This window comes from Centroberyx affinis, unplaced genomic scaffold (assembly GCF_046629955.1).
Source record: "Centroberyx affinis isolate AG114_WGS23_722 - 3 ecotype Tasmania unplaced genomic scaffold, CSIRO-AGI_Caff_v1 ptg000416l_1, whole genome shotgun sequence".
NCBI lineage: Eukaryota > Metazoa > Chordata > Actinopteri > Beryciformes > Berycidae > Centroberyx > Centroberyx affinis.
This window is the reverse complement of record NW_027279082.1, coordinates 69347-141435: the sequence shown is the minus strand read 5'-3', so window position 1 is coordinate 141435 and position 72089 is coordinate 69347. Positions and strand designations below refer to the sequence as shown.

At 41.5% G+C, this 72089-nt stretch overlaps 3 protein-coding genes across 4 annotated transcripts; all 3 read right to left on the bottom strand.

Moving 5' to 3' along the window:
* Positions 1-50927: 50927 nt before the first annotated feature.
* On the bottom strand, positions 50928-56868 carry LOC139641949 (cytochrome c oxidase subunit 5B, mitochondrial-like). Its single transcript, XM_071516623.1, has 4 exons — positions 56735-56868; positions 53927-53997; positions 53520-53619; positions 50928-51476 (listed from the first exon to the last, which is right to left on the bottom strand). The coding sequence occupies exons 1-4, from the start codon at positions 56829-56831 to the stop codon at positions 51364-51366; spliced, it is 381 nt and encodes a 126-aa protein (XP_071372724.1). The 5' UTR covers positions 56832-56868; the 3' UTR covers positions 50928-51363.
* A 1625-nt stretch (positions 56869-58493) lies between these two features.
* LOC139641948 (cytochrome c oxidase subunit 5B, mitochondrial-like) lies at positions 58494-63232 on the bottom strand. Of its 2 annotated transcripts, XM_071516622.1 has the most exons (5): positions 63101-63232; positions 59457-59527; positions 59151-59250; positions 58924-59039; positions 58494-58892 (listed from the first exon to the last, which is right to left on the bottom strand). In XM_071516622.1, the coding sequence occupies exons 1-4, from the start codon at positions 63195-63197 to the stop codon at positions 58927-58929; spliced, it is 381 nt and encodes a 126-aa protein (XP_071372723.1). In that variant the 5' UTR covers positions 63198-63232; the 3' UTR covers positions 58494-58892; positions 58924-58926. The 2 variants fall into 2 exon arrangements, with proteins under 2 accessions (XP_071372723.1, XP_071372722.1); XM_071516621.1 differs by having other exon boundaries at positions 58494-59039.
* Positions 63233-63658: 426 nt separating this feature from the next.
* Positions 63659-70375, bottom strand: LOC139641946 (drebrin-like protein B). The gene is made up of 15 exons (XM_071516620.1): positions 70011-70375; positions 69763-69818; positions 69520-69632; positions 69308-69382; positions 67300-67443; positions 67088-67165; positions 66827-66978; positions 66638-66692; positions 66465-66539; positions 65725-65836; positions 65394-65636; positions 65185-65256; positions 64632-64726; positions 64068-64137; positions 63659-63968 (listed from the first exon to the last, which is right to left on the bottom strand). The coding sequence occupies exons 1-15, from the start codon at positions 70091-70093 to the stop codon at positions 63832-63834; spliced, it is 1560 nt and encodes a 519-aa protein (XP_071372721.1). The 5' UTR covers positions 70094-70375; the 3' UTR covers positions 63659-63831.
* Positions 70376-72089: the final 1714 nt, after the last annotated feature.

The following is a 72089-nucleotide window of genomic DNA, read 5'->3' as shown; positions in this document are numbered from 1 at the left end:
AGAACATAGCATGATTAGAAATTATTAGAGCACATTATCAGTAGGCTACTGATAAGACCAAAACACACACACACACACACACACACACGCAAAGTCACTCCAAACTGTAAACAGGTTTTATATTTCAAATAAAACTCTTATTTACTCAGGCTACAAAATACTAACAAACCGACAAAATCGATTTGTTTCTGTTTCCAGATCCAATTCAGGTAGAATTATGTATTTATAGATGAGGTTCCTCATCTGTAAGGAACATCTATTCCTCATCTATTCCTTCAGTTCAGTTCAGTTCAGTGGACCACTGATCTGTGACCTCATCTGTGAACATTAGCTGTAAGAACTGTGGAGATAATTGTTTGATTGAAATCACTGAAACAGAAATGGCAACAGAGCTTTTGACTGAAACACATACTGACTGACCAGATAACTGTCTGTGCCTCATTACCTTTCCTCGCCTATAGACTCATCTCAACTTGACTCAACATGAGTCAAGACCAATTAACCAATCAAATCCACTGTTACATTTAGCATCAGGTCCATCACTCCTCACAACCTCGCACACTGAGGCTGAACTTTTACTGAAATAATGCAAGTTGAGATGAAATGTGATCACCTGCTAGTGACAATCAGCATTAGGGTTTTATTAACTCTTTAGTGGAGGTTTTGTACAGGCTGGGGAAACACATTCAGTCAATCAACCAATCAATCAATTAACCAATCAACCAACCAACCAACCAACAACCATCTATCTATCTATCTATCTATCTATCTATCTATCTATCTAACTATCTATCTATCTATCTAACTTAGCCTGTAGTTTTCAGATGCATGGCTCATATGACAGGTCGGACTATTCCTCATGTGTTTTAATCGTCCGGGTGGCTGTTGAAGTTCCCCGTCCTGCGCTAATTAGCTTCGGTCCAAAAAACCAACCCGCTTTCCCCGATCAGCATCTCTAGTGATTATCAGCCCAACTCCGCATCTCCCCTCCCTGGGAATCCATCCATTGAATTTCTGCCTCGGTAAACTGGATTCGCTGTAACATCTGGGCGCCTATAATAGTCGTCGCGTCTGAAACAGCTGTACAATCTGACGGACTTGAAACCATCACAGAGGGGAAAACACACACACACACACACACACACACACACACACACACACACACACACACACACACACACACACACACACACACACACACACACACACACACACACGGGGCTGAGGGAAATAATCAGGTCCGCTCACCTGTTTGAGATGTCGGTGTTGTGTCTGCGGGGAGAGGACGGCTGTCTGACTGTCTGCGGTGGGTTTTGCTGTACGGACCGGAGAGGCGTGTGTGTGTGTGTGTGTGTGTGTGTGTGTGTGCGCAGGAGAGCGGCGCTATATAACGACGAGCGGAGCGGCAGAGGGCGGCGCGGGTCTTTGGAGGGGATTTTGTGGATGGGAGGGGAGCAATTGCGCAGTGTAGCCTCATCTGTTCCGGAGAAGAAGAGCGTTTATTTCCAAAGCTTTATTATTTCACAGAGTGAGTCCTCTGCCGACTGAAACACCTCCAGCAGATTGAGGTACGGGCAGGGCAATTAACACGTTTCTTAATTGACGTTCTAAAAAAAAACAAAGGTAAAGAGGGAGAAAGAGGAGAGACAGTGGCACAGTCCCAAAAACTTCATCCAAGAATCTGCGATTTCCATTCAAAGCCACCAGTTCCTTCGCTTCCAGGTGTTTTTGCAGGTAGGGATTAGAGAGAGAAAGCTTTCTCACCAATGTCTGTCTAGACCAGTGGTTCTCAACTGTGGGGTCCGGGGACCACCATGGGGTCCCTGAGGGGGGTTCCAGGGGGTCCCCAGCAAATTGATGTTATTGTTAAACTTCAGCGTTATTTCATTTACAAGACGTGAACACAATTAGAGAATGTAGAAGAATGACTGTTTTGATCATAGTTTCACTGCAATACAGATAGTCATGGGATTCTGGACAAAATCATATCTGACAATACAAATATTCTCAGATTTGGGTCCCGAGAGACACAGTCTCATCAAATGGGGGTCCTACTGTGGCTCTAATGTGGGCTAAATTAGGGGTCCTTGATATGAAAAGGGGAAGGCTACTTGCCTGGTGTCCAGCAACCATGAATCACTTTTTTCATTTTTTTTTTTTCATTTTAAGTGCTAAAGACTGTGATTCATGGGGGCTGGAGACCAGGCTAAGTGGGATATAGTAGTCTATTAGGGGAAATCATGCTAAAATAGGCCCATGTGATCGCCTAGTTCTCTCTACTTGATATATCACACTAGCTCACAGGTTGTTGACAAGTGAGAAGAAGAATCAAGATCACTTGTCGATTTGGCGGCCAACAGAAGCTTAATTGGTGTGAAGCTGGGTTCTTGCTGGCTGGCACTGAGAGGTGAGCTGTCTACTTAACTTTTGCCCTTCTCAAAAAAAAGAAGGACAGGACATGCCCTCCCAGACAGTCAATGAGCTCTTGCGGGCTCCGGTCTTTTGGTAGCTTGGCAACAGTAGTTTTTTTTTCTCCTCTCGTGGATACACCTGTGTGTAGGTGCGCTGCAGGGTGTGAATGTGTTTAACTGTGTGTGTGTGTGTGTGTGTGTGTGTGTGTGTGTGTGTGTGTCGCGAGGCAGTGCTCAGAGTCTGCACTCTGTTAAAGCAGAAGATAAAGACTCCTGCAAGACCCGGGCTGTGGCCTGTCATCTGCTATTTATTGCATGTTGTGGTAGCTTGGGATCGTCCTCTCCTCTCCTCTCCTCCTCTCCTCTTCTCTCCTCTCTTCTCCTCTCCTCTCCTCCTCTCGTCTCCTCTCCTCTCCTTTCCTCTCCTCACCTCTCCTCATTTTGTCTCCACTCCTCTCCTTTCCTCTCTTCTTTCCTTTTGTCTCCTCTCCTCTCTACCTTCGTCTCCACTCCTTTCGTCTCGTCTCCACTCCTTTCATCTCGTCTCCTCTCCTCTCCTTTCCTCTCCTCACCTCTCCTCATTTTGTCTCCACTCCTCTCCTTTCCTCTCTTCTTTCCTTTTGTCTCCTCTCCTCTCTACCTTCGTCTCCACTCCTTTCGTCTCGTCTCCACTCCTTTCGTCTCGTCTCCTCTCCTTTCATCTCGTCTCCTCTCGTCTCTCCTCCTCTCATCTCCTCTCCTCTCTCCTCCTCTCATCTCCTCTCCTCTCGTCTCCTCTCCTTTCCTCTCCTCATTTTGTCTCCACTCCTCTCCTTTCCTCTCTTCTTTCCGTTTGTCTCCTCTCCTCTCTACCTTCTCCTCCACTCCTTTCGTCTCGTCTCCTCTCCTTTCGTCTCATCTCCTCTCGTCTCTCCTCCTCTCCTCTCCTCTCTCCTCCTCCTCTCCTCTGCTCCTCCTCTCCTCACCTCTCCTCATTTTGTCTCTCCTTTGCTCTCTTTCCTTTTGTCTCCTTTTGTCTCCTCTCCTCTCTACCTTTGTCTCCACTCCTTTCCTCTCTTCTCTCCTTTCGCCTCGTCTCCTTTTGTCTCGTCTCCTCTCGTCTCTCCTCCTCTCCTCTTCTCTCCTCACCTCTCCTCCTTTTGTCTCCTCTCCTCTTTCCTTTTGTCTCCTCTCCTCTCTTCTCTACCTTCGTCTCCACTCTTCTCATTTCCTCTCTTCTCTCCTTTCGTCTCCTCTCATCTCCTCTCGTCTCCTTTCTTCTCCTCACCTCTCCTCCCTTCCTTTTGTCTCCACTCCTCTCCTCTCCTCTCCTTTCCTCTCTTCTTTCCTTTTGTCTCCTCTCCTCTCTACCTTCGTCTCCACTCTTTTTATTTCCTCTGTTCTCTCCCCTCCTTTTGTCTCCACTCCTCTCCTTTCCTCTCTTCTTTCCTTTTGTCTCATTTTGTCTCCTCTCCTCTCATCTCGTCTCCTCTCGTCTCTCCTCTCCTCCTTTCGTCTCCACTCCTATCCTTTCATCTCTTCTCTCCTTTCGTCTCGTCTCATCTCATCTCCTTTCCTCTCCTCTCCTCTCCTACCTTCATCTTCACTCCTCCTCTCCTCTCCTCTCCTCCTCTCCACTCCTCACCTCTCCTCCTTTTGTCTCCACTCCTATCCTTTCATCTCTTCTCTCCTCTCTACCTTCGTCTCATCTCCTCTCGTCTCCTCTCTTCTCCTCTCCTCACCTCTCCTCCCCTCCTTTTGTCTCCTTTTGTCTCCTCTCCTCTCTTCTCTCCTTTCATCTCCTCTCCTCTCCTCTCCTCCTTTCGTCTCCACTCCTCTCCTTTCATGTCTCCTCTCCTTTCGTCTCGTCTCCTCTCTTCTCCTCTCCTACTTTCGTCTCCACTCCTCCTTTCCTCTCTCCTCTCCTCTCTTTACCTTCGTCTCCACTCCTCCTCTCCTCTCCTCTCCTCTCCTCTATTTACCCAGGATGAATCCCCTCAGTAAGGTATGTATTTGAGCAGTTTTTTCCGCGCTGCTCTGCTACACAATTATCCACAACACACTCGGTCACTTCCCATAACAATCACAATACTCCACTGTTGCTCACTAATCAATTCCGCTAGAGAACCCAGGGATGGCATGAACCTGCCTCGCTCAGAATCATTAATGGCAGCTATTAAATGAAGGGAAAGTGCTTCTTATTTTCCCCCCCTACCAGATTTTCCCACCTGAATCAAACCCTCAGGCTATTGTCCCTGATAATAATTTAGGTCTGCTTCACTGCATCTGATGCTAGGAGAGGGCCTTACTTCAAGAAATGTATAAAACATAATCCCATGCATAGTCCAATATATTCAGTCCGTGTATCTTTATGAAATGACCCTGTCTTTTTTTTGGGGGGGGGGGGGGGAACGCCACCGTTCATCCTCCCCCCCCCCCCCCCGTTTCAAAATCGGACGAAATAAACCGCGTCCCGAGAAAGTTGTCAGGATCGCGCTCGAGGAGAAAGCGAAAACGAGAGAGGATCACGACGCCTGCTTTTTTTTTTTTTTTTTTTTTTTTTTTGCTCGTGACCGATTCGGAGCAATTTGCCGCGGTAATGAGTTTCGTACATCTCGGCAGACGGATGGCGCGGAGAGAGGGGAGTAGTGAGGAGGAGGGGAAAGAGACGGAGAAACAATCGAAGAGGCGGGCTGGATTACAGTGCGTATGTGCCGCATGAGTTTTCTTTTTTCTGTTTTTCTGCTGTACGTTAATGACATGTTGTTTTGGAACCTAACAGGGGATTTGTGCAGGGTGCCTGAGCCCTGATCCGCACATGAGGACAGATGAGAGGGCGATAGCGAGGCCCAGTCCAATTTATAGCGAGTAATTGCTTTTTACTCTACACAATAAATCCCCTATACCCAGATATTTTACTTATTCATGTGAGTGAGTTGTATTTCTGCATGTGGTTGCGTGCATCTTCGCTGACCCGCTCTCTCCGATTGGCTCTTTACCCCTCGGCAAGTTGAGTGATCCGTGGATTTCACCTCTCAATACACATCCGAACACGTTTTCCCTCCGGTCTAAAATGTGATGGAGATGGAGATCGCACTGGGAGCAAAGAAAGAAGCAGAGATCGATGTGTTATAAAAGCTCATGTGTCGGAGCTGATGCTGTTCATTATTGCAGCTTGTTGAAAAGGACTGTCAGAGGAGAGGGGAAATTAAGAGAAGAGGGGGTCTAGTATTCTCTCTCGTCCATTTCTGTTTTTCCCTCCTCTGCCCTTTAAAGCCGATACTCCGCAGTGACCTCAAAAGACGAAAGGGTGAAATGAACGCTCCATTCATGTCTCCTCTGCCCTGCCCACCTCTTTATTCCTTCTCCCTCCCGGTCCCCGTTCTGTACCTCTCTGAGATCTCTTAATGTATGATGCGCTTCAAGCACAGTAAGCAGCTCCTTTTGTCATTTCAACAGTGGCATTATTCAGTGTAATCTCTTAAAAGCAACACTCACAGAGGCTCTGCTTGCAGACAAGTAGGTTTTTTGTTTTTTTTTCCACTCGCAGACAAGTAGGGTTGTTTTATGTTTTCAAATGAGAACACCGAGTTTTTAGGAGTCCAGTGGGGTTTCGTGTAATGAAAATAAAATTAAATTCAGTTAGTCATCAAAGAGCCATTGCAATTATGATAGGCATTACAAGAGGTAATAAAAGAGAGGGTAATAGAATAAAATGTGTTGTATTGCCGTGTGAGGTATTTGGATCCTTGGAAATAAAAGAATTGTGAGTTTATGATCCTCACTGGGAATTTTGAGATCAATTCATTTCTCTGGGTTAAAAGGCTCCTATCTGCCTCTGACTTTGGGTAGAGTGCTGAGGCAGCTAAGCAAGCCCAACGAATCCACAAGTAGCCCGAAGCTCCATACCTGCTCCTGTCTGGATGTATGGTTGCACCTGCAGCCAGCGTATTAACATTAAACCTGCAGTAAGCCACGTCAGACCTTATAACCAATCCTGAAACTAACGTGTGCTATGTGGAGATTTCACTGAGACATAATGATATAAACCAATATCCACTCAGCAGCAGCTGTGTTGCTGTTTCCACCTCTTTTCTAAAGCTTGTTGTCAAATTCCGCTCCTGAACGAAGCTCCTCCAGGTCTATTCAGTAGCTTTTCTTTTTTTTTTAAAATAGCATGAATCCTCCCTCGCTGTTTAGAAGCGGCGTTCACCCCCTCCCATTCCTGAAAAAATTCTCGTAATTGATGAAGCGAGTGAGTACATTTGTTCAACTAGTAAACTTGCTACCTGCCTCTTGTCATTGTGGGACAGGTAACCTTCAGCAGGAGGAAGTTCTGGAAAAGTGAGACTGGTAACCGATGACACTTCTCTGTAGGTACGGTTAGCTTAGCTGTTAGCCTTTATAGTCCTTCGCTAGGTTTGTCCTAGTGGTGCAGTGGCTTTGCTGTGCTTTATTTACAAATGTGTTGCGTTTTTGTCACCCTCTAGTGGTCACAAAATCGCTTATTGCAGCTTGAACCTACTAATTTCAAAACAAAGAAAAGCAGCAGGCCAGACATACACCTGGATTTGATGAGTCCAGGCAGACGATGCGATCCCATGATGACTTGTTTATGTCACAGCCCCACAGCTTTTGTTTCTGAAATTTGCTAATGCTGCTAGCGCGCACACCCAATAAACACACCACCACCACCACACATTACACTGACTGGTTTGCTACGTGGTGCCAGGGTCACCCATTGGTTCATTCTAGCTTGGTGCAAGAGTTACCAGACGTCTGGTTTTCAGACAGTCCAATTTTCAAAAGTCAACCAGATGAGTAGATGTCAGAACATGCAATTTTTGTCTCACTGTCTGCCCATTTCATTCAAATAATATAAAGATTGGAATGGCATGATGAATTTAATATGGGACTCCTCTCCTCTGAAACAGGATGTTGATTGGAGCAGGCCTCCTTCTGACCAACACAGGATTACAAGCACGGTGTTTTAAAGCAAAGAAAAAAAAGCAAGTGCAATCATAAGTTACAGAGCCAGAGTTGGATTGCTTTTTGCTATGAAAAAAGTTTTATGGTGTCGTGAGTGGACTCTATCTGTCCGAAAATAAATTCAGTGTACTAGGCCACCTAGAGAGGGGTTGGCTATGAGGAAAAGTTACTTGAGTGTACGGGTCTGTATGCCTTAGCTAGATTTAATTAGCTAAGCTAGCAATTAAGGGCTGTCTTTTGTAAGTAGCCTACCTGTCCAGTCTGAATGGATATCCCAGAATTTGTTTGTGATTCTGTTAGGGTTAGGGATCTGGTTTTTCATTGAAATAGAGGCAAAATCAAAGAAAATTGTCTTCTGTTCTTAGCTCAACTTCAGCCCTTTTTATTTTTTACAAATATCCGCAGATTTCCTCCAAAGACCTTACACTATAGTCCAATCACAGTGGTTGATAATGTACATAATGGGCATAATAATAATGACAAAATGTGTTATAAACAATTGCTGAAAAATCACAGGAAGGCAGAGCTGTCTGAGAATCTGTAAGTATTTAGTCAAATTTAATTTTGGCAGAGCGAGGTAGATACATGATATGCAGTCTTGTTAAGTGGACACACCACAGAGCCACTGACCACCCACTGCTATTTTTTTTAATTTTTTTTTACATAAGAAATTGAGGGAGAAGCTGAGCCACTTGAAGCTGCCGGTGGGAAGCCTGCTCTACAAATGCGGCATTACTCAGCCCGAAGCAGATCAATCCCAGCCAAACTCCCCGCCACACGGCAAGCAAGCGCTCCCCGAAGTGTTTATCATTCTGCAAATATTTTACACATCTGCTGCTTAATTCTCTCTCTGGCTCTGTCCTTCCCTCTAAATAGAGACCTGCATTATGATAGTGAGTTTTACTTCGCTCTGGTGAAAACGTCGAAGCCTTCACCTCAGTGTTAAATGGGTAGCTGCAATTGATTCGAACTGCATTATGATTATTATAATTCCGACTATATGATTTGTAGGATTTTACCTCCTAGTTGTTAAAAATTTGTGCTGTCTTGTATGTGTCTGCAAATAACAAATAAACCAAACAAATATAAGTCAGTCTGAGAGAATGTCATGGTTTTGGGATATTTGTCCATTCATAATTTTTCACCCAAAATTGTAACTTTAAGGTTATTGTATATTCGTAACCCATCAATAAAGTTAAAAATGTTGTATGTGGTGCTATCATGGATGCTCCAACACAGTCTTGTAAAAGCTTGCAAAATCAGCACCAACTCTGAAATGCAGATTGCATGTTGCAGATATTATTATAATTATGTGAAGATTGCATTGCTCCACCATAAATTGGATTATGTGACAATACCACGAATTGGACATGCAATTTTCACCTGTGTATCATGGGAAAAGGTTTGATAACGGTTCTAGTCTATAGGCAAGTAAACAACTTTGGGTAAGGTTAGGGTTAAGGCTTTCGTCAAGGTTAAATAAGAAAATGTACAAATTAAAACTCACAATACTCACAATATAAATCTTCTTGGTATGAGTTGGGACACACACACACACATACACTTTTCACACACATATCACAATAAACACACACTTGGAGTCACAGCAACAGGGATTTGGGGTTGAGGATAGAAAACTCATTCATATTCATATACTATATTGATGACTGATGATATGGAACTCATTCATATACACAAACAGGGAGATAGGGAGGGTAGGGAGGTGTTGATTAACTTTAGAGGAATGTTTTAATGATTGCACTTTTGCCCTCTTTTTATGTTTTTATGTCTTTTTAATCTTGTGACGTTGTGAGTTTGTCGTTTCATGTTCTTAGCTGTGTTCTATTTTCACCCTTTCATTGTTGAAAGATGAAATAGATAAGTCTCCTATTGTCGAAAATTAATTATATCTTGCCTGTGTCCCTATCATACTGTAAATGATAAAAGCTGTATTTTCTGTGTGATGATTTATATATCCTTAGATTTGGTCTATCTTCAAAGCATTGATTAGTGATACAACAACATCAATACTTTTGGAAGAAGAAAGAAGCGCCTACTGTCAGATTATAGCTCAGTGAGTTGACCAACACCCTCCACCTTGAACAGATAAGATTCTCTTTAATGATGGTTTGAAAATAATTGGTAGTCCCTCCTCCGTCACCTAGAGAGTTAAAACATAATCCATAACAGACTCTTCCCTTGAGGTCGATTATCCGCTCCCTGTGTTTCACTACATCGTCTTCTTATCATGCACTATTTATAGAGCAGGTGTTTGAGGATCGTATTTAATCATATCGAGTTTGAACCTTATTCTGTTTGTTGAGTTCTGCTTTGTTTTGTTTCCTTTACTTACATAAGAAATAGAAATTGTGTTTCCACTTTATTAGAGAAATCCTTTCTCTAATAAAGCATACTTGAAACAACATCAGTACATATGTCTGTTTAATGTTTTGAATGTTAATCTTTACAATGTCATGAATCAAGGCAAAGATGATAATGAAGAACAGATGTGAGCTACTTAATATTCACAAACATTGTGAATCAGTAACATGATTTGACTTGAAGAACCATGGAGTAACAGTTCTTAGACTTCACATTCTGAGAAATAGAACCAATGTTTGTTGCAAGGCTAACTGGCAGTACTTCAGTCTGCATATAACACACTCCATGTGAACTCTTGCATTGGCTGGTGGTGTCTAGACTGGCATTGTGAGTTCGACCTTCTCCTCGTACGGCAGATGCGCGATTGTGAACTCTTTGTCAGCCGGGTTGTCATTACCTTTGTGCAGTTATTCAAGGAATGGAGAGTCAGATGTAAGAAATTCGTCATCAGTCATTGAACGCTACCAGCCACAAGGCATTTGGGTGAAGACCTGACTGTGCCTGGGCCTCTGCAGGGGTGTTTCTGTAGTCTACGTAAACTCCCCTTGCCACCCCATACTCACGCAAAATCATTTCTTAATGGATCACAGACTTACTGACAGGCAGGAGACGGTATGTGATAACGGCCGCCTGCTGTCTGGGTGTCTCCACAGGGCGTACACACCTCCTGTCTACTCCCTGCACACCAATGACTGCACCCCACGATCAAGCCGCAAACGACACCACCTTAGACGGCCTAATCAAAGACAATGATGAACTCATCTAATGCAGCGAGGCGGCCAGACCCGGCGTCTTGGCGCGCTGGCAGCAATCTCCAGCTTAACACTCTCATCCATCACACAGTCGGGTATACGGTTTCGCCTCCTTCCCCTCCGAAGCGAAACTGTGGCGCGTTCTTTGAGTGGCGGAGAGTATATGTTGGCCTCTATCAAAGCCAGGGAAAGCAAAAAGGGCAAAATAAGATTGCTGCTGACCCTGCCCACCCAGACAACTACCTGTTTGACATGTTGCCCTCTGGAAAACGGTCCCCGTATATCAGTGCTGCACCGCCCACCACCGCAAAGGTTTCTTCACTCTCCTTATCCAGCCGTCCTCAACCATACCACCACACATCCCCAGGCATGCTTTCAAATGCACACACACGCACACACACATACACGTACATACACACAGCAGCCTGGACTGACAGACTAAAGAAACTACTAATCAGCCCATGAACACTGACATAAGCTAGTCAGTCATTTATCCATCTTTTTCCATTTATTTACCTAGTTGTACTTTGCACATTAACTGTACCAACTATGCCAATGCTGCAACACTGGAATCATTTTGTGAAGTATTACGCAATTTCAATCAGGAAGACTACCTAAATCATTCATTCATTCATTTCTCTTTGCCCAATCAGAGTTGGCGAAAATCTTCCCTATTATTCCAGAGAACTAATCAGAGTTAGCCGGCACTTCCCTCTCAGAGAGCCAATCGTCTGACGGGAGTATAAACACGTCACCTTCAATGCTGTTGTGCTACTCACAGATCTATGCTGTATGCTGCTGTCATTCCAGTCTTTGTGCTTTCCTTCATCCCTCCTCCATCCCATCACCACCATGTCCAGGCTCCAGAGGAACTCCCCTAATTCCTATGTCCATCCCAGATGTACCCCTAACTTCATGAATGGGAAGGAGTTTCTACATGGAGCTTACGCCAAAGTTTCCATCATGTTTCATGTCATGAATAAAGTTTTTCATTTGAGCATTCATCCTAGTCTCTCCTGATTGAACTAATATACTTTATGTTTAGTTTGCATTCATACAATACGGCACGTCTTGCACTACATGTGAGGTCCTGTTACTTTCAGTTGTCAGTTCTGTCTTGTAATGTGTCCAATTCCTTGTGAACCTGTTATACTTAAATATAATGGGTACTTATTGTAGCAAGCGTAGTCCTTCTGGAAAGCGAAGAAATGCCTTCCCTCATTTGTTCTTCCATGAGGTCAATCCAGTTGTTCGACACCAGCGATAATCTGGGAGACATTAAATCTTTCAGTGAAGAGCTGAAGAGCCTCAGGTTCATCATAGCCATCCTGAGCTGGTCTTGTGGGTCAAGATGAGAACTACTTTTGTACGGGGGCAAGAGTTGTTCAGCCACTGGAAAAGGCAGAAACATGCAGGCCAGTATGGGGTGAACAGAGAGAGTTTTTTCTGCACTTTGTTTTCCTTGTCGGGCCCTTCCCCACACACACGTACACGACCGCCGTCTTCATCGAGAACAGCAGGCATATCTCTCACAGAGCAGACAATTGCAAAAATGTCACTACCGCTGCTCCACCTGGCACACCACAAACAGACAGCGGCCCTCTGATCTCTGTATCAAACAAACAAGTTATATTGGTTGGCAGTGACAACAAACATGTAATTATTGTTTGCGACCACGAGTGTTATAGCTATTGTCGCTGTACCTGTATCTACAAAATGTAAACTTTTCAGTAACTAAGAAAAATAGCCTTGTTTTAGCTTGGTCACAATGCATTTTTGACTTTATCCCGTGGATTTTCTTTTGGTTTCATAAGGCCAAGAGGTCGCAGAATTTTCTCAAGCCTCTGAGGAGCATGTGATCCGTCGACTGAGGTGAAAATAAGAAAATCAGCAAAATTGGAGTTACATGGCTTTCACAGGACAACAGCAATATGAAGAATAAAGGATACAGAGCCTGTAGATCTGTAGTGTGGGTGATTTATAGTGTATTATACCTGTCTCAGTGGCTGTTCTGACCAGTTGGAGGCCCATCTGCAGGATTAAAGGGCCCACCACAGACTCCTTGAAAGGCCAATGGGCCTTTTGGAGCTCTGGGTCCTGGTGCAACAACTGCACTGCTGTCTTCAGCCGTGGACTGGAGCTATCGTTATGATCATAATGATCTAGATGGCACATTAATTCAGTTTCATCAGTGGCTTAATGCTCTGTGCTGGTTGTTACAGCGTTGTGACCTTTGAACATATTAAAATAGCATTACCGATATGCATCCACAAAACATTTTTCCAAAACAGACCTTGAGCAAATAGGACAGCAAGAATTCTGCCATCAATTTAAATTATAGCAATGACAATTATCACATCCATTTGGTAAATTAAGTATTGATTTGTACTTGTTCACAAGGCTAGAGATGCTCTTTTATTGCTTTTCTATACACTGAGTGGAAAACACATACACAGGAAAGGAAAGGCAAAAGCAGGATTTCTTACAAGCAACAATATGTCAAATCAAAGACACGTGGTCTTTTTCTCTTTGGGATGTGATCAGCCGACAGCTTTTTTTTTGCCAAGAAAATTCACAACAATAACCATTAGACCCCATAAGCCCGAAGAAATTATTGAGAAAAGTATCTAGGGGGATGGAAAATGGTGTCAGATGATAATGTATCCCAATGGCCCTGCTGTGAAATTGACGAAAAGTGGCTTAACAAGCCCAGACAAGGCGAGGTAAATCAGCGAGGGAAACAGGTCTAGTGTTAGAGCTGATACCATCTTCTCAACAGCAAAAGTTAAAAACTATTTGGTCAGCAGCAGAAGAAGCAAAGTGATCAATGGTACAATAAAAACCTTAGAGTTATGCTGGAGAGCAGTCATATAATATTATACTTTCATCTTTTCATCTTTTGATTCTAGGAGATTAACAAGACTTCATATAATAAACATGACGTCTGTATATTCCCTTTTAAAGCTGAGGACGTCAGAGAAATGCTCTAACTAGATTTTAACCTAGATGCAGTAATGGTGAATAGTGGATCAGCATAGTTGATTAAAACAGTTTAAACATTGTTTATCTGTGAAAACTGAGCAATGTTTACTCAGATTAATAAGTAGGAGGAGAATTCTGAAACAAATTGGTCATTAAAGATGCAAGATGCATTTATTATGTTTAATAGTGTGTTTGAAAATAGCTTGAAAAATAATAAATTGATGGTGGCACGATAGAGAACAGGAAGAGGGAAAAACATTTTGTGTGTGTGTGTGTGTGTGTGTGTGTGGGCAGAAGGTCTAACAGTCAGTCAGTATGGTCTGAACTTGGGGGAATATACAGCTCTGCTTGGGGTCAAAACAGATGGCTGACAATTGTCCAGACCATTGAATCCTCCAAAATTAGCCACTTGCTGAATATTTTTGGATAGCAACTGGGCACCACTAAATTTCCCATGAATGCTATGTTTAGCCATGGCTTCCTCCAACAAAAACAATATTCAGATGCTCAGGAGAGCAGAAAGATCACCAGGAGGTACAATTTAGTAGCCTGTTATACTCAGTGTTTTAGTTATATCATCCATTAACTGAACTAACTGAACTGAGCCATTCACGTCCTGATAGACTTTTTTTCTATATATAGATAGATGGATAGATAGATAGATAGATAGATAGATAGATAGATAGATAGATAGATATCAGTATACATTAAACTTTTGCCTGTTACTATTTTATAAATTCTTTTAGAATTTAATCGATACACATAATTGCACTTGGTTTGATGATGCATCCTATAACATTTTTCTAAGGCATGAAACAGACTGTGCAATGATAACAGATTCAACATCTCTTTCGCTTGTACTTGATGAGTCACGAAGTGGACATGTCAGCGGATCAATGAAGTGTGTGATTCAGATACATCCCCCATCTATTCATCAGCTGAAAACATGACTATAGCCATAAATGGAGAAAAAAGTCACTTTAAACCTAACCAAGTTTCCAGAAGGACCATAATAGGAAAACCAAGTGGAAGTGATATTAAGCAACTCCTCAAAAGTTTAAAAGACATTTAAAGCCACAGTCTACCATTGATGCTTCTTTTGTAAACATTGTGTTACTTATCTGAACAGGTTTGCATTGCAAGTCACTTCTTTTAATCTGGAATTATGTAACTAAATTACCACATTGCCATCTGTGTGTGAATGCATCAGAGTCTATTGTGGGTAGCTGTTTATATTGGGCTATAGGGATAAAGTTCTCCCACTAAACACATTTTCAAAATGTTTAGCCACAGGATGTCTGGCAAGGACATAGCGTAGTGTTTGGCTGGGGCGATAAACTAACCTGAGGGTGAAAGAGTGTTAATTGGCTCAGTATGAGCATGAGTGGGGTGAATGATTGTAGACCCGGCTGAACATGTTTTTGTACATGGAAAGAAGGAAAATTAGCTATGCAGTATGTAGTATGTAGCTCAAACTGGCTACGTTTGTTTCAAGGTTCTCCAAAGCATTCTCCCTCCTCCAAAAACCCCAAGAACTAGGACCTTTCTCATCTGGAACACAAGCTGGCACACGCCAAACTCTCTCAGTGAATACAATGAAGCCATGAAATGTGAGTCTAGTCTAGTCTTCTAAATAACCTGGCCGAACCCATATTTTACTGGACTGCCCTGCTGGAAGCTCAGGAGAATGAGGAAGCAAACCTGGTGGTAATTGAGGGACCGGACAGAGGCTCAGCAGCAGGACCCCCGAGGCTGTGGCAGCTCTGGAGCTTGGTGTGCCGTACAAACTAGCAGCACACCGGGCCCGCAGAGCCGCTGATGGTCTTCCGTATGATGGGTGCTGGAGGCGGTAAGGCTAGTGCAAAAGGGGAAGGCACCCTCCGGAGTCGAATAGCGCACCAGCGGGACCTGTCACTAAGCATATTGTGGCAGGCCCCAATTGACAAGCTGTCTGGAGAAGCTGAGATCAGAATGATACCATTTTATTGCACCCCTGCGGCCTAAGGGCACGAACCCACTGTGACACCCGTGAAATGGTCTTCTTGACAGTATGCTTCCCGTCAAAGTGGCGCTTCATCTGCACTGCTGCTCTCGTCAGACTAATGTCTGCTGGGGCTGCTGCTGAACTTCGTCCCTGAGTCCTGAGGTCTGTGTACTTCTAGGACGACTGGCCCTGTAGCGCATTGGGATTGGTTTAAGTGCTGTTTGACCGCTATCTGAGAAGTGCGTCCATGGGTGAAATGTACAGTACATTGGTGCTACCCTTTAAGGTCTGGTTCTTCACCTTCTCCACCCTGTTTTTGGCCTGGGGTTGGTGGTAGGCTGTGTGAATACGCTTCATTTCCATTCCTGAGAAGGGAGGAACACTGAGCTGAGGTTATCTGTGGCTCACTGTCTTGGTGGTAAAGGCGAGCAGCATGCCCCAATGGGTCAAGAGGCTGTCCAAGATGTGCAAGATGGCCTGTGTCGTGGCATTTCCAACTGGGAGGTCACACACCACCAGGAAGTGTTATAGTTGTGGGGAAGAGCATGCTAATGAGTATCCCTACATATGTCCGTTGGAGGTGTTCCTACAAATCACGCCATCTATGCTTCCAGTTGGCACTCGCCATTGACAGTGCACATGCTCACAGGGCAGGACCACATTGCAGGATACATATTTCCCCTACAGGAGAATTGCTGTACAACCTGGTGAATGAGGCATCAGGCACCTTTGACACTCCTGAGTTAGTAGTTCCAGGGAGATGGAGATGGGGGGAGCTGTGAGAGGCAAAGCATCAGTGGAGTAGGAGAGGAGGTCAGAAACCATGTTGTCCTTCCATGGGTGATGCCTTCCTCATACTGTCTCTCATTCATGCTAACTAACAAGACAAACAAGCACAGTTGTACCTCTACATATCTGATTCCACATGCCCATGCCCCAAGAACTCTGAATTATCCCTCCTTTGTGTTCTTACCGACACCCCAAGGCAAGCTTTGCTTTCTAATTTGAGCCTGTCAAGAATAGTGAGGAGAATACAGTCCATCCCCAACAGACAAATCTTCTGTTGGAGATCTTCTGTTGTTTCCACTTGTAAAAAAAAAAAAAAAAAAAAAAAGCACAAAGAAGCCAGAAAAATAGATTGTGCAGGTAGGATAAAACAAACAGCTCATAAAAACACCCTGAACGAAACAAATAAAGATCAAGAGGATGAACAAAAAGAAATGCAAAGTGAGCAGAATAAGTCAATATAGACCAAGTGAAAAGCATAGGGAAGTGGAAACCATGGGTGGCATGGTGGCTCAGTGGTTAGCACTGTTGCCTCACAGCAAAAAGGTACTGGGTTTGATTCCTGGCCCTGGTTTGTCGATGAAGTCTGCATGTTCTCTGTTCACTCCTACAGTTTTCTAAATTGCCAATAGATATGAATGTGATTGTCCATCTATGTATGTTAGTACTAAGATGGACTGCCACCTGTCCAAGGTTTCCCTGCCTTCTACCCAACACATGCTGGAATAGGCTCCAGCTCCCCGTGACCCTAAACAGGAAAAAGCGGGTAAAGGCAATGAATGACAGTGGTGGAGATCAAAGTGTGTGCATTCAAAGAAGAATGAGTATTGTGCACACGATGCCTGTCATCTATCTACTGTGCTATTAAGGATGAGTGTCAACAGAAGGTGGGAAGTAGGTGTGTCAATGGGGCTATTAAACTGTATACCTCCCATCACAGATATTTGGTTGAAATAGGCCCACAATACTTCCAGAAGGATCTGGCATCCCAGAACCATGCTCCTCCAAACCCAGTCTGAACACTGATAACACCCAGTTGATAAAACCAATGAAAACCCATTCTCACCCACCCTGCCTTTCCTCTAACATCCATCCCAGGTTTCAACACAGGTAAAACATATAAATCAGACAGTGGAGGAGAAGCTCAAAAACTACCTATAGGAAAAAATTGGTCAAAGCATCTTTTGATGCCATTTTAGTTTGACCTATGCTGATGAGTTCTAATTGCATAAGCACTTGCTGTACGATTTCACGGATTTTGCCTGTTTCATCCACACCAAGGCCTTGTCCACACTAATCTGGGTAAATTTGAAAGCACATCTTTATTTCTCTGTTTTGGCCTTCCATCCACACTAAGACGCCGTTTTCGACCACTGAAAACGGAGCTTTCTGAAAACACTCTCCAAAGTGGATGAATTTGAAAACGCTGGTTTCGTATTGTTGTGTGGACGGCGAAAACCTCACTCACTGATCTCACTCAGGCAGTAGTCAAATAGTCTATATTCTACATGACTTTGGCGGTCTTGTGGTAGTTTGTTACTTTCAAAAGCAGCTCAACTTCATCGTCCGTCCAGACAAAGAAGTCTGGCTCGCTTTTGTCTGTCTTTTGTCGTGATTTGGACATCTTGTTGGTGCTTAAGGCTCTGCTACTGCAGCCATGACAACACTTCCGTAAACAGTGGTAACCATGGTGGTAATAATGCCCAATAGGGTAGATTTCACCGTTTTCCTACCTTTTTTGCATATCAGTGTGGACGGGAATTTTTTGGAAAACGGCATGGAAAGGCTAGTGTGGATGGAAACACAAACGACACGAAAACGCTGTTTTCAAATTTACCCGGATTAGTGTGGACATGGCCCAAGGCTTCATGTACTGAGCGGGTGTACTTTAGTGAAGAATGTAAGTTGTTTTGTTGTAGTTAGATAACACTGTACTTGATTGACTACATTGTAAACATCTGCTATGCTTTTTGCATCCATTTTTGTTGTGGTCATTTTCAAGGTCAGTGACTACTGTAGCAATCTGGAAGGGCCCGCTAGCAACATTGCCAAACAGGACATCCCTGCTGGCACAGTGTTAGTGTCATTGCTTGAGCAGCAGGAGGTCCTGGGTTTGTCCCTGGTCCCTGCCAGATGCTACACTACCTGTGTGTGCTAAGTCAAACTTTTCTATAAAGCACATTTAAAACAACCCATTGTTGACCATAAAGAACAACAACAACAAAAAAAATGCAGGCAAAGAACACAAAGCAGAAAGCCAGCGAATGCAGCATTATTAGATTGATGCTAATACCTAGGTGTGTTGTGGTTTCTGCTTTCCTCTTCCATTGAGGATGAAGTGACCCCTGCATTAGAATAGCAGAACACAACCAAGTAAATTTCCAGTAAGCCATCCTGTGCCAATGAACCAGTTACGACCAATAAAACAACTCTGTTCTGTAAGTTATGCTCCACTGCACCCTACACCAAATAGTTTCCTCTGAATTTGAAGATTGCCTACTACTGTGCTGAATCATGATGAAAAACATTTTGCAGTTCCACCCATGATTTAATCATCAGAAGCACAATCTAGCATGTTTAATAGTCAGTCAGATTAAATATAGTGTAGGTCTTACCTCTTACCTCTTTGTGCGCTAACACAAGAACAGCGGAGTCAAGCACGGTCAGGCTGACTTCTTGAAGGCAAATTGTCAAATTTCCAGTCAGCCAGCCAGCAAGCTCTTTCACATAAGCCTAATAAATGTATTTAATTCTTTTTTTGGGGGGCATTTTTGCCTTTGTTCAAGATGAGAGAGAGAGAGGAAAGACTGGGAGACAACAAAGGTCCTGGGCTGGATTTGAACCCCGGATGTTGCATTTACATGATAGACACCTTAGACCACTGAGCCACCAGGACTCCCTTAAAATTAATTTAAGTTGTTTTATGTTATTCATTTCACTGGTTATTTGTTTTTTCTTATTTCTTTTTACTATAGTACTTAGGTTACTTAGGTTGGTATCTGTACCAAAGTCAACATTTTGGCACCATAATCACACTGCAAGTCACATACCTTTCACTGATAAAAATGAAATGAAATTAAAAAATGTAATTAAATGCTACTTAGCTTTACAACAACATTGTTTGTGCCAACCGTACATTTGGTGATACAGGATAAACTCGCCTTTTCCCCACAAAAATGATGCCGCTGGGCTTCCTGTGTTTATGACAGATAATATTTTTAGGCATTCAACAGTATAATACCGCACATCATGATAATTGATGTGAACAGATGGATGGAGTCATTTCTGAAAGTGTGCCAGTGTCCCTTCTCTTGAACACAAGGACATACAAGGGAACACTATTTCACCAATTATATTTCACCTTTATACAAAACATTATAAAAGTGAATCTTCTGATCATTTCACAGTTAAATTGCTAGCAGTTCTGCTATTATATATGTTCAAACATCAGACCAATTACAATAATGGAAGAGACCACTTTGACGGTTGGTGTAGAGACAGTTTTTTATTTATTTATTTATTTATTTTTACAATTTGTGGCAATCTGGCTTACAAAAGCCCCACTTGAAACTGAAAGTAGAGCAGCAATGACACTTTTGAAATTGACAAAAAAAGGAGTGTATTACAATGAGGAGGGTACATAATGTTTCTGATGGTCTTGATGGATAGTGGTATTCTCCAAAATAGGCATTGTCAGTTGTAAGTCTGGGCCCATAGTGACCCTGCTTAACTGTCCTGTTGCAGAGTCACCAACTCTGAAGTTGAGGAGGGGACTCTCAGGTCTATATGCAGGTAAGAGGGTAAAATGAGAGGCAGATGTGTCTCATCTCCAAACCTGAAGCATCTGTGAGTGACGATACTAAAGACCACACTAGGTTTCAATCTGTGAGAAAAATCTGTGGCGCTATCCAAGGTGCTGAAATCTCTCCACAAGCCATTTGGAGGAAGGGTCTTGGCAGCCTGGCATGTCTACTCCTTAGTTAAGATAATAATAATAATAATAATAATAATAATAATAATAATCCAATAAGATAATCAATATTTGTTTTGGGGCTGCTGGTATATCTAGCAACTGTAACAGACTTTATGTTGTCATTCAACTCAAACAGTAATGGCATTTATAAGAAAAGCCTTCAGCAAATGCACTTCATTCACAAACCGAGAGTGAGAAAGAGAGAGAGAGCATCTTATCTTGTGTGGCACTCCTCCTCCCTGTCAATTAACAAGACAAACATGTTACACAGAATAGTAATGCAGCCTATATTTAGCCATTATGAGCTAATACTGACTAACAGCAAATCATGCATGTGGGTTAGCTGTGAAAATGTGTTGTGGAACTGTTTTTCCAGATCATTTTATAGTACTTGGCATATATGCAGCGCTCTTTTTCTCTGTTCCACCTACCTTTCCATATGTTTTTCATCCTCTTCTCTGAACTTACAGTTCAAGTAAATTGCCTGCTGGTAGCTAATTAGTTACAGGTTGGTAAGCTGTAATTACCATATGAATGCGAAGAAAGCCAACACGGAGGTGACGACTCGGGGTTAACACACAGCTGGTGTATTGATACAAGAATGATACATAAAAATGTCTTTTATTTTGTTTTCTGTGGAAATGCCCTTTTCTTTACATTCAGGTCAAGATTTTTTTTTTCTTTAAGCTGTCTGTGGTTTCAAACCGTAATCCTTCTGAAAGGTAATCAGAGGTAAGTTTTTTTTTTAAAAAGAACTGCCCTTTTACAGATTTTCACCCCTGCCCCCGAGAGTCCATGTGATCCCTCTGTCCCGTCTCCCAAGTCAACAGGCCAGACTCTGAGGACCGCTACATGAGGAGTCATTTATAGCCAGGTTGGAATAATGAAACACAGCATGAAGGACAAAAGTGAATAAAATCTGTGGACAAAATCTCCCACAGTCTTCCATTGTGCTGCTTAGTTTTACAGTTTCTCACACAATTGCTGGACCTATAACTGCCTCTATGTTTAGATTTATCTCATCTGAGTTGTTTTACCTTATTATTGATATAAGAAAAAACACATCATCATTTAAAACAAACATTTCTTTCCCTAGAAAACTATAAACAATCTTCTATAATTCGAGACCTACAGCAATAAATGAACCCACTAGCTTCCATTTTATGTGCTGACCATACAGTACATTACACCCTAGTGCACTAAAATGCAGTGTAACAAAAACAAAATTTAATAGCTGTAATAAGGCAATAACATAAGGCAAAATGGTGAAATACTTCCATGGATGAATACAGAGGGGTTAGCTAAAAACCCATGTTGAAAACAAAGATTCACACATTTAATAAAAAAAAAAACATGCATGGCCTATTTTACACCAAAGCTGCTACACATGGCGCTGAAATAATTTCCCATCAAAGAAAACTTAGACACAGAACAGTGACACATGAGTAAGTGTGTTTTATAACTTCAGAACCCATTCCTGCAGGACCTTTGCAGCACCCTCGTTTTTCCCAGACTTACTTAACACTGTGCGCTCGTCACTTAACAGCTGCCAATGGGATCCTTTGAACTTCTCCGTGGCTGGTGTCAACATTACACAGCGCGTGTGCACAATTTCGATTTGGGCTTTAATTTAACATGGCGGCTATTTGGCAGTGACGGCCTGGCGCTAAAACGGACAGACTGACAACATTTGCATGAAATCCTGCCTCCAATTGGTGCCAGTTATCTTGGTGACAACCTGCTGCGGAGATTCGGTTCCAGCACTTTTCGTCAGTAGCAGTAGCTGTCGTCGCGGCCGACAGTCACAGAACGGAGAGACTACCCCCCCCGTTTTCTACTTATTCTGCTTTTAATGTTAACCGCTCGCTGGATATCCGTTTGCTCACTGCTCCCTTTCCGTGCAGGATCACTTTGACCTTGCATTTTGCAGAGGTCAGCGAATTATGTATTTGAAAGGCCATTATCGATGTTCAGGATAGAAAAAGAAGCTGAGTATTTTTTTTTTTTTTCTCTCTTTGCTTTTAATAAATCCTAGGGCTTTGACATTGAATGAAATATAAAAATAGATTCATTTGGAATTTATTACAATGGGATCCAGCTGCAAACGTTGCTGTCAGCCACTCCCATTGTGGACAATTCATTAACAAATTGAACGAATTAAATGGTTTAACAATGTTGCTATCTTTACAATATCATGACTTGAGTGATTAGAAATTTGGCAAATAGTGATTGAACTTATTTGAATTGACAATTTTTCCATATGTTTTCCAAAATGTTCTCCAGCCCTTGTGTTTCCGTCCTGGTGAATAGATGCTCCTGCAGCACTGCTGTCTCTTCCCAGTCACTTTGGTTGTCATGACAGTTAAGAAGGCTGCTTAAACTCAAGTACAAGAGAGGCAAAACGTGCTAAAATTAGAGATCAATTAAGGCTGAGGCTTTCACACAGGAGGTCTGGGACTTTATGCATAAAGTCCCAGACCTCCTGTGTGGACCTGAGCCGCTGCATGTTAACACAAGCCTCGCTGTGTCATCACTCACAGTTGCTTTGTATTTAATGACATTTACTTTGCCCTTTCAGGGGCTCGGTGGACTTAAACCAGGAAAAGCCAGGAAAATGCATATTAGAACAGAGCTGCCAGACCACGCTTCAACCTGGGAAACCAACGCTCAGATCGGAAGACACATGTACGTGTTCACCTGTTTAGATAAAGGAGAAGGAGTCATCTCTCTGTGACTTTTTTCCACTGCTGAGTAAACAACCTGTCTTCTTTGTAGCACTTCACTCACAAAAGTGCATTGTAGGTTTAATGAGGGGTTCACACACTACAACCTGAAGCGAAGTGCTGGATCATAGCGCCTGCTTCCACCCTGTATTGACATTTGCAGTCGACTGATTCACAGTTGCTGGTTTCTCCTTCATGTTGAACTGTCAGCCTGCCTGAATGTCTGAATGTCTGCTGTTGGCTCCCAGTTTCCTCTAGCTGATGCTGTGTTTCACTCAGACTTCCTCATGAAACATCAGCAACACTTAACCCTCCCCAGTAACAGGCAACTAGGTCTGCCTAGGACTTCCATGCACGACCCTAAGCATTATGGGATGATAACTGCTTAGTTATCATAGAGACCAGACCTATGTGGAAGATCCAGTTTGCAATATACTCCAGTGTTTCCCTTATTTTGTCCCATAGGTAGCTGTCTTTCAGTATCCTTCAGTAATCCTTAATAGATTCCACAACTATTACGCCAAAACTGCTCTCCCAGCTCAATCTAGTTGTCACTAAAATATGCAAAAATATTTCTTGAGCTGCATGCATGGGAAAACCTTATGGTTTAATTGAATTGCTGAAAAATCTCTGCCACACAGAAACATTGTTCCAGAAGGCAGACTGAACATTGTGTCCTTGTAACAGTAAACATTAATATTCCACTCCAGAAATAAAATCTCTCCAAGGGGGAATTTGTAAGTCTTTGGTGATTCTTTTATCTCTGTCTATTGGAGAAATGTGTAGCTGATACCTTAAAAGTATTGTATCCCAAATAAATCCACAGAAGTGCATTTATAAATAATGCATGATACTGTATATCTATGCAATTCCATGATGTGGTGACAATGATGATGACTGCACATTCTTTGGAGTTAATGATGACCTGTGAGTTGCCCTATGACTTCTAAGAGAAACTTAAAGGTCCCATTTTCTCTTTCCAGTGTTTTATTTTATGTCTTGAGGTCCATTCAAAGCTGTGTGTGTGGTGTCATGTACCAAAAACACTCTCAATCCATTTTTACATGTTCATTTTCCAGCATCTCTCTGAGCCTTACCAAGAACAGGCTGTTTCTGTTGTTGTGTCTTTAAGGCTCATTAATATTAACGACCCTGTGTTCTGATTGGCTAACCGTTTCAAAGCAAAGCAGGCAGTGACAGGTAGGGAAAACTCTCTGGTAATAAACAATGACAACCGCTCAACCGCTTTGAAAAAAACACTTTGTTAGTCTGTAATTTCTTACAAATATGATAATGAGCGAACCTTTGTGACGCCACAAAGTTACAGAAGTCCAAACAGCTTGTTTAGAGGCTCGCTTTTCTAATATGGATTGTGTGGATTTAGTTGGCGACTGGAGTTGATACTCCACTAGGTGGTGATACTAGATAGTGATACTAGTTCACCATGTTTAGATAGCACAGCCAACTCCTTTATAATCAAAGAGACTTATTTCCCACCAACATTTATTTTCTACACTTGTTTGCCAGTAAATTTTAGTTATCATGCTGGACTGGCACCTATAGCTACATGTCTGAGCTTTTAATCCACAGCCTTATTTAACTCGCAGCCTGAGATCCTCAGGCGAGGCGCTGTGAGTCGTTCCAGAATCTGAAAGAAGAACAGTGATCGAACCGCTGCCTGAGGAGGTCAAGCTGGCATCTTCAGTCTCTAAACTCCAAAAAACATGCTTTTAAAAACTTGCTTCTTTTTAGATTGATGCAGTGATGAAGTGGTATTTTACTATCTGTTCATTTTCTGTTTTTGTGCGCTCTATAAATAAACATTATTATTATTAGTAGTATTTTTATATATTTTTTTATTTGATTTTTTTTTATACCTGTACGAAGGCAGGCTGTCAGTTTTAATTTGTCTAGCCAGTGATCTGTTATAGCATAGGTATGGTTCTTTTCAGTCAAGTCACTATTAATTGCATGGTGATGGATGAAGATGTTGTAACATAACCACTTATCGAGCTGTCTAAAATTATGCGAGGTATGTATGTATGTCATGAATGCTTTTCCCTTTATATCCGAGGTATTTTCTGATATCAAATATCTCTTATTTTTCATCTTATAAATACTGTATATCTTTCTATTCCTTCTATAGTGTTTGATTCCACCCCACATCATCACCTCCTCTGTTCTCCATATTTAATGAGGCAGACAGTCACAGTAAATAGAAGTTCACTCTACTTTTTCTCTTTTTGTGTGTTTGCTTGCTGGACATACTGACCGCTCTCCCTTATCCCCACTGCTGGTGAGTGTTAATTTTACAAATGAGATGTAAACATGCGCTGAATTTGACTGCACTGGTTTTGCCTGTAACCATGAGTAATCCCCCCCTCTGGAGACACACATCCTTCAGTATATCAGAATGTAGAATTCATTATAGAGGTGACTCAGTCTTAGTAGCTGTTACAAAATAATAAAACTGCCAGGTGCTTTCATGCAGCCCACATTTTTTAACCAGATTTTTTTCCCCATTGTATCTGTTCTGTAAGTATTATTGTATTGTAAGTGTTATTAAACATTTCCTTGAATTCGGTCACAGAATTGATCGATTCCAATGCATTGGTATTGAAAAAGTGATATATCCACATAGATGTGGAGATCTAGATAATAAACTACTGCATCGAGAACCATATTGGATTTCAGCCTACATGGAATGTCTCCTAGAAATGTAAGTGAAGAATCTGATTGAACTCCCTTCCTTTGAGTTACAATACCACTAATACATTTCACTAGAATGTTAACAGGTTGACTGTACTTACACTCAATGTTGCAACTTGATATATTGCACTGATATATTGACGTACTGTATTGATTAAATATTAACTAAATCTAACCGTTTTTCTTTATTTCTTAGAAATAAAGAAAAATCGACAACCAGGTGGCATTAGATAGATCTTTAAATGATATTGCTTAACAATTTATATTGATGACACAGTGGATAAGGAAATAGATAGTCTAAATAATATTTTGTATACCTCTAAATTGTGTTTTTTAATATGGTCCACATACTGTAGAATACCAATGTATTCAGTGTAAGGAGTAATAGCATACTCAGGAAATCAGCAATCAGCTGTATCTCTAAACAATACTTAACAATGTAAATTGATATAACGGTGCATAATGATGCAGATGCCTGGATAATCTGTCTGGAATCACTGCTACCAGTCTAGTCTGACACTCCCAATATCACCCAAACCAGCCAATCACAATGATCCTGGCCCAGAGGCATCAAGCAGCCTTTCTGCCTGAGGAGCCGTATTGATCCCCACAACAATTCCAGCAACAAAATGACTCTGCAATTTAGATTTGTTATGGGGGTTAAATTGTACCTTTTCATTCGTCTAGATGATTTCCAGTGGACACATGAATCATTATTACTGACAGATTAAGAGTAATTAATCATAATGTTTACTCGTCATCCCCTTTTTCTCCTGTCTGTCCATCCAGGCTTGTCCTTTCCCAGTGAGTGTGTGAGTATCTGTCTATCCCATCAGGAGATTTGTTTTGATGCATCTTGCTGTCTGTAATTACCAGATATGGCAGGAACACAGTTAGTCAATGCCAGGCACACATTGAATGAGGTACACATGGTGATATATGTATTCTTTCTTTCTTTCTTTCTTTCCTCCTTCCTTCAATTTGCTCTCTTACACGCTCGCATACACCCGCCGACACAGACCAGAATGTCACCGCCATTAAAGGAAATGTCAAGGCCAATCAATGGCAGCCACCTTTGGCCTATCGGTGGCGAGCCCTAACTGTTTCCCACTCACACACACACACACAGATCAGCCTCGCCTGCCTCCACACCAGTGACTCACTCTCACTTCAACGCAGCCTATAGCTGCAATACGGGAAAAAAAAAAAAAAAAAAGACTCTGCGTTGCCAGGTCTGTGCTATGACACAGCTTATGATCCATTCCGCCGCCTTATGGCAAATTATAACTATGGAGGATCTATGAGGGAGTGTGAGATCAGAAGGACTACATGAGAATGAAAGCGCCCCGGGAGACCGAGAGCGGTAACGCATGAGGTTGAGGCTGGAAGATGATGGGACTGCATTATATATGATCTGTGGCCAGTATTGACCCAGGCTCACGGCTCTGAAGCCATCGTCTCTGCCACGCCACTCTAGCATTACAGGAGGCGGGGCGGCTCAACCAATCCGTAGGTCTGTCAGGATGTTCATGTAAGGAGTGTATGTTTGTGTGTGTGTGTGTGTGTGTGTGTGTGTGTGAGTGAGACAGAGAGAAAACAAGTGACCTGGTTTTCACAGATTGATGAATATTAGACACCTATTCCCTTCTACTCTATACTATTCTGCATCCAGGGCATGCTGAATTATGACAGTGATAGCGTGTGTGTGTGTGGGGCGGGGGGGCGGGGTATGTGCATATTTGCATTCTTGCTCTAGTGCAGTGATTCTCAGCCTTTTTCATATCAAGGACCCTTAATGTAGTCCACATTAGAGCCACAGTAGCACCCCCATTTGATGAGTTTTTGTCTCTCCGACCCAAATCTGAGAATATTTTTATTGTCAGATATGATTTTGTCCAGCAGAATTCCATGACTATCTGTATTGTAGGTAGCGAGATAACAGTGACACTATGATCAAAACAGTCATTCTTCTACATTCTCTAATTGTGTTCACTTGGACCCCCTGGAACCCCCGCAAGGACCCCCCCCGGTGGTCCCCGGACCCCGCGTTGAGAACCGATGCTAATAAAAAAGTAAGTAATGGTCATTTCCCTTCGGTCCAGGATGAAGTTGTCTCGGGAGAGACGTTAAAGCCGGACCTCTCCTCCTCCTTCCTCCATCCATTATTCACTTGCGTCCCTCCCCCCCCCCCCCCAAATCCAGGCCGTACACACCAGTGTCTGTCAGCCTGACCTTGTTGCAAACACAGAGGGAAACATTTCGCTCTGCGCCGAAGACCTCGTCTGAGGAATTAAACTTGAACGAGGCGAGGAAACGGGAACACACACAATACTTTCCCGAGTTTTTTTTTTTTTTTTTCACGACAATATCTCCGTCTTCTCCTGGTTCACTGGCGTTGAAAAGGGCACGCCATTGGCTTTTAAGACGCCTTGTAACGAGAGCCGCCGCCGCCGCCGCTGCTGCTGGGGAGAGAAACCCCTGAAATGAATAGGCTTTTATTATGGAGTGGCCATGGAGGGATATGGCTTTCTAGCGATTGCAGGAGGAAGGAACATTCGAGTCTACTTTTCTCTCTAAGTACAATAATTTGGCCATTGATTGGTGCGAGGCAGCTCTCCGCCTCACAATACACACACACACACACACACACACACACACACACACACTTTCAGAAAACTAAGTGGTGCTGAAGCTCCGGCTGAGAAAGCCCATTTCAGCCCGAGTTGGAGACTATAATGACGGGCAATAATCTAAGCCAGCTCTCAGTGGGCTCGGGGTTGAAACTATTTTTCCAATGAACTACACGGGCAGTCATGCAAACGCCTGGAGACAGCATTCATAGATAGATTTCTGGGATGTGTATGAAAAAACTATGACTCATGATACAAACATTTGGTGCGTAAACATAAACGCACGATATAAAACAAATGAAATGTATGAAAAGTTGTTCTGTATTTCATCCAGCTGATGATTTGATGATCATAGAACTAGGAACTAGTTGAGCAGTAAAGAAATTTGGTTTTTGATCCCATTTGCCAAAAATGGGTGAAATAATGTAAGTAAAAATGATGTATGGCAACATTATTACATATTTGAACATGTTAATGTTACTATGGGCGGATGTTGCGTTACGCTCCTTATGGTCTATATTATCCTTGCTTCACAAATCAGCAAAGCAGTAATTGCTCCGTCGTCATTTTGCATTTCTATTCTTGCTTTACACTAAAATTAGTATTTAAAAATAAGTAGATCCAGTCTCCCAAACAGGAACTACCTCTCCTAAATGGTATCCCTCCACAATGTCCTCTTCTATCAATAACAGTCCAATGAAAATCACAGCAGCAGGATCTGTTGTTGAATCTGTTCACCAACGTGTTAAATGTCAGTTTTCAGGTTATTTTCGTGGCTCATTCAAATGAGTGGGAAGTAAAAATCCTAACACTACAAACTCGAGCTGCATCTGATCTCGGTGATTAGTTTATATTCTGGTTTTCATGGTGGTCAAGAGCCAAATAACCCTCATGATAAAACTAAGTAGAGTATTGCTTTAAAGGCAATCATTTAACTCCCCTATTCATTTTCAAACAGGCCTGAAAGAGGGTGGGAGTGTGGGTCAAAAAATGATGTCACACTTGAGAGGACTATAGGCTAAGTGCAGCTGAATACTGTCGGCTGCTTCAAAGAACCCGTAATCACAGTAATCAATGTCCTCAGAAGTATTATTGATTTTATAAAACAGTCTCCAGCTCATGCACACTCACTGAGACGTTTTCATCAAAGTAGCATCCATACATAAGAACCTAAAAACCGGAGATGTGACAGATTGCCATACTCTGAGTAGCTCCCTGGTTACCATAAGAACTGGCATAGCAGCTAATAATACTAAAAGTACACCTTAACCAATTCAATTGCTTAGATGAAATTCAAGTCTCAACTGCAAAACGGATTAGTCAGAAAATTTCAGAATTGGACGTCTGAGCCTCAAAGTAAGCAGGTCTGCTGAATTCTGGTCTCAGCGTTCAGTCTGTGTACCTTCTGCTCTTCGTTTGCCACCGACTGACAAGCAGGAAAGTTTTTCTTTTTTTTTTGCATTTTCACTCCCCCACAAATGCAGCTTTATTTTGAAGCCTTTAATCTGGCATGTTTGTGATCATTATTTTTTTTTTTGCATCTTTGCAGCTTCAGATCCAGGGTGTTGAGACGCTGTGTTAATGTTACACAGAATAGGCAAGTCGCACCACCGGCTTCCAGCCTCCAGCTTGGCACCGGCTTCATGCTGACCATGAAAACTGGTGATTTTTTTTTTTTGTTTGACACGCCGGAGCTGCCTTGTCACATATGCGATACATTTCCACTTTGGCTAAGAATGTTATTTATATGCGTAACCATGATAGAACATTATCAAGAATGAATCCAGGTAATTTTGTTTTTGATTTGCAGGATTTCCCTACCGGAGGATGTAACTAACCAATCTTGAGGATCTACTATCAATTCCAGTATCTCTCCTTTGTCTCCTCCATATTCAGAATTCATTATTCACATTCACTCACCCAAACAAATTTGTGTGCTCGTCACAATGCGTATTGTTAGCTCTGTGCCGGCTCATAGAGAAGATGTTGGAAAAGGAGAGCAGAGTGAGTAGAAGAGAAGATCTCTTATCTCACCTTGCAATCCCCTACTGCACACAAGCACACACACACACACACATGCACACACACACACGCACGCACACACAAACTCAAAGGTATACTGGAGCCCTGTTAACTGGTGTGCGGAAGCAGCCCCACTGATTGGATGATCAAAGTTGGTATCTGACAGGAAAACACTGTTGTCATGGAGACGGAGTCCATGTGGCGCGGTAATTGCAGACAGAGGCACAACATCAACAGAAATGGTAATCAGTCAGAGCTCAGTTGGGCTTTCTGTATGTAGGATGAGACAGTGTGTGTGTGTGTGTGTGTGTATGTGTACATTTGTGCATGCATATGCATTTCCATGTGCTTCCATCAGTCCCAAAGATACTTACAGGCCATCTGGGTTTTTTGGGACACTAGATACCAGAGAAGGTTCCGGTCTCTCTTTACACCTGTTATCAGTTCTTACTGTTTTAAAGTCTGGCCAGATATGTAAAAATAAGAATGGCTAAGATCATGAAAAGGTAAAAAAAAAAAAAAAAAAGAGACTAAATTTGGTTGTGAATCAGTGTATAACTACACAGCAGATTGGTGTGTATGCTGTAAATGTGTTTTTTTTTTTTTTCTGTAATGCAGATCAACCAAGATGATAGATGATGAGACTTTGTGGAGACTCATATTGGCAGTTGCAATATTACATTAGAATATACAATTTACAGCAAAAACAGTTAAATCGCCAAACTTCGAAACTGCCAAACTTCGGGAGGATCCACTTCAAACGCGACTCAACCGTGTGGACCTGCAGCCAGGCTTCGCTGTCTGGGAGAACTTCGTGAAGGTCTGGGTCCAGGCGGAGTTTGAAAACTTTCTGAAATCCTTGAAGCAAGTCAAAAAAAAAAAAAAAAAAAAAAAACTTTGGCACTGCCTCACTACTTCTGGCTGCAATTTCTCTATAGCCAGCGGCAGTCCGAGTCCTCCCAAATCAAACTGAATGAAAGATTAAAGCTCGCCATGGTGCTTTCCAGCTCTCCAATCACTGTATGCAAGTGCAAGTTTGCTTCTTTTTTTTTTTTTCCTCAGGTGCATCTGTATTGTCAGAGGGTTAGCATATAGCAAGCCGGTACTCTGGTTTTGGTAAAAGCTGTACATTTGACGCCCAGCAAGTGTGCTTTAGTGCTTTAGCCTCATCATAGAGGTCCATTACATAAGCAGGATTAAAGGTGTCTAGACTTGTAGCTGTATAGTGACACCACATAAAGTAAAGTGTAAATAATGAGCTTTAAGAGGGGGTGACATAAGATGCTGTCTCTATTCCGCCTCAACCCCCGGAGTGTTTTTCTTTTTTTTTTTTATGAAAAGCGGTGATAATGACTGTGAGTCAGTTCTCTAAACGTTCGTTCTTGATCATAAGAAAGAAGAAATCCAAGAAATCAACAGAAATCCTGAAATACAGACCCGATGTTTTTTATGCTTTCCTGGGATTTTTTTTTAAAGAACCGAAGAAGACACCCGACGCGATACGCCCCAAAGCGTTCAGAGGGCTCAGCTGATGCCCGAGGCCCCCCCCCCAGGCTATTTTCCCCCCTCGCTCTCGTCTCTCTCCTGTCTCTTTCTGAAAATCCTCGGTGCGTTCCCGAGAGCTCCGAAGAGTTTTGATTCACTCCGCTCCATCGGTCTCGCTCTGACAAAAAAAAATCAATACACCTCTCACAGAGGTGCTAGCTTGTAATAACCCCCCCGAAATATGAGGTTATAAGAAGTGAACGTCAATCGACACCTCAGGTCCCCTTTGTAAAATCCCCGATGACACGGGCAATCGAGTTTGCAATAAACTCGAAAAGATTGTGGATGATATGAGCGTTATGATGCACCAAGTGCCAACATAGCAATCATTAAAAAATTTTAAAAAAAAATCAGAAACAAAAGAAAAACATATATACTGTATATACTCTGTTGTGTTTTTTTGTGAGCTAGACTAATCCTGCAAGGTACTAAACACATCAGAGAATCTATATCATCTCATTACATTGGCCATCTCATTGTATACCACTCACACACACACACACACACACACACACACACACAGACTGTAAGAGCCATTCTAAGGGAAAAGATATTTTGATATATTTGTAATTTGTATACTTGAAATAATGTTGATAGCTAATAATGTTAATTGAAATACTAGTGATATTGAATATTTAATTTGTACTATAGTCATATTTGCTGATTATTATAGAACTTTAGATTTCCTATGGTTTCTTATGTAAGCTTATAGCCTAATAGATTCCAAGTAGTTGAAATGCTCCTTTACATTGACGTCACCGTCATTAGACTCAATTGGAGCAACACAGTTTTTTGAGAGAAAATGATTGCCAATTGATGAATCTTGTTAGTCTGTAACTGTTTTGTTTTGCCACTAAACGTTCTAAATGGAGTCATGGTCTCTCGAGATTTATTCGCGTCAGACTCATTGTTTTTTTGCATGGGCTTTGCACATTTTGAAACACTGAAGTGAGTGCTGCTACACAGACAGAAACACACATACGCACCTCGTGTCATTCATCTCAATACAGTATTTACCTCCACCATAATATATATCTTATTAGCGGGAACAGGCCTGCATGCACTGATACTCCCTGCGCCAAGGACATCCGTCTCCATCTGCCCGTCTGCTCTGGGCTGCGGCCTGAGACAGATGAAGACGGAATGGAAGGAGGGAAACAAGGAGCAACAATAGGAGAAAACATGGATATTACACATGGGCAGATCGGACAAATGAGGCACGACAGAGAGGGAAGGACAAACAGCTCTCACTGGAACAACGGCAGACATTCATGGTCACACCTGTTTGGGCTTGCTTTGCAGTGAGAAGAGAAGACAAGAGATGCCACCGTCTGCTGACATGAGAAATATCAGTATCTGATCACTGTCATGACTCAGTGACCGCCAGCTAGCTGTAGAGACAGGGCAGGCACAAGGGAAGAAAGAGTGTGTCACACTCACTCGACTCAGAAGAAATAGAAAGTGAAGAACGCTTCCTTCTTTCCTGTATCAAGTATGAACACATCGGGAACACAGACTTTACAAAAATCTCTGAAAGAAGAAGTAGAGAACTTTCAAAATCTCAGTAGCAACGAAAAAAGGTGTCTCCTGCTTGGAGACAATGTTGAAACAGTAGAACTCTGTGCTCAGTATGTGATGTCATGATGATGTCATGCCATAATCTTTTTTGTCATCATCACTGTTACTGTTGTTACTGTCCAGAAATATTCTATGTGATGAATATATATATTTAATATGTAGTTTATGTCATTTTATTTTACTTTATTTCTATCTCATTTATGTTTGAATCTATGCTTTGGCAACATGTGCACATGTACGTCATGCCAATAAAGCTCCTTGAATTGAATTGAATTGAATTGAATTGAATTGAATTGAATTGAATTGAATTGAATTGAATTGAATTGAATTGAATTGAATTGAATATACTATAGATGCAACGAGTGGAACTCCCCAGAAATCTTTTTGGGGGGAGCCAGGTTTGCGATGTTACGGCTTGTCCCCACATGTGTCCCGTCACCTAGGAGGTTTCAGGCAAGTCGGACAGAGAAACAGCAAGACAGATGTATTTGTGTGATGATGATGATGATGATGATGATGATGATGATGATGATGATGATGAGGATGATGGAGTGTCGATGGCGAACGCCCCGCTGAGAGCTCCCCGCATGCTGGAGAGGCCTCACCGCTGATTTGAGACAGTAGACGTGACAATCAGACATTCGCCCCGCTGATCTGGGATCGCTCTTCGCCAGTCTCCCTCACAAACAAACACACGCACACGCTCTAACACACACTAATCACCGCCATGCACCTCAGAAGGAAGGAGTGGAAGGACCTCTCTCTCTCTCTCCCTCACCTCCCTCGCTTGTTAGCATACTGAAAGATGATTTGCATGTTAATTATAAGCGAAAGCAAAAGCAGCTACCTCGTCCCTCTCAGGAATACGCTTCTCTCAACTCTCTCTCCCTCGTTTCCCGCCCTCCTCTTAGTCGTCTAGCACTCTTGCTCCATCTAGTTGTCTTGTTGCTGTGAATAGTAACTGATCAGTCAGTCTTTATAACTGGGGATTATTCCCCCTTCTGCTCTCTGTTATACATCTTTTGTCGGATGTGTAGCCAAGAGGAAATGTGGATAAACCTAGATAAAAACAGTGAACCTCCAATATATATCATATTACAAACATAGCCTACTTGTGTACCAGTGGTGGAAAGTAACTAAGTACATTTACTCAAGTACTGTACTTAAGTACAATTTTGAGATACTTGTACTTTACTTGAGTATTTCCATTTGATGCTACTTTATAGTTCCACTCCACTACATTTCAGAGGGAAATATTGTACTTTCTACTCCACTACATTTATTTGATAGCTTTAGTTACACATTGTTAAAGATTAAACCAGTGGTTTCCAACCTTTTTGGCTTTTGACGTCTTACAAAAAGCAGTGTGTAGTCGGGTCACATTTCAGATGTCTATGAGTTGTTAACAGCTCCACCAAATAGTGATTTTTCCCTCTAAACCTCACATGGTTTCATTTCAATAAATGTTCAAATGATCCAATATTTCAGCAAAAATCAAAGATTAGAGAAAAAGTCCAAAAACTGAAAACAGATTTGTGTATCAGAAATTTGTTTTTTCTTCTTTCCTCTCCCATTAATCATCTCACGACCCCTCAGATTTATCTGGTGACCCTTTGGAGGGGCCCGACCCCTAGGTTGGGAACCACTGGACTAAACTAGCTAACTGTATATAAAGTAGTTCAAACTAGCTCCACCTCCAGCAGCTACAACAGTAACATGCTGCTTACACACTGATGCTTCAGTATTAATAATCTAATGATGTCATATATAATAAAATATCAGTCAGAGGGACCAAACCACTACTTTGACTTTAATACTTTAACTACATTTTGCTGCTAATACTTAAGTAAAGGATCAGAGTACTTCTTCCACCACTGTTGCGTACACACACACACACACACACACACACACACACACACACTCACAATTATTTCCCTGTCTCCAGCTGGCCACCCTCTGACAGCCGGGTCAGAGAAGGGCAGGACTGACTGTCTGAGATATATCAAACTCTTTCTGCGTTGGCCCCCGGAGCCCTGCTGTGCTTTGACCCAGAAGGGAGTCCAGAAGAGACGGGGGCCCCCACGGAACCGTTAGCTCCGCCCGGTGTGGAGGGTGGGGTTAGGGTCGCCGGACCTCCAGAGGTCAGCATCGGCCTGGAGGCAAGAGAACTCACACCCCATTAAGGAGACAAGAGAGAGAGAGAGAGAGAGGGAGCAGAAGCTGATGGGAGACAACACCGGAGCATGACAGGAATTTGAGGAGCTTAAAGATGCAGTTTATGTAATGCCCATGGGTTCAGATACTTCCCTCTATGTGGGTGACCTCAGGGAACGCGGCGCCTTAAGGCCTCTTATACCACATAAATACACTCACTGAGCACTTTATTAGGAACACCATACTAATACTGGGTAGGTATCAGCTTTCAGCTCGGTGTCAACCAGCTACCAAAGTGACATCGGCCTCAAGGTTTGATGTGTTGTGCATTCTGAGATGCTTTTCTGCTCTCCACAGTTGTAAAGAGGTTATCTGAGCCTTTCTGTCAGCTCCAACCAGTCTGACCATTCTCCTCTGACCTCTCTATCATCAACAAGGCGTTTCCGTCCGCAGAACCGCCGCTCCGCTGGATGTTTTTTGTTTTTCGCACCGTTCTGTGTAAACTCTAGAGACTGTTGTGCGTGAAAATCCCAGGAGATCAGCAGTTTCAGAAATACTCAAAGCAGCCCGTCTGGCACCAACAGCCATGCCACAGTCAAAGTCACTGAGATCACATTTTTTCCCCATTCTGATGTTTGATGTGAACGTGAACTGAAGCTGCTGACCTGTATCTGCATGATCTTATGCATTGCACTGCTGCCATATGATTGGCTGACTGGATAATTGCGTGAATAAGCAGGTGCACAGGTGTCCCTAATAAAGTGCTGGGTGAGTGTATATTTGTTTTTAAAATCTGCAAATTACATCAATGGGGTTCTCATTAGTAGATTTGAAATGAAAATTCAATGACGAAGTTATGTAAATATAGACAAACATTCTAGACAAAAATTCATATTTGATTATAGACATGGTTTTGTCAATTTTCTGACAGCAACAGAGCTGTTAAGGGACATAATTATAGTTCAATCAGGAGAGACTAGGATGAATGCTGAAATGAAAAATTTTATTCATGACATGAAACATGATGGAAACTTTTCCGTGAGCTCCATGGAGGAACTCACCCATTCGTGAAGTTAGGAGTACATCCGGGATGGATGTAGGAATTAGGATGTCCCCCTGGGGAGTTCCTCTGGAGCCTGGACATGGTGGTGATGGGGTGGAGAAGGGATGAAGGAAAGCACAGAGACTGGAATGACAGCAACATACAGCATAGATCTGTGAGTAGCACAATAGCATTGAAGATTGATTGATTGATTGTTTGGCTCTTTGAAAAAGAGAGGGAAGTGACGGCTAACTCTGATTGGTTCTCTGGAAAAAAGGGGGAGAGTTTTTGCCAACTCTGATTGGGTAAAGAGAAAGCAGGAATGAATGAATGAATGAATGAATGATTTAGTCTTCCTGATTGAAATTGCGTAATACTTCACTTAATTGAAACAGGCCTCATCGTGTAAATATATACATTTTTTAAATCTGCAAATTATGTAGATGCTGATGGTGTTCCCATTAGTATATCTGAAAGATAAAACGTAATGATAAAGATGTGTACAGACAAACATCTAAGAATACATACTTGATTATAGACGCATGGTTTTGTCAATATGTTTTCTGACAGCAACAGAGAAGTTTTCTCATATTACACTTAATTGAAACAGGCTTTGACGAATGTATTGTTACTTTATAATATCCCTCCAACAACCTTAATAATAATAAAGTATAAAAGTGTCAGATTTTCTTATGTAAAATGAAGTGCATGCAGTATGTTATAAGACAGACACATAAGCAGTTACATACGTTTGCGAGATATACTATCGTGCATTTACACAAACTTCCATAAAATGAGGAACTTGCTGTCTCTACCTCTTTATTGCCATATACAATGCAGCATAAAATGTAATATTAGTATGTTTACATCTCTTAATCTTCACAAGACCTCTGAGATGGATCTTGAGAAGGTTCTTCAAGGTTTGATGTTGGGTCACCTTGACTTCTGCTTCCCTAACAACTAAATCTTTGCTGCCAAGACCCTTTGCAATGACTCCTATTTACCACTCATTTCTTCTCAGCTGATTGTCCTCTGAACAGCGTGTTCTGCTTTCAGCTTTCAGGTCTTTTGCATTACCTCCTCTGACAGTAACGGTCACACAATATGAGAAAGGTAAAGGTTAAGGTTTTGTTTGAAATATGTACAGATATTCACAGGTTGTGGGCACTGAAATATTTTACATTTGGGAGGCCACAGTATTGAAAAGGTGTATAGTTTTCTACAATGCATATCTACACACCATGACACTGTCTGGCCTTCGACTTCTTCATGTGAAATTACATTAGTCATTTCTGTTGCAGTAAATTCACATATCTGCTTCCTTTAGTTCCCATATCCCTTTCATTGTTCTATAATGCATAGCGCTCTTGTCATGTTTCACCTTGAAACTCAATTTTTTATGATTTTCCGTGTTTTAACTTTAAATGCAAGACTACATGGTCCTCTATGGGTTGAGAAAATTCTACATCCCTTGGACTTCTGCAAACCTTTCAAAACCCACGGGATAAACTTACAGATGCATTGTGGTCAATCTGAAAACAAAGTGATACTTTTCACTATGGCTCTATATATTGACATTTTTCATATTTCTGTATTTTATAATTGTGTTGTGTTTATATCGCACATATTTCATATATAGTAAACAATCAATCACTTCACACCCATACAGTCTATTGTTAGTTGCTGCTGCAAAAACTTGTGATCCATAATGTTATGTTATGTTATGTTATGTTATGTTATGTTATGTTATGTTATGTTATGTTATGATGTCTTGATTAGAAGTATTAGAATCATACTCTCTAACAGTGACAAGGGATTTAAAACCTGTCAACACAGGGTTAGGGTTAAATTATATATACATAATTTCTGAGCTTTCTCAGTGTGCCTAAATCTGCAGATATTATATTCAGTGTGCAGCTAGTGGGTAGGAGTGTTGGAGAAAATCCAACTCTACTCTCTCTGGAGGTACTGGCTTCCTATAGCAGTAGATGGGGTGGTCACTGGTAACATCATGCAGGCAGGGTTGCCTGCGTGTTAAATTCTGTGCAAAGTGCTGAGGGCCAGGAACCAAATACGCGTGTAAAAGCCATCATACTACTGGAAACAATGTCCCAATAAGCAAAACAAAACACTCAATGTTGTTCATATTTCCACAATATGCTCATCGAAAGCTTTTCACACTGTTAGTCATGACTTTCTACTATGCAAATTATCTCTCTCTGGTTTTCATAGACTGCCGGCTCCACAATTATATTATCGGCTGACAATGCATTGTTGTAAATGGATGGACATCAGATATGGCACTTATAACATGCAGTGTCCCACAGGGGATTAATTCCTGGTTCCTGGTCCACATCAATGCCCCAAATGCTGCATCCTCATCACTGCCTCCTGTTCATTTTTTGCTGATGTCAACCTGATCTCAGCAGATGAATATCTCTTTGCACAAAGCTGAAGAAAATAATGGTTTTCTAAAAAAAAAAAAAAAAAAGAAAAACTCCAACTGGTCCCAAGCTCAAACTATCTCTGAAACTGCAGCCAGAAATACTGGCTTGGAAAGATCAAAGCCAACTTTCATCTACCAGATTCTTGGGAGTCATGAAGATTTTAGCTGAAAAACTATATTCATCTCATTTGCAATAAAAAGACAACGTCTCTAACTATCATCAGCAAAATCATCAGACATGTCTTGATGTACCCATATGTTGCATACTGTAATATTGTTTGGGCTTCCGGATTTGCTGCCTATCTCCAGACTACTCACTGTCATTTTCTCCATAAGATATAAAGGATAGATACATTCATGTTACCAAAGAATCTACATATGCGTATGTAATTCAGTAGCTTAATTGTACTTTAAGTATTTTTTAAATCAGTAATTACTTTTCCCTAAGTATGGTTTGACTGAAGTGTTAAACTGTGCTACATTTTAAATCACATCCATTACAGAGTACACATTTTGTAGGCTTTATATAAGCATTGCATCAGAAACTGGCCATAAATGTGGAGCCATTCACAGTGAAGGAGATAATTAGGTAAATGTTGGACATCTGGACTCACAGTACGATCATTTGGCTTCAGACGACTTGGATTATGCTGCACAAGCTGTATGAAGTAATTTTATGGTAATTTTTGGAAGTCTAAAAAACCGGTCCCCATGGACTGGTGAACTAGGAGCAGCTGAGAATCAACTAACATGGCCAAGGCCATGAAACTCTTCCTCTGCCACTGACTGGAAGCCCACAGAGGTGCAGAGAGCATTCTTCACACTGTGAAAAGTGATGCCAACAAAGTAAAATGTATCTGGAGGAATGAAATGGAATGCTATTTTCAGCTTAGAGAGTTTTTTTTCTGAGCTCAGGGGTACAGTCTGCCAAGGCTCCTTTTAATCCCTTTTCTCTGTGAATGTTAGCACCCTGGTCTGACAGTAGCTCAAATTGTGTGTGACAGAATACTATGAACATCCTCAGGGCTAACAGCAAGTCGACTGCAGTGAGAAGGTGCAGGTGTACACACAGCACCCTCACAGATGCGGGTGGCTCCCTCTTTTTCCCCCTCTCGCATTTAGGCGCGAAGTGGTGAGCAGATCGGGACACCTGTGATGGTGTGGGACGAGAGCTGCGAGCGAGGGTGAGCAGAATTGAGCGGCGCTGCTGGGGGATTCACAAGACAAAAGGTAACGATGGCAGAGACGCCAGGAGAGCTGATTTGCCTGGCTGGAGGTTGAAGATAGTGGAAGGGTGCGGTCTGTTCCACCCTTCCTCTCAGTTAAGTACCTCTCTCAAATGCTTCACCTGAGATTAGCCAGCTATATGCCGCATGCAGCGCACGTTCACAATTGTCTGATAGCATTTTGATTGACTTTTAATTTTCAAAACTTATGAGCCATACAGAAGGGGGTTGTTTGCTGTTTCATTTTGTTTTGCTGTGCTCATTTTGTTTGCTGTGTTCATTTCCTTTAATGTTGATGGCATTTATTTAGAGTCTATTTATTCTTGAGTGCGGAGTATTTTGTGTGCCGTAAATCCCCCTCCTACCATTGCTTAGAATTATCTGTTATTTTCAAGAAACTGTTTTAGCCTTTGGAACTGTACATGGGGTCTAATTTATGAAACTTGAGCAGAACTAATTTGTGCATAGGAAATTTACACACGTTTTGGTATTCATCAAACTTTTCGTAGCTCCGGTTTGTTCTTATGTCCGAACAAAATTTACACCTGACTCAGAGCATGTGTAAATCATTTGCAACTCAACAGTCCGTCTTTTATTTCAAGTCTTTCACTTTTATTGATGAAACTGGATGTTAAATAGCTTGCTTTGATTGTATGCCTACTTTTTCTCAAATTATTAGCTGGCATAAAGAAAGCAATTTAAAGAAACTAACATTAATATAGGCTATTTCAATTAATGACAGATCAATATTCTTTTAATCTGTAATTAGAGACTATTTAAAGGGCTAAAACTTTGCAAATTCCCAACTAATCTGGACTCAGACGGGAGTGAGAAGCGGTGGGAGAAACATTTTCTTCCCGGTCAACCCACAGTCTGACAAAGTCTGCTCCCTTAAGCCCATCAACCAGTGAATTTTTTCAGCAGTGGCCATGATGACACTGTCCCCATCTGGATCAATGCCAGAGACCAACACATCCCCAGTGATGGCAGTGATGCTCTCATCGGTATGGGAGAGCACACCAGCAGTTGCTCCCTGGCCTCCTCCAGGGTTCCATCGCTTCAGTTCTTCTTTTTCACTTTGTTCAATGGCATTTTGGTTTGAAAGATTATGTTTGTGGGTGTTCTCCTTTGCCTAATATGACATTTCTGATAATTAAGGTCCAGTAAACACACTTCCATTTACAACTGATTGGGATTCATCAACATACGCACGTGAATTCAACTGAAAACAGATGCTTCAGAACGTTTGATGAATGCGGCATAAGTTTTTAGTTACTAGTAGTGTACTATTTTAAGCGGAAATGTACACACAACTTTACGAACATATTGATACATGAGACCCATTGCACGCAGCCACTGGCACATCTACCTGTAAACCTGATGGGTTGTGTGGACCTCTGGAACTTAGACGGATCTGAATAGAGGGCTCCAGATAAGAATGTACGATAGGTGCAGAGCCCACATGATAATGGGCTTGACACTGGGGAGAAGAAGATTATGAGGCTTATAGGTCTAACTGGTCTCACTTGGACCAGGAGAGGCCTGAGGTAGCTGGTGGAGCACATGGAGCTGTGGAAGTGGAGGTTCTGATGTTCTCTGTAGATGGAGACGTAGGTAGATGTAGGTGGAGTTCAGGCAGCAAGGGACACAGGAGGCTGAAAGAGAGGGGAAAGAGACTGGCAGCAAAAGTGTCCAGAAGACAACAATGGGACAGGAGGCAACAGGATGGTGGTGGATGGCCACAGATTAAGACACAGAGCATTACTTACGTGTGAGGGCTCCACAATAGCCCACAGCGGTATATGGACAGGAGTAGAACCAGTGGCAAGAGAGGATTTTACAGGGGACCGGACTTACCGGCATGGGCCCAGAGACTGGGCTCGCTGCGATGGATCAGCCTTTGGTAAGCAGGGTAAGTTCACCATAGTCCCTTCCTGAAGGTTAGCGACCAGCTAATTAGCTAACGTAGTGACCGTAGTGACCGTAGTGATCGGGTTGAATAAAAGCAATGATGTTAAGAACCGACTAAAACCAATAAAAACCAGTAGGATCGGTTTGAAAAACAAAAAAACAAAAGTAATAAAATGCTAAAGGACTCCCGTAAAAACTCAACGACAAAATGACGTCAGGAGTAATGTGACTTTTAAGACGGTTGGCTAAAATGTTGGTTAGTAATTTAGTTTCCACTGGAAGGAGAGAAACGGGTCTATATCAGGACTCATCCAAGGGGGTCCCTATATTCGCGTGCTGGAAAAGTACTAGCAGTAAAATAAAAGAAACCTTTTTGTACACCATAGGTTTCACTCATGGAAAGCGATAGACTGGACTCGATCAGAGGGAATTTTTAATATCTCAGTCATGAAGTGGCAGACAGCCCCCTTAGCAAGATCAAGTTTGGTTTGCATTGTGGACACATTCTCCTTTAAATCATCAATCTCCTTTTGGCAGAACTCCAAGTTCTGTGTCAAATCCACAAGTCTGCTGTTTGTCTCCACCAGCATGTCTAGTTTTTTGTTCATTTCAATCAATACATCATAACCCACCCTGATGATTTGCTCATCTTCGTTGTTGGGTGTTCTGATTTTCTTTCTTTTGATTCATTCTTTTTTGATTCAGTCAGCATGTCGGGAGTGAGTAAATGGAATTGGACTGAAAGTGAATGTGACACTCTGTGTAACAGCCTCAAACTTGAGTATAATTGAGTTTCAGTGCTAAGAGCTCCTGTAAAAGTTCAAATAATGTTGTCACTCTTTTTTCTACCAGCAACATATAGCATAGCACTAGGATTAACGTCAGATTTCTTTTTCTCTCTCTGCCTTGGGACTGTTGCAAGTCTCTGCATTTTGGGTCACACAGACTGGCTTTCATCTAGTTGCTTTTTCCATAACTGGCATTGATTCTGTCTTTTTTCAAAGCTTTAACAAACTTTTTGTAGTTTTGCCTGTTTGCATCTGGCTTCTGCTTTGCCATCATCAAAGCTCTACCTGCCTTTATTTCCATTTTCCCTTCTGCCATTTGAGGACAGCTTTTTCAACTACTTTCGATGCTACCATTGGCTGGCCACATGTTTTTCCAGCATACTTTTTCTTATCTATTTTTCTCACATCTCACATCATTAAACTTTCACTTTATATTCCTTAAACGCTTTAACATTTGTCATTGTTCCCTTGGCGCTTTAGTGCCCTTTTTGCACAATATTGCTCCATGGCACCAAGAAACGTTAGAGAGTTAGGGATGATGATTTTTGCTCTTGGTATATGGAGTCTATCAGGGAATGATTAGCCAGCCTAAATCTTCCAAAAATAAAACATTTTCTTTCTGGTGAAAACGTGTGTGCCGTGTAGTAATGTGAGTTGTCTCTGACCTCATAGATAACCTCATTTTTGCCAATTCCCTTTTAATTTCTCCCTTATTTTTCTGGACATGTCTCAATTTTTGCAGTCGTTCCTTACTTCTGTGATATTTAAAGGTAGATTTTATTGCCTTTTCCATTCTTTTCCTCTGCCCTCTACCTTCTTTGCCTCCCTTTCTTCTCTTGCCTCTCCAACCTCGCTGTCTAAGTGACTGTTAAATGGATGGTAATGTGTAGAGGAAGAGCCGTAATATTGTGGACCAGAAATGACATTCTGGGTAATTGAGCATAACTTGCACTTTCACAAACAAACGATAAGGCGCAGAGACAGACACACAGAGACACATAAACACATACACTCATGCATGGAGGGAGCAAGGGAAGGAGAGGAAGCGTGGGAGACATGGGTAATTGAGCATTACTGTCCTTTCGGTAGTCATAGAAACCCTATCTCACAAGGGATTATGGTGTTTCAGAAAGCTAAGAAGTTCCAACAGCTCATTGCATGGCCACAGAAAGTCATTAGAGACGCTACAGTCAAGTGGAAGTTAATGTCAGCATGGGCCAAAAATAGAGCATGTTTTTTCTAATTCTCTATCAACTCAATTCTCTAGCAACTTATGTACGTATAAAACCATCTAGTTACTAACTCTTAATAATTGGAATTTGCATATAGGTGTACTTGCCCCTAACATTTCTACATGTACCAAAACACAGGATCTGATGCAACTATCCCTTGTGATAAGGGTGAGTGATTTTTTTTTTTTTTGCAACTGGTGTCCCTTCTTTTCAGCCAGAATAAACTGGTAGTGGATGCATTTTGGATGTATAAGGTTCTCTTTCCTAATGAGTAAAGAATTGTTTTCTGCTCATTTACTCTTAATTAATGTGTGTGTCAATGACAAGTGTGTCAACCATAGGAAAGGACATGTGGGGTCTTGAGCTGGGCGCTGGATGAGGTTTTGGGGTAATGCCAGAAAATCATAGGGTACTCTAACACTGAATCTAACTCTAGATAACTTCATATTCCACAATGCTGTCTAACTAAGCTTCTTCCTCTCTATACATTTTCAGTTCACGTATGGTCCTTAGACTGAGAAACATCCTCCTTGCAATGTATTTACTGTACTTTCAATTTCTATTTTTAATAAGGGTGTTGCTTTGTTTTATACAGGTTTGCTTTTGCCAAAATAAAGGCCTGTACTACCCTGTTGCAACTGTCCTACAATATCCCTAAGTGTACGTTTTACTTTTGAGGCCCATTTTCACCCAGACCCACCTCCCCCTCCCTGGCATGGCTCCACATGTTTGATCTCTCTTAGGCTTTAGTGAAGAGGATAAACATGTTGGAAGTGATTTTTCCATCGGCATCTCACTCCTCCACCATCTGCAATGGCCAGAAACTCTGAAAGCTTTAACTCCATTTGCACTAGAAGAACAGCGCCCTCTTCCTTTTTTAAAATCCCTTTGTGCCATAAAGCAATCCAGCAGATTTCCCTCCAAATCTGACCCAGTGGCACACAAAAATGCAATGTAGAGGCTACCGATCTTCTCGTCGATGGTCTCGATTTTATGGTAATTATATGTATGTGTCAATGTGGTAATGTTTTATTGATGTTAAAATGCTACATACAGCACCTTTAAGATCTTCTTTCCCCTGGTAAGACATTGTGAGATTTCAAGCCATTTTCTGACATAAAAACAACAGGAAACTAGGTTCTTTGCACACCTGTACCAGGAGACAGGTGTGTAGGAGAGGACTTGGAAGCCCACAGAACATGCAAAGACACTTATAGGCAACAGGCATATTTGCCTATTGCCAGTTCTGAGACCTTCGTCAGGCAATTCAGAAATGCACATATTCACACAGCGGGCCGGATCTAGTGTACAGGGTGGATGAATGATGTGATGAATGATGTAAGCATGGTAATTTGCCAAGTTCACACTTTATTATCATATATCATATACCTGGAGAGGAAACATATATCTCTGTGTGGGGCAATTGTGGAATGATAGAAAGGGGTGTATGTGTGTGTGTGTTTGTGTGTGTTGGAGGAGGGTGGATTAACAACCACAACAACTGAACTTAGATTTGGTCTCAACAATTTCCTTGGTCAAGTCGTGCAGGATAATTTCTGCTGTGATGTGGTACTAAGATGAAGAGATTCTGAATGTGTTTACATGCACACAGTATTCTGCACATCATATCCCATATAGGTCGTTTTTGAAATAAGCACTTTATATTCATCTTCATATGCCATTCAATAATAATACTTCATACATGATTAAACACAATATTCTTAACATTAACATAGAAATTGAAACTGCACATATCAGTCACCAGTCTGAAGCTTTCCTTCCACTACTGTTCTTTTGGCTAGTGTGCTCTCCCTACTTGTAGTCATGCCCACGCCACAGGCACACACTGTCAGTTATCTTCCAGTCTGCTCTTGCAGACTCAAGGGATATTCTCACCCAATTTCTCTACGGGATCATTAAAGATTCATCTTCGATTTTTCCCTGTGTGCAGACAAATAGGAGTGTAAGACTTCATTCATACATAAAACATACAATGGGTGGAAGGGAGGGAGACACCCTGGACAGATCACCAGTCCAACGCAGATAGACAATCACACGCTCACATTCGTGGGCAATTCAGAGTCCACCTGACCTACATGTCTTTGGACTGAGGGAGAAAACCGAGGCAAACGGGGAGAACATGCAACCTCCACATAGAAAGTACTGGGGCCAGGAATTTAACCCTCCAGTGTGTCACCAAACAGTGGCATTAGCTGAGCTTCACAGTAGCGGACGAGCCACATGGCATCAAAGCTACCGTTAGCTTTAGCCACACAAGGTTAATCACGAGGGGACGGAGTCAGGTAATGGGACTCACCTGGAACGCTACACAGTCACCATGCTGTCTATTGAAGCTATCAGTTACCTGATGAACAAATTATCCCACAGTTATCTTAGCCACAGTGTGTTTAGTATTCCACCTAAATGGCTGCAGTGAAACTCACTCCCATCACAGAGACAAGGGACTCTGAGGCATGTCTATGTTCCTGTGGGAATAAGATCTCATGCACACTCACAAAGTGTACATCATGTGTCTTGGGCCGCAACATGCCCGAAGCTCCCGGCTTGTTTGGGAACTGTTCCTCACCGAGTTAGCTTGTCGGACAGGGAGCCTTTCTTGAAGGCCACTGCAGATAGTCAGAAAGCTGCTAGAGGGATCAAAGAGGAGTCTTTGGCCTCAGCTAGCACCAGCTGGGGCAACCAGATGGATGCTTATGCTCCACTGTCAGGGGGCATACAGCTGGACTATGATGAAGAGGAGGACGATGATGGGTCAGAATTTCTCCTGTCTGACGAGGAGCAGGAGGACGATAACTCGATCCTGATGCCCCAGTTTGCCAAATGCATCAGTATCCACTGAAGGGGGGGGTAGCACTGCAGCTTCCCCATGGTGTGTGGACATACACAACATGTGTAAACGCACTGCAGAGAAGCTGAGCATCTCCTGGCCCATGGTTATAGCAGAGACCACCAGATCTATGGAGCTAGCTACGAAGGGAAGAAATGACCCCAAGCTAAGCGGGCAATGAGACGGCTCCTCCCCATCTTCCCGGAGGTGATGAAAGAGATCCCAGACTTGGAAAGAGAACTCCTACTCCAGCAAGGTTCCTATCCAAGGGGCAACCCTGGATTTCTAAGGCATGGAGAAACTTGTCAAGCTGAGGGGTATTTAGCACTGAAAAGCACTGAATAATTTGTTCCCATTTGAATTAAATTACATATAATTTGAGTTAAATTACATATAATTTCACATACATGATAATTTCACATTTTATCTATGATCTCAGGGAAAAAGGAAAACGGTGGAAAGGCTAAGTTGTTTTTTGACATAGGGCCCAAATGTCATCTGCTGGGTGGTTTCACGTTGAGTTGGGCCTCCCTTGCATTTGCCCCCTGGCATCTAACTTTTCAGGGGGAAACCCTCACTGTGTTCTAATAAAAACCTCCCCACTGGCGCATCCAAGCAGAAAGCCAAGGGCACAGTTGCACAGGCTAAAATAATTTGTTGCAAAAAAAATGAAGCACTTTATAACACCCCCAGAGAGAGCCATCGCTCTGTTGGGGGTGAATCGTCATATAAGTGCTGTCCTAGTGCAGGCGAGGGGCAAGGGCACAGTTCAAGCGACCATCCGACTGCTAGAGGGCTATGGCGTTTAATTAGTATGGCATGTAATTAGTCTCAAAACCTGCGCACATAAAAACCAGGCGCGTGCACGTGATATGAGCGCACAGAACAGTATCCATGAGCGGAAAACCATCCTTAAGCGAGCTCAACACTGTTGCTCGCTCGTCAAGTTGACTTTTGAGACTTTGGAGGCGGGGATGGAATAGACAGTGGCTGATGTCTCCCCTCCTTTGATTGGTCACTTTGAATACTGACCATGACCTTTGATTGGCTGTTTGGTTTGATCACTGACACAGGCAGTTGCCTGAGAGAACAACCATTTTCATGGGGCCATCATTAGTGTATGATTTAGCCTACCATGAGCTGATCATTTTGTAGAGCTCAAAACGAAGTAAAAGCAAAAAAACAAGATTGACTAGACCGACCACTTGCACTTAAAAAAGGAAAAGAGTAATGTTAATGGCTGACAGCTCTCCCTGTGGCAGTTGCACTGACCTTAACTAACTTATGCATTGGGTCTACATTTTTTCGTAGCAATTGTAAACTACATGGATCATATATGCCACTGCTGTTGACACAAATAGCCTATGTTACATTTTGGTTATGCATGATTTACTTGTGTTAAGGGCATTGTAGATGTGGCTGTTCCTCATTTTAGCTCTTTTTTCTCCGACATCATCTTCTTGATGATTCTGCCGCCAAAAAAGGGGTCAGACGCATTATTTTTTTTCCTACCCTATTTTCTGGAAGACCTGCCCCTATTCTGCCTCTGATTGGAGATTTTATCCCCGCCTCCAAAGTCTCAAAAGTCAACTTGATGAGTGAGCGAGTGTTGAGCAGTTTCAAGCGCGTAGGGAGGGTCGAGGGTGCGAGCGAGGGTTTTATGTGCGCGGGTTTTGAGACTAATGAAATGCCATAGAGGGCGCTGTTTCAGTGCCAATAGCCACCGCTCCAGTTGAGGAGAGGGGCTTGGGCAGCTTGTACTACATCAAGTTGGGTGCTGAGAGGTGCTAGAGAAAGAGTATCAGATCCAATTCTATGTTGCAAGTTTTATGCCTTATGGCAGAATCGCAAACTTTTTTAGGTGCAAACATGTACACCACACTGTTAACTTAATAGCTAACATTATTAACTTTGGATCAGTCATGAGCAATCAATTGATCTTACAAACTCTTCTTCACTTACCTAATGTTAATGTCTACCTGTGGTAAAATGATGTGAGCAGACCTTGCTGCGAGGAGTTGGCTGAAATTTTGGCCTGTTTATCCTAGCTATCCACACATCTCTCCTGCGCTGGCTTAGATCCTCAGTCTCTTTTCCTTCACGTCTGCGGACGGTAGGGATGGCATAAAAATGAACCCTGGGTTTTTTATTGCTGTTAGCCTACTACTACAGCAGTTTTTATGGTTTTTGGTGCACATGTGCAGGTAGTAAATCTGAGTAAAAGTGCAAAATTTGGTGGTATTTTGCCAATAGGTGGAGCTATAGAAATCTTTTAACTGTAAAAATCAATAACTCATCTGCCTTTAGTCCAATTCAGTTGAAACTGTGCACATGTTTTTGCAGAAAGCCCCAACAGGATGTACCATGTCAGGTTGTACCATGCAGAATGCAACGGCATTTGGCCGATATAGGTGATATTTGCTTGGACCCTGTCAATTGTCACTTCCAGCTATATTTTTACTCTCCTTTTTGTTTGGAGACGTTAAATGCATCCAATTATTTTTTTCTGGATGACTTAACGCATTGGCGGTGAAGGATTGGCAGGATTTCACCATGTAAAGCCAGTTTTTATTTTTACCATAAAACCAGTTTTTTACCATACCAGTATTTTACCATAAAAAAGAATAATATAGCTCTACACTATCAAAGCAACCACTGAAGACGGAGACAGTTGAAAGTTGAGTAATGGTGTAATGATGGAAACACCTTGTGAAGGCTTTAACATCAGTATACAAGAGCAGAAATGTGACATGTTTGTCTCTAGCGCTCTCTGCTGGTAGAGGCTGACCGGTTACACACATTCACTGGTGTGGTGATCATGACCCAAGAAATGACTTGGTCCTGCACAGACTGTTACTTGCTAATGAAATGTCTCTAAAGAGTCACCAGTGCAACAACCACTACTATGAAATGTGCACTATAGAATATTTCCTTCCCATTTTGAACTCTATATTTTTGTACCACCATCAAATTCAGCAGGTTGATGTGCTTGTAGTTGCATTTGTTGCAACAGAGAGAACTGTTCGTCACATCTGTAAATGTGTATTGACCACATATTTGATCTTATTCTCATGTTACAAGAATTGCCTGAGTTCAAGCAATGCTTGAGTTGCCACTGCAAGCTGGAATAGAGTAGAACTGAAGAGTTAGTTCTCAGATGTGAGCATTTACTTCCTTTAACCCTGAAGCTCAACCAGGGAGAGTCTGCAGAATAGTAATGTGACTCTCTCCCTCTGAGACGAATTCAATATGAATCTCAAAACAGGAAAAGTGTCTTTGAGCAAGTCATTGATTCTATAAGATTGCAATTTACATTCAATTCTCATCTGATCCAATTTGCTTAGTGTCAGTGACATGAAGAGCAATGTAGAGTTTAATTGTTATTGTGTCATTTTGACTGGGTGAACTTGTGGTATTCAACAAAAAAAAAATCATATTGTAATCAATATAATCCTGCTATTACATGTTAGCATGACTATGTCATTAGCATTACAACTACACAATGCACCTGCATAAAACTGAAATTTCTGACCATTTGCACTTTACTGAAACCAAATACTTGAAAATAATTGCTATTTCTCTGGTGCTTGACAACATAAAGGAACACCAATGAAACACCAAGAGAGAAATCAACAGTAACAATTTTGGTTTTCCCAGTCAAAAAGTTACTTTACGATTAGTTTACAATCCCCACCCCCCCTCCAGTTTCCAACCAGTCCCATATGTTTGAATTACTGCAGCCATATCTTGCATAGCTGGCCTGGTATCCCGATTTAAATTGGATAACCGTTACAGCCCTAGTGCAAAATAGTCATAGACACCCATGGCAGACAAATAGGAGTTCAAGACTTTATTGGTTCAATAAGAGGAAAAACTGGACCAGAGTGTAACATTGTACAGTACATGTGTCAATGTAAACTGCAGTTGAATGGAAATGTTTAAAATAAATGATTGTGTCCCAGACCACATGATCCTTCTGTAAGTTTAAACAAAACAGGTCATGTAAAGCGAAGACTGATGAGGTTAGCGAGTAGATCAAGTACTATGGTAGAACAAGACGAAGACCAACCAGACAAGGACTCATAACTTAAGACCAGGAAGAATACAGAAGCTAAAATACTCTTCCTGGAGAATGTGGAGACTGATAACATTACTGTCTGATCCTTCTTCATCTCACTCTAAAGGTAGCAGGAATATTTCAAAGAGAAGGTAACATTGTGTAGACAAACAGGTGTATGGTAGATGTCAATAATAATACAGGTGTGTATCTCTTAGTGGGGCAGCTCGTGGGACACCAGTTTGTAGTGAGAGCCACAGGACGGGCAGCGCTGGGCCTCTCCCTGGTGAAGCCAGAACCACACCACAGCTGTGTTGTCTTCCTCACCTGAAGAGAGCAAACAAGGCCAGGTGAGAGGTGCAAACAGGAAGAAGCGTAGAAATAAGGGGGGGTAAATTTATGACAGTCATTTTTTGCAACAAACTTTGATTACTCATCTCATGTAGCCTTAACTGAATGGCTTGCTGAACTGCTTGCTTGCTTATCCAATCAATTAAATTGTAGATGGTCCTAGGGGACTGCATAGCTATAATGGACCCATTAACTAATTAGGCAGGCTACTGTACACAATCATATAATTTGTAGCTCAATCGAATTGTGGCATAATCCTTAATTGGCTGCTGAATATAATCAAGTACTTTTTACAAATGAAGTTACAGACTTTGAATAATTTTTGAACTGATAATTGATGCAGACATGCCACAGCACACACTAATAAATGATAAAATGGAAAATACAACAAAAGCTGGTTGTAGGCAAAAATTGTTTTCCTCTCTGCTGCATTTTGTTTTCTCAATGTGAATCCAGGAACAAAGCAAATCCTAAACCAGACCACTCTGACATTTCCTAGATTTGACCATTAAAACTAAATCATATGTGTACCAAATATTTTTGTATTGTTTTATATATGTCATATCACTAAGTTTTGTAGTGTCTGGCAGCATTCATTTCCCATAATTATAAACATCCTTCGCCACCACTTGTGACAGATACAAGTCCAATTCTGCTTAGAGGATGATCAGCCCACCCTAACTTGGAATAAAAACAAAACTAACAATACTATAAAACAAACTGATCTGTTAACTTTTTTCACCATCAGTTTCACCATAATTTCGATGCAGATTCCTGAACCCAGGCTTCAAAATAGATGCAACATCCTATGTATAGCCCTAAAGGATAAGTTTGGCAATTTTGGACCTATACATAATTTGTCACTTACATACCTGTAGTATTTGTGAACTCCAGAAAGAGTAGCTGTTGCAATTGTCACAGCTGATGGGGATTCTAATAAACATAAACTTGGACCCGCGGAGAATATCGGCTCCAGAGTCAGCTGTGGGTTGAAACAGCGAGCTCTGTTGCTAGCCTCTTGCTGCTAACATTGAATCCAAACAGTCTAAAATATCTCCAAAAGGCTCCACAAGGGAGTTGAGAGTAAACATAAATGTTGCAAAGTACATCAATTAAAATTAGCTCTGATTGCATTACACACACTTTCACTAATCAGGAAATCACAGACCTATTTTTCTCACGGCACAGACTGCTGTGCAAAGTGAATGAAAGTGAGTTACTGGCGGCGTGATCTAGTTTTGCAGACGGTCAGGTCAGATTGTAAACAATTACACTCGGAGCCGGGTAGAGTTTGGGAGAAGACTATCCACTGAAAGGAAATGGTGCAGTGCTGCTGCTTTCTGGGTGGTGAATATAAATATGTTGGTTGGTCTTTATATTGTTTTGTTTTGACAAACCCTGTTTGGACTCATTGTCAGCAAGAGGCAATGGAGCTCACCATTTCAACCAACAGCTGACTCTGGATCCAATATTGTCTGCAGGTCCAAGTACTGCAGGTATGTAAGAGACAAATTATATATAGGTCGAAAATTGCCAAACCTTATCTGACCCAATTAGGGCTGCGTCATTTTAAAAACCGTTACAAAGTTACAAAACAAGTAACAAATGAGCATTTTTGTAATACTTGTGTGAATGAAAGCCTTTATATTAATGGTTTTTCAGAAACCCAATTATTTGCCTCTACAAATGAATACATGCCAAAATGCTGTAACAATAAAATAAACCTACCATGTAATGACTCAAACTGTTGAGATGGTGCATTGAGGCATAAGCATAGTATCTTTCTGCACTACTGCCAAAAGTGGATTCACACATCTGGCTTTGATGTGACCTCTACCAAGGAGAATTTTTTTTGTAGTGAAACAGGCAGACTCTAGCTTCCAATCTGCCTCTAGCACATCACTTCAGATGCTAGATGGTTTTAACTCTACAAAGATAATCTCTCCAGCTAGCTCCCGCTTCCAAACCACATGTAAAAAAAACACACTGTACATGTAGGCCCATAAACAGGTAACTTACAGACACACCCCACGATCCTCTTGTTTGTGATGGAGGGCACGAGATGGGGATCAGCCTTGGAACCGGCGTACTCCTTTGGCTTCATCATACTGTAGGGATCCTGAAGCAGAAACAAGGATCTGGTCAAATGTGCTGATCTTCTGGGCAGCCAACACTAAACCTACAAGATCAATCACTGCAGAGTCATCCACAGGTCCTTTAACAGTTTATCATCAAATTATCACTAGAGAACCTTTCTGCTGATCTGAAGTTCTTCTTAAATCCTGCCGTTCACCTTGGCAGGTTGTCTCAGTTACATCCATGTTTGCTAGCCTATGTTTTACAAAGCTATCTCTATAATATAAATATCATTACAAAATCAGATTGCCATAGAATAACGTTAACAGATTAGGTATCAATTGACACACCGTTCCGTCCTTCATGGCCTTCATGATGACCTTCTCCAATCCGGTAGCTTGCTCCTCATCAGTGGGAATTCCTGTCAATATTACAAGTTAAAAATTGATAAGTCATGATGAGCAACCTTGGGTTATTGTATTAGCATAGCCGTTGTTAGCCTGCTAAATCAATTGACCTACCCAGCAAATTCCACTTATCTCAAAATAATGTGCATTTCAGTTTGACGCATTTGGCGTGAGACTCAGGTGTCCAGGTCCCGTCTCACACTCCCAATACAAATCTCACGCCAGTTTCAAATACAGTAAGCATGTAAAATATAACATTTAAAATAAAGCAAGACTCAGTCTGAGCAAAGTGAGTAGGCTATTCTAAACACATCGGCTAGCACAAGATATGTTTCCCTACATGCCATGATGAGATCAGACTGGCTCATAGACAGTATGGACAGACTGTGGAATTGTTCATTTTCTACTAGTAGGGATAACAACTTTTTATGCTGCAGTCCTTTTGGCGAGCAGCTCACACTAAATCAGATGTCCCCCGGTATCAGGCCCAGCAGATTCAGATTCAGCAGCCTGTCACCCCATGACACCCAGTGAACCAGTCTGACTGAAGGAGCAGGTGAGCAGCATTGTGTTGGATGAGCGCTATTCTAGCTCTACTATCACACCACAGAAATCCTGTTGGGGACAAAAAGCTTCCCTCTCTCCCCGTTTCAAATATCAAACATAACTCAGGTAACTTTTAAAAAGTGGTAGTTCCCCATATCATAAGTTGGCAACTCTCTTATCCAGCTGTTCCCTAGGTGAATTGTTAAAACTAACATATATATTGCTAACAAATCTGTATGTTAGATAATATAAAAATCTGCCTGTCAATCTCTTGAAATCACACAATACTCTCTTGCTTGACTCCTGAAGTGCATTTCTGATTAATATTCAGATCAAACTGTTTTGCATTATATAGTGGCATCCACTGTATGCAGAATGGTGCATGCATGTCTGCACAGTATTACAGATTACTACCAGTATGATTTAAAAGTATTTGACGACAAGAGAGCTGCAAGTCTGCAAAAGTAGAGCTTTAAATGGGCTGGTGGTTACAGCAATTGTGCAGGATAAAGGCCTGGGATAGTGGAGGCCCAATGTGATCTCTTTGCATTACCTACATATCCTCTAATTTTGAAAATGATCTACAGTATACATATTTTATACTCTCAACCAAAGATCCACATAATACAAAAGGCTCAATACAGTGTTGAAAGCTGTTCTTAATGTTTTCTGGGTCAGTGTGTAACTGACTACCTGACCAAATACTGTACTCAGAAGATTACAGTGTGCTGTTTTGGTTGACTTTTTCAATTTTGGGACATGTCTTCATTGCTTGATTGCATTTTGTGCCTGAAATTAACTGTTTGGTTAAACAGCATCTTAGCGCTGACAGTTGCATTCAGGGTTTTGAAAACTCAGTATTAAGAAATGCTTGTAACCAATTGTGAAAACTGTAAAAATGGCATCTTCCGCTAAAAACATGGCCGTGAATGTGAAGCTGAATATCCATGGCTTGTCATTGTGTGAGAGAATTAATACATGTCACTGTTTTAGTGCTATACATAGGCTACATACTGATGTAAAAGAGAATGTAGAGTAAAAACAATGTTCATAATGTAAATTAACAAAATGGCTTAGGTGTTGTATTGTAATTCTCAGCAGCGCAGCCAAGACATTTTAATTATTGTAGGGTTAGTTAGTTGGTTAGTTAGTCAGCTTTGTCATGCAAAATAGGGCTGAAAGGGGAAGAGTCCACACATGTCAGACAAACTTCCATGCATCAGTGACAAGTGACAGTCAATGGTCAGTATTGTTTGTGAATGTTTAGGCTAACTTAATAATCATTTATGGTGAAAACATGCAAGCGCAAAAGTTACAGCCCATGACAAGACAAATCTCATTCCAGCCAACGGACCAAAGTTGGCAACCCTAGGGTACTTAGTAGCAAACTGTAAAAAAAATAAGTTTTACACTAAAGCTTTGGGAATATGTCGTCAGGGGGTCGGTACAGTCAGATGTCGATGTCGCAAGGAAGTTCTATGTTGACTAGACATCGATAGCAATACGCTAGCGACCTAGCGTGCTAACTTAGCCACCGCTAGCTATAACACCTTTGCACAAATTCTATGGTAGATTTAATTTGGGGGTATTTAGTATCCTCGAAGCGGGACCCCGTTGTTTTTCAACAAATACAAATAGGCATTTAATTAAATGAGCTTACAAATTTGAAATTATAGCGGATCAAACAGTCAACCTGATAGCGAGATAACGTGAACTTGCTCACCCCGGGTCAAGACGGTCAAAGTGATGCGTGGGCGTTACAAAGTAACGGTCGTTTAAGCATCTATCAAGAGTTTATCACTATAGACAATATAACTGTCTCCACAAACGGTAACCTGATTTAAGTTATCTTAAGAAACATAGACCCCAAAAACATAACGTTCGGCTAGCAAGCTACATGCTGTGATGATGATGACAGGAAGTAACTTAATGGCAGAGAAAACATACGTTTCTGGGCTTAAAATAAGTTTGTTCAGTTTTCTCTGTCTGTTGAACGGTCTACAATTGACTGCTTGTACAGCTGATTTTTAAAGCATTTTTCTGAGACCACGTTTGACCTCCCTAGCTGACTACAGTACTGCTAACATTAATGCTAACTAGCGTGTGGAAGTCTACCGCCTGTCCTTGCCTTGACAAAACTCTAAAGTTGTAACATATTTCACTGGTTTTTCTGATTTTGTTGCTCGGCGTTTATTTCCAACTCACCTCCAGCCGCCATGCCGCGGGTCAGAGCCGGGACCGGGGCAGCCCGGCATGTTGTAGCGGCTCTAAATGCTGAACGGAGCAGTAACCTTGCAGCCATTTCTCCTTCTCTGTTGCTTGTCACGTACGGAGGTTTTGCTGTCACTAGCAACTGGTCGCACGGTGATGATGTTTACAATATGCTGTTGCTCGGTGATGACGTTTACGGTACACTGACTTTTTTTTTTTTTAGCAGATTATTCTTTATAATTTTGGAGGTGTAACCAACATACTGAGTTGATCTGAAAAGGTTTAACAAACAAGAATATTCACAGCAAATTATGTTCTCAGCAAATTTTAAGGTTTATTGTGTTCTTTAAACATTTGTTAAAAGACAAAGTAGATAGGAAAAATGCCTCAAAATCAACCATGTACATTGAAATGGCTGGTGTGATTCACAGAAGCTTCATATTTTACAGTGCAATCCATATGACCTCCAAATCAATGTGTCAAATGGTGTACTGATGGAAACGTCTTAGGCAGAAATGTGACATGTTTGTCTCTAGCGCTCTCTGCTTGTAGAGGCTGACCGGTTACACACATTCACTGGTGTGGTGATCATGACCCAAGAAATGACTTAGTCCTGCACAGACTGTTACTTGCTAATGAAATGTCTCTGAAGAGTCACCAGTGCAACAACCACTGCTATGACATGTAACCTACAGAATATTTCCTTCCCATTCTCAACTGTGAATTTACAAGCCCCTCTATATTTGTGTAATAAAAAATTCAGCAGGTTGATGTGCTTGTAGTTGCATTTGTTGCATCTGTAAATGTGTATTGACCACATATTTGATCTCATTCTCATGTTACAATTGGTTGACATGCATTTCCTACCAATATGGCGCTTTCAATATGACCAATTCAATATGAATCTCAAAACAGGAAAGCTGTCTTTGAGCAAGTCATTGATTCTGTAAGATTACAATTTTTTATTCAATTCTTATCTGATCCAATTTGATTAGTGTCAGTGCCATGAAGAGCAGTGTAGAGTTTACTTGTTATGGTGTCAGTTTGACTGGGTGAACTTGTAGTATTCAACAAAAAAAATCATATTTTATTGATTTTACTGACACATACTGAATACTTCAAAATAATTAAAATTTACTAATTGAAGGCCAATGTATACCCAGCTCTAAATGAGGATCTTGATTATACCCCTTTTCTATAAGTTATGGTATTATGGTTATGAGTTTCAGATTGTCATTTCTTATATTTGTACTTTTTCCTTTCTTTCTGATGTATGTGGGGAGGATACTATGCCTATTATTCTTCTTTTTGTATTGGAAACATTGTATGTTTGTATTGGATATAAACATTGTAGATACAGTATGTGAATGTAGGTCATGGGTATGTGACACAGCATCCATTTCCTGGTCATGTGACCTAATAGAGATTATATATACACTGTATATAGCACCTGTTAACCTTTCACAGCTTGCACCCTGAGGAAAGCTATGCATGTGCCGCAAACATGTTGGTGCTTTGTAAACACTTTAATGTGTATGCTATGCATTAGCGTCATGAATAAAGGCTTTTTGCTTGAAGAGTGCCTTGGATATATTTTTTCTGCTTAAACTTTAAAATAATTGTTTGATATTTCTCTGGAGCTTGACAGCATGAAACACCAAGAGAGAGATCAATATTAACAATTCTGGTTTTCCCGATCAAAAGATGACCTGTATGGGTCCTCCTCCAGTTTGCAACCAGTCATAGACACACATAGGAGTTCAAGACTTTATTGGTTCAATAAGAGGAAAAACTGGACCAGAGTGTAACATTGTACAGTACATGTGTCAATGTAAACTGCAGTTGAATGGAAATGTTTAAAAGAAACGATTGTGTCCCAGACCACATGATCCTTCTGTAAGTTTAAACAAAACAGGTCATGTAAAGCAAAGACTGATGAGGTTAGCGAGTAGATCAAGTACTATGGTAGAACAAGACGAAGACCAACCAGACAAGGACTCATAACTTAAGACCAGGAAGAATACAGAAGCTAAAATACTCTTCATGGAGAATGTGGAGACTGATAACATTACTGTCTGATCCTTCATCTCACTCTAAAGGTAGCAGGAATATTTCAAAGAGAAGGTAACATTGTGTAGACAAACAGGTGTATGGTAGATGTCTATAATAATACAGGTGTGTATCTCTTAGTGGGGCAGCTCGTGGGACACCAGTTTGTAGTGAGAGCCACAGGACGGGCAGCGCTGGGCCTCCCCCTGGTGAAGCCAGAACCACACCACAGCTGTGTTGTCTTCCTCACCTGAAGAGAGCAAACAAGGCCAGGTGAGAGGTGCAAACAGGAAGAAGCTTAGGTCAGGAAAAAACTAGCAGCAACTCTACCATGGAGATTTTTTTTGTAGTGAAAACTTACAGACACATCCCACGATCCTCTTGTTTGTGATGGAGGGCACGAGATGGGGATCAGCCTTGGAACCGGCGTACTCCTTTGGCTTCATCATACTGTAGGGATCCTGAAGCAGAAATAAGGATCTGGTCAAATGTGCTGATCTTCTGGGCAGCCAACACTAAACCTACAAGATCAATCACTGCAGAGTCATCCACAGGTCCTTTAACAGTTTAAAATAATCACATTATCGCCATCTCTATAATACAAATATCATTACAAAATCAGATCGCCACAGAATAACGTTAACAAATTAGGTATCAATTGACACACCGTTCCGTCCCTCATGGCCTTCATGATGACCTTCTCCAATCCAGTGGCTTGCTCCTCATCAGTGGGAATTCCTGTCAATAGAGCAAATAAGAAGTTTGTAAAACTGATCACACCACTTCTGGGTGGATAAAATGCTTGCAATCTTGTTGAATGGTTAAAATAGATCTAAAAGAAAATAACAGAATCTCATTCATAGTAATATAACATATTGTATCCTATCATTACCTTTTTAGTATCTTTAAGAAAACATATTTGTTTATTTCCTGGAGTAAAGAATATGTGAGCTCATACTGTTCAGAGGATTAGAGTATTGTTACATTCAATACAGCAGCAGCATAATGATCTATGTGGGACTTATGTTTTTTTTGTGGAGATGTCAAGATGATTTTGTCTATACAGGGGGTTTCTCAACTACTGGCTCACATCCCACTATCAGAAAAGACCAGTGTGCCACTTGTTTAATTACAGAGCGAGCGAGGTGAAGGAATGTATTAAAGATTATTGAACTAAATAAAAAATAAAACTTTAAAATTTTAAAAAAAGCTTCAACTTATTAAGTACATCCAGGTACAAAAACAATGATGGACAATGAAGTCGTGCACAAACAGCCTATATAATTAACAATACATTTATCAAACATGGATTTCCCAGGGGAGGAGATGATACCTTAGCCCAATTGCACTGAACGTGGCTTGACTATCAAATGAGGCTCTCAAACCATTAAAACTGAATATGCAGGAACCAGGCACCGTGAAAAGAGCACTTCAAACAAGACATATAATTAATTCCAAGTCCCCAAGCAATCATTTTTCCCTCTGACAACACAGTGATGTAGCGCCCTAGCAACCTGTTAACATCACACTGTGCTCAGAGCAAGAAGGCCTTCACAAACGCTGAGGAGTTGGTGCTGATAATCGCTGTTGATATACAGTGGGAGATGCTTGAGGGGGGAATGTAGCAACTGATAATGTAATAACCGCTGGATAATACAATAATAACATCTCTAAATGTATAAAGAGTCCCTCTAAATCGGTTGAAAATGTAATTAAACATGTTAATGTAATAGGTTGCTGGATAATATAATATCATCACATTATTACCCGTCAATTATTACTTTATTAGGGGTGGGTTTTTCTATGATTGTCTATGATTACAAATTTGTACCGACCGATTAACAACCAAAACATGGCTGCCACAAATCCCACATTGGCTATCAGTCAACAATTCAAATGTCTAATCATAGTCTGCATTGAGGTGTTGTCAGTGGACGTTACTGCCCACTATTCTCTCTTGCACCTACCACTTGACACAGTCCACCACCACACACAGTCCAGTCTCCTGTGGTGCGGTACTCGAGCTGCAAGCACCATGGAAGTGTTATATTATGGTGAGCTCGCGCTATTTGGAAAGCAAGTACCGGTCCTCTAGAGAGTCTTGCGAGTCACTGGGTTAAGCAAACCGCAGGAGAAGAGAGCAAATGAGTTTGGCCGTTGGTGAAATTCAATACTGCCGACTGAAGCAAGTTTTCTCACTATCCATCTAAAGATTTTTACCACTGCTCCTGTGAAATTTCACAATTGAGGTGTCGATCACACAAGCAGAATTGTTTTTAGCCACTGCTGTTCCACGTGTAAGGACTGATTCATTCGTCATGTGTGACTAGACATGGAGGAGCTGCAGTCCATGTACTTCAAACTACAGTAGAGCAAGTCAGAGTCTGCAGAGAATCAGCTGAAGTTGCATGGAAAGTAACAGCTAAAGGTAGTTTGCGGCTAGACTTCACAGTTTACAGCTGTGTTACATGTTATTATATTCACCACAGATTTGGAGAGTCAGATACTTAATCCATCTCTCGATAGCCTCTGGACATTAGAGCAAAGCCAAAGAGCAGCAGCTGACCTCTTTTTATACCAAAGTCACATTTCTGTGCTGCTGATAGCAGGCTTAGGGTAACCTAGTGGACTTGTCCTCTTTCTCTTCATCCAAGGAATATCCTTTCAGTTCAATCTTGTTTTTAACTGTTATTTCATTTCAGAATTTATGTTATCTTTACATTAACACTCAAGTACACATGGATACCTACACAACTGAAAGGATGCTAGGGGGGACAAGACTAAGGTCGGTGAACAAATGAGTGCACCTTGAGGTGGTAAAGATTAACAAAGATTAGGCTACTCATTCCAAAAGCAGCTTAGCTGTTGTTAGCTTGGTAATTACCTATCTACAAACTAACTGACTGACTACTACCTGGGATACAAACCATCCACCTGATAACAAGATAATATCAAATAGCAAAATCTGCAAAAGGCGCCATTCTAAAATCTGGCATGTTAAGGCTGCCTTCCTTAACATCTGGCATAACAGGACTTTAAGACCTTTGACGAATCGTTGTGATTTTCCCCATGTTAGCCTCCATCCAGCTTCATTCTACTGTTGATTACAGCCGATCTGCATCAAGTAGGCTTATTATCTTTTATGGGGTGAAGCATTAAGGCTCCATTATGTAATTGTTTTCATCAATGATTGTGAATGTTTCAACCTCTGTGTTGAAAAATCAGCTTTTCTATCGTCAGACACTCATTTCACACAAAAGGGGGAGAGAAAGCAACGGAAACGGATGACCAATCAGAATTGAGAAAAGAAGGAGATGATGGAGACTTTGTTTCAATTCAAGCAGGCAAAACTACAAATTTAATTTAGAAATATCTTGAATCTAGTGGACATAAATGGCCTTGTTTTGAAATGATATCACACAATAATCATCTACATACAGTTTATTGCTGCAGTAGATCCAGTGGTTCCTGTGGATCCCCCTTCCACAGTGTAAATATATTGTACCGGGTAAAAGATGGATAAATAAACTTGTGGAAATTGATCATGATTAATTTGATCCGTGCACTGCTCCCGGTCAGCTGTGTAAAGACGGCATAAGACGGTAAAATGCAGGATACTAACTATTAATGATAAGCCTATACCATTAATAAGCCATAAATTAGTTTCCATGTGTTTTTGTGAATTGAGCGTATAGGCCTACATTCAAGTGTTCTTGGGAGAATTCTTAATGGAGCAGCATAGGACCCTTTCGGAGAGATAACCAATACAACCAAAGGGTCCTGTATCAGGGTTAGCGGTGCTGGCCAGTCGACTGAAACCAGTGCATTGGTGTAAAGCATTATGGAAGTTGTAGTCCTTTCATGTACCAATGCTTTTTTCGCCTTTTCTCGTTTTCTAAGATGCACATCCACCTTAGTTATCTATTACTTAGCCAAAACACTTCCGGAACCTTGATGACGTCGGGATTACTACGTGACTAGCCAGCTCTATAAACCTTGACATATCAATGAAGTTAAGTGCTTCATGGTGTTTTGAATGTATGCCGAATTCAAAAATGGGTTCAAACGAATCGGAAACGGTCTTAAGTATTGTTCTACTGTGCCCGTAAGCAAGACCACAACAAATTGTGATATTTTTGAATGAAGTTTGGCGTGACTTACTGTCCGTACAAGAGAACGGCAAGTATCAAGGCTGGGAAGTCTTCCGCTGTCAATGGCATTGCCTACACTTACCTTGCCATAACTCTTAAATTTGTAACATATTTCACTGGTCTTTCTGAAATTGTTGCTCGGCGTTTATTTCCAACTCACCTCCAGCCGCCATGCCGCGGGTCAGAGCCGGGACCGGGGCAGCCCGGCATGTTGTAGCGGCTCTAACTGCCGAACGGAGCAGTAACCTTGCAGCCATTTCTCCTTCTCTGCTGGTAGCAACAGATCGCAGGGTGATGACGTTGGGGATTTAATAAACTGTCGCACGGTTTTGACGTAGGTTCTCGTCTTCAATAAAATATATTTAATGATTTTGTTTTACAATATCTATTTTACGATTGTCCTGTTTACAAATGTTGGGATGATATATAGATATCAAAGCAAAACAAATAGGAATATTATATATAATTATAAAGATATGTAGTTGATTTATAATTATAATTATAATATTTATAATTATAATTGATTTATTAGTCTTATTTGAGTACTCTGAAAACTCCATATGATTGTATATATAGGCTATATATGATTGTTATAAATATATATAACAATTTAAGATTTAGATTGTTAGTCTGTTTAATTAGTTTAATTGATTAATCTGTGGAATGATCCAGTGATGTCATGTACAATTCGACAATTCAAAATTTTGACAGAAGCAACATCAACCTTTAATAAAGCAAAGACATGAAAAAAAAGTTTATTTAAAACAAGTAGTAAGCAGACATTATCTATCACCAGTGTAGACTATCTCTTTCATTTTTCTCAAATTCATCCTGAAAATGAGGCCGCTGATATTTTGTGATGAAAATGACTGAGAGCAGAGAGAGAGAGAGTTAGAGAAGCTCAACATAATTGGCGGGGAACATGCCGTAGTGTCCGTCAGGTCCGTAACCTCTCCACCAGCCCTCATCCACCATCTCTATCCCGGTGATGACGTCATCAGGGTCAAAGGAGATCTCTGTGTCATCCGCTGTGAAGGACAGCAACAACATAACATCCTGCACCGAGCATGTCGAGTTAGAGTTCAGCTGAAAGTCAGGGCCTGTGTGTGTGAGTTGAGAGCACTTACCAGCCTGGTAGTCATAGAGAGCCCTGGCACTGAGGTCCTGTCCTGTAGCCCCTGCCCCATGCTCCTCTACCTATAGAGGGAACCATCCCATTAGTCTCATCATTCAAGACATTCAGTATTGACCACTAAACACAACCCTGCTTTCTTTCTCCTCTTTACCTGTTCTGTGATGAGGAAGAATGATGCAAGGGCTTCATAAGAAAAGGCAAGGAATCCGTATACTGCTTGGATCAAAAAGACTGAGAAGGAGGCCTCTACTGAAGTCTCTACTAATTGGAAGCTACGCACCTGCTGTCAAGGACTAACCACAGGCACAACAGTTCCCTGAACAGTTTTGAAGAATGATGCAAGCACATCGCAACTGTCAGGTGAAAACTTTGTATTGCCAAAATGAACTAACTAAGAAAAATAGCCTCAATCTCAGCTTGACCTACATGCATTTTTGCAGTTTATCCAATAAGCATGTAATCCTGCCATTGAAGTAAAAACATGAAAGTCACCAAAATTGGAGTTACATATCTTTTTTCACATGACAACTGCTATTAGACAATACCGCTGACTCACTGTAGGGGTCGCCTGGTAAATATCCTCGTACAGATCCTCCTCTGTCGCAGATGATGGCGGTAGCTCATACACCTCCTCTTGACCGGGGGATTCCTCTGTAGTTTCGGATGAATGATGAACGTCATTAATGCTGTCTCAGCATTTGACATTTGTTAAACAGTCAGAGTTCCATATGGGCTGTAAAGCAAAAAGGCAGTGTACGCTGTCTAACCAAGAGGTATCGACTTTAAAGGAAAGATCCATCCCAGGATACTCTTACATTGTTTGATGTCAATTTGGGATATTAATGTATTCCAGTTCAGTGCAACTGAACTCAACTTCAGTTAGTTATTTCCTACGTTTCCCAGAATGCTTTTCAACTACCCCCAGACATGGGGTATATCTCATCTATGTCTGGCAAATAAGAAAAATACACCACCAAACAACAAAATGGGCAGAAATGTAAGGTACATTGCCAGTAAAAGTTTCAGTATCTTAGGGTGGATCCTTCCTCTAAGTTAGGTGGCTGCAATGAGAAATTCTGAAAATGATTGGCTGATAGAGTGCAGTATACCCGGGGTAGGTTCATCTGCATCATCATCAAAGTCATCTGACCAACAATACTCCTCCTCTGTGTACGCAGCATCTGAGAGAGAGAGAGAGAGAGAGAGAGAGAGAGAGAGAGAGAGAGAGAGAGACATATTCACTTGGGCATGAATGCTACATGAGGAATCCTAAGGCTCTGGCTCTGGCTCCATTGGGGGCTTCGGTGTGTGATCTGACCTGCAGCCTGGACAGGTGAGGCCGGTGTCTCTGGTACTACAGGGGAAGCAGCTGCAACAGGTGAGTCAGGCCTAACAGGTGAGGCGGGTCTGACGGGGGACGAAGGGCCCATCGACGAAGCCGAGACCAAAGGCAGAGCGGGAGTTTCTGGGACCAGTGGAGCTGCGGGTCGTGGATACTCCGGCTCCACCGGGGTTTCAGTCTCGCTGGATTTCTGAGACAGAAATGGACTCTGCAATTTCCCTGGAAAGACAAAATGAAAACAAGAGGTATAAATACTCAATTCCATTTCAGCAAGTTGCTTACCGTACGTGGAGTTTATGTGCTTTACCAGGTCTGGATGGAGCAGGGGACAGTCCGTTGTTGGGACCGGAGCTCTGCAGCCTCTGGTTGAATACATCTCTGGGGTTGATTGATCTCTGGGAAATCAACGATTTTGCCTCCTATGAATGACAGAGAGAGTTCAATGCAAACCAGACAGAAAGCTATAGTTTCACCTATTTACATGTATTAACCAGAGGTGGGCACTCGATTCTCATGACTTGAACTCGAGTCAGACTCAAATCAGTTTGAATTGCTTGAGACTTGACTTGATGCATGAAGAGAAGACTTGACAATTGACCTGACTTGGGTTCTGGTGACTTGGGACTTGACTCTGACTTGTACTTTAATGACTTGAAAAGGTTTCTAAAGTCTTGACTTGAGATCTTGTGTTTGTGGAAATGACTCAGATTGAAAGTGATGAGATTTGTTCCAGCAGACGACTGAATTTAAATTCTGTTTTCTGAATTTGTATGGAATGATTGAATTTATTGAAGTTGAAACTGATTCTAGAAATCAAACTCATGATGCTCTCACCAAGTTTTTATCCTATTAAAACCATATTGCATTGAAAAGTCCTAGATATTTAGTTTTCTTTAAGATATTAAATTGATACTGGGCTCTTGATTTGTTCTGACTTGACTTGCTGTTCTACATTTAGACTTGAGACTTGACTTGAGACTTGAGCAAAGTCGACTTGGTCACACCTCTGGTATTAACATAAAATTTCTGTATATTGTTCATACTCACATTAGCTTTCTGCACAGATGCAGCAGAGTGAATGCCTGTCTTCTGAGAGTTCATGTGCTCCTTTTGCTGCTGTTCCTAAAAGAGACGCATGATGCTATCTGTAGATATTGTATATTATATTTTATATATATATATATAAACCAAGGAAAATGTTTCTGTAACTATCATCTCACCCATCGCTGTTGCTCCTTCTCTCTCTCCTCTGCCTCTTGTTGCTTCTGATAACCCCTGTCACACACACATACAGAGGCATTACTCACACACACACACACACACACACACACACACACACACACACACACACACACACAGTGGCCTACATTCTTTTTGTGTGTGTGTTCGTGTGTGTGTATAAGACTTACTTATCCTGGTCGATCTGACAGGCTCTCTCCTTTGCTCTTTTCTCTCGTTCCGCTGCCTGCCTTTCATCTATGTCTTTTCTCTCCCTCTCCACCTTTTGTCTCTCCTGCTCCGCTCGTTTGCTCTCCTCCTTTCGGCGCACTTCCTCATCCCTCTGGGGAAGACAGTTGTATTAATTCACATGAAAAGTGATAGGAGGGATGGTACTCTGGTTGCATGCCCAGACTCAGTATATACTGATCTGAATAAAAGTGAATAGAAACCTGAGCTTGGGCCCAGAAGTTGTCCTTGTTGGTTTTCTGGATCTCTTCCACAGCATTGGTTTTCTGGTATACAGAACCCTATAATAACAGCAGAGTATTAGTTATTATATTTCGGTCGTTAGTTATTTGTGAAAGTGCATGTTATGCCCAAAGGCCCAAAATGTGGTCTATAACAGGTTGTTGTGTGTGTGTGTGTGTGTGTGTGTTCTCACCACAGGTCCTCTGGGCACATCTCTGTATTCATGCGTTTCTCTGTGAAAATTAAAGTTGGCTCCCGAAGCCTTGGCCACTTTAGCCAAGATGGTCTCCGGCTCCACGTCGTCCTCTGCCCGAGCGTTGATGGTCACATGAGCTCCCTGTGGTCACACATATTTCAATGCTGGTCAGTGGGCCTGTGTCATTATTAGGGGTTTCCCACAGCTGCATTGACAGAATGGGCTTTTTAGGAATGTTTTATTTAAGGGAGAGAGAGGAATTTGAAATTTGAAATATCTTCAGAAAGCTTAATGGTTTTCAAACGCAATCTCAGTGAGGGTCATAGTGAGAAATTAGAATCAAATTGAATTTAACTTTATTTATATATTACTGTTGAATTGAACAGGACAATATAATGCTATTTTACCATGTTTTTAAATGTTCTGTATAGCCCAGTAACATATGCACATGTTGGCTGCTTAACATTTGCTCTAAACCACATGGCAAATCAAAGGCTTGGAATTTACTCAGGCAAATATGCATTTTGATTGTGTATATTTTTTTTAAAATGTACCACATAGCCTAATTCACAGTTCTATAAGTCACTTGCTGTCTATAATATTTCAGATGAGAATGACATTTGTAAATACTGTGTTGTCAGGATGCCAAAATTTTGACTTTTTGGTACTAGTACTATGGTTTTGGTACAAAAAAAAAAACAAAAAAAAAATTAGCACAGAGTAAGACTTTGTGCTTTGAAATGCAATGATTATACAGGTAGCCTGCTTTGTTTAATTTATTTATTCATTCACTCATTTATTTATTTATTCATTTTCAGTCATAGTAACTTTGAAGAGGAGGAACTGAAACTTCAGAAAGTGTTTCCCATTGGACATATTTTGCTGTTGTGTAACTTCCTTGGTCTTGTGCTATCAGCAAAACTGCAAGGTTGTCAGGATGGAGCACAGATGTCTCTTGTCTAGTAGGTGGTTTCACAATGTGGAAATAAATTATATGAACTGAAATGTGACTTGGCCAGTTGGTCAGACACAGAGCCTTTTCTTTACACTCAGTAAAGACAAACTTATATGATCTCTCTTGAAACAGTGAAAAATCAGCCTTTCTTACTTAGCAGTTAACTTACTTGGCAGTTAAATTGTCTCTGTAGAGGTGTGACCAAGTCAACTTTGCTCGAGTACTAAGTCATTCTCAAGTCTTGAGGAACAAGTCTCAAGTCTTGAGGAACAAGTCTCAAGTCAAGTCTCAAGTCTAAATGTAGAACAGCAAGTCAAGTCAGAACAAATCAAGAGTCCAGTATTAATTTGATATCTTAAGAAAACTAAATATCTAGGACTTTTCACTGCAATATGGTTTTAATAGGATAAAAACTTGGTGAGAGCATCATGAGTTTGATTTCTAGAATCAGTTTCAACTTCAATAAATTCAATCATTCCATACAAATTCAGAAAACAGAATTGAAATTCAGTCGTCTGCTGGAACAAATCTGATCGCTTTCAATCTAAGTCATTTACACAAACACAAGATCTCAAGTCAAGACTTTAGAAACCTTTTCAAGTCATCAAAGTACAAGTCAAAGTCAAGTCCCAAGTCACCAGAACCCAAAGTCAAGTCAAGTCTCAAGTCTTCTCTTCATGCATCAAGTCAAGTGTCAAGCAATTAAAGTTGTGACTCGAGTCTGACTCAAGTCCAAGTCATGTGACTCGAGTCCCCACCTCTGTGTGTTTGTATTAGAGGGAGGATCATGCAGCATACAATATGGGTCACTTTTTGGCAAGTTGTATTATATTGAGTGGCTGCAGTTACGAAGGCAAGAGTGAGAGTGGACAACAAAGAGTCTTATGAAGACCAGTAGACACTGAGTTTGATAAATGCTTCAGAAGATTTTTAAGTTTTTTTCCCAATAAATATTAAGCAACAAACAAGAGGTACACGTATTTCCCTAATATGGACATATAGCATTTTAGAGGGAAAATGTTCAGCTACTGTGTATAAAATCAGACTCACCTTCAGGAAGTTGGCAACTGAGCTCACATGGTTGGCACATATGCCTTTCCGAGAGTCCTTCACACCTTCACCTGTCTGTTGTGACACACACACACACACACACACACACAACATGCCAACAAGGACTTGAGGGGGGTCTTTGTACATGTTTGTGTATTATCATTGTTTGCTTTTTGCATGCGTCTTGTCAATCATATATCTGTGTGTCTTACCCAGTTTATGAGGACATATTTAGGCAGACCAGAATTGGGGTCTTGGACACGACAGAAAGCGTACATCACCTTCCCACTGCTTAGCTCCTCTACCATCTCCTCTAATCCACCATCTACACACACACACACACACACACACAATCAAAAAATACTACAAATATTTAGCTATACTCATGACTATAACCATTTTCTAAATCTGAATCAGTGTCACTTTTGCTACTTATTCCATTGATCCGATCTTACCTCCCTTTCCTGCCAGGCGCATATCATTGCTATTCCCTTCATACGTGAACAGGGCCCTGAAGACACCCAAAGGTGTCCAAAAAAAATGGTTACGTATGTGGGAATGTGATTTTGAGAATGCAAATTACAGACAAAGACACAGAGAGAGTGCAAAATTGCATTCTGTCACAATAAAACAATCCTTCTCTCTGTTACGTATGCCAACTTGCAACATTGCAGTGGGACGTTTGAGCAGTAAGAGAACTCACCAGTTTGTATCTGCCTTGGTATCGACCACTTCTTTATAAGCGGCCATGAGAGCAGGACCATTCTTACTCATATTGACCGCCATCCTTCCCTTGTTTCTTGTCCAGTTGGCATTCACAGTCCAAACAGGCTGTCAGTAATATCGGTCCCACAGATCCAAGACCAAAACCAGATCCAGCAGCCTCAGCAGGTGGGGCGAAACACAGTCGACAGCAGGACGGCTCGCTAGAAAATCCACACCTCTGATGGATAGAAGAGTGATGTTATAAATAAAAAAAAAAAATCCACAGTATGCTAGAAAACGGCCAGAATGACTGCACTTGTGAGTTTATTGTGATTTTGCTGAGCAGATTTTCCCCTAATGTGTCAAACCTGTTGGGGTGGAAGTTCAGAACCTGAACAACCACATTCTTTAAGAAGTGACTTCCCTCTGGGTTACTCCCCTTTCATCCTTCAATAGGCAAGTCATGTATCTGAATGAGGAAATCCACCTTCATTCATTTTGAGTGTCCTCCCCAAGTTGTGGCCCTCGCTGGTAATCAAGAAAAGTCTGGAGACAATATACTGTATGTGTGTAGAGTGTAGTTCAGCAGCGGTGTGTGTGTGTGTGTGTGTGTGTGTGAGAGAGAGAGAGAGAGACTCCAGAGGGTTTACTGAATGGCCATTTTCTTGCATAGTTAAGTGCTTCAAAATAAAAGGAATACACAAACATAATAATAATCTATAAAACATGGAAGGCTTGCACTGTTGACTCCATTAATACATATAGCTTAATAAAAACCCAATAAAAAAAAATCAGTAACCATTTTACACTTTACTACTAAAATAGTACCACCACAGTATAACTGAATTAATTATTAGTCTATTAGCATATAGACTGTGCAATGCGAACCCCAAAACACATCAGAAGTCAATGGCATTTAGTAAAGCGAAATAAGAAATTCTGGTTATGTTTAACTTTTAATGTAATACTTTTTAATTACCATATAGAGAAATCCCCCCGGTCTCTGTAACCACCGGGCCAACTTGCTGCCCCACACATGCACCATGTAGGGTCGGCCTGAAGGTGGAGCTGTGGCATCATGCCTGGGGTGAAAAGCACTCATGCCCCAGGAGACTCAAACCTGTCCCTCATTGTGCTGTTGCATTCACTCAGTTCTATGGTCTCAGTATTCTGAATTTGACTGTGAGTGCATTTCATTTGTGCTTGTGTCCCCATCTCCAAAAAGTTAGCAGTAATAGAACAAGAATGTAGTAGTAGCTTTTTATTAGTGCTGCGCAGTCATTTACTGACTGAAATTACACACCAATTTACATACATATAGGATATCAAAACAGCAGGGAGATAAAAATACATTTTCAATAATTGTGAAAGTAGTAGCATATTCAATCTACAATGAAATGTAAACAGGGTAGTCAGGCCAGATCTAGTGCAAATCCTATGAAGAAGGGATTCTGGAATGCTAATATCAGTAGTCTGGGAGAAAAGAAGGGGAAAGTGAGAAGAGTGAAAACTATGATGGTTGTTGATGAGTCTTGTGAGGTATGGGGATGGGAGAATTGTAGTAACGACCTGTTCTTGCCAGCGGGGTGTTAAGTTTGTGACCATTGCGAATGGTACGTCCAGATATTTGTTCTCTAGATGGGGGGGAGCCAGTCAAAGGAGTGGGAGGATTGCAGTGAAAGAGCAAATTTCAGCCAGATCTGCTCCCTCCTCTTCTCAAGAAGGGGGGATGCCTAGGGTGTTTAGGGCTTGCTGGCTTGCTGGATGTAAGATGCTCCCAGGACAATGCGACATGCCCTCTTTTGCACACGCTCCAGCTGGTTGGACAAGGCTTGGGTGAGACCAGGATGCCAAGCGGGGACTGCATACTCCAGCACTGGTCTAATGTAGCCGATATAAATGGCTCGTAGGTCAGCGAGAGTGATGGAAAAACACTTCCTGCTAGCGCTTGCCGTCATGGTGTTTACCTGGTCACTCCACCTGAGTCTGTGCTGGATGGAGAGTCCCAGCACTTTGATTTTAGGCAGGACAGACAGGGGGATGTTGTTAATGGAAAGAGGTGGTGCTGGTGGTGGAT

What these genes read in the sequence shown, in the direction of transcription:
- LOC139641949 (XM_071516623.1), bottom strand. Translation starts at nt 56,831, where the DNA reads ATGGCTGCAAGGTTACTGCTCCGTTCAGCATTTAGAGCCGCTACAACA. An exon ending in CCGCGGCATGGCGGCTGGAG is followed by an intron (nt 53,998 to 56,734) that starts GTGAGTTGGAAA and finishes TAATATTGACAG; the next exon opens with GAATTCCCACTGATGAGGAG. An exon ending in GAGGATCGTGGGGTGTGTCT is followed by an intron (nt 51,477 to 53,519) that starts GTAAGTTACCTG and finishes TGCTCTCTTCAG; the next exon opens with GTGAGGAAGACAACACAGCT.
- LOC139641948 (XM_071516621.1), bottom strand. Translation starts at nt 63,197, where the DNA reads ATGGCTGCAAGGTTACTGCTCCGTTCGGCAGTTAGAGCCGCTACAACA. An exon ending in AGGCCATGAGGGACGGAACG is followed by an intron (nt 59,251 to 59,456) that starts GTGTGTCAATTG and finishes TTTCTGCTTCAG; the next exon opens with GATCCCTACAGTATGATGAA. An exon ending in GAGGATCGTGGGATGTGTCT is followed by an intron (nt 59,040 to 59,150) that starts GTAAGTTTTCAC and finishes TGCTCTCTTCAG; the next exon opens with GTGAGGAAGACAACACAGCT.
- LOC139641946 (XM_071516620.1), bottom strand. Translation starts at nt 70,093, where the DNA reads ATGGCGGTCAATATGAGTAAGAATGGTCCTGCTCTCATGGCCGCTTAT. An exon ending in ACCAAGGCAGATACAAACTG is followed by an intron (nt 69,819 to 70,010) that starts GTGAGTTCTCTT and finishes GGGTGTCTTCAG; the next exon opens with GGCCCTGTTCACGTATGAAG. An exon ending in ATGTGCCCAGAGGACCTGTG is followed by an intron (nt 67,166 to 67,299) that starts GTGAGAACACAC and finishes CTGTTATTATAG; the next exon opens with GGTTCTGTATACCAGAAAAC.